This window comes from Panthera onca, chromosome B4, assembly GCF_046562875.1.
Source record: "Panthera onca isolate mPanOnc1 chromosome B4, mPanOnc1 haplotype 2, whole genome shotgun sequence".
In the NCBI taxonomy this organism is placed as follows: Eukaryota; Metazoa; Chordata; class Mammalia; order Carnivora; family Felidae; genus Panthera; species Panthera onca.
The window spans coordinates 63,274,155-63,346,243 of record NC_138345.1 but is presented as its reverse complement, the minus strand read 5'-3'; the positions used below and the strand labels follow the sequence as shown (position 1 = coordinate 63,346,243).

At 39.0% G+C, this 72,089-nt stretch overlaps 1 protein-coding gene and 1 non-coding gene across 4 annotated transcripts; one reads left to right on the top strand and one right to left on the bottom strand.

Annotated features, from left to right (window-relative positions):
* Positions 1-18,753: 18,753 nt before the first annotated feature.
* SINHCAF (SIN3-HDAC complex associated factor) lies at positions 18,754-53,271 on the top strand. Of its 3 annotated transcripts, none has more exons than XM_060658008.3 (6): positions 18,754-18,939; positions 35,680-35,827; positions 37,123-37,222; positions 39,136-39,262; positions 45,993-46,143; positions 49,092-53,271. In XM_060658008.3, exons 2-6 carry the CDS (start codon positions 35,700-35,702, stop codon positions 49,249-49,251), a joined length of 666 nt encoding a protein of 221 aa, XP_060513991.1. In that variant the 5' UTR covers positions 18,754-18,939; positions 35,680-35,699; the 3' UTR covers positions 49,252-53,271. The 3 variants fall into 3 exon arrangements, with proteins under 3 accessions (XP_060513991.1, XP_060513993.1, XP_060513992.1); XM_060658010.3 differs by lacking the exon at positions 18,754-18,939 and adding an exon at positions 19,086-19,284; XM_060658009.3 differs by lacking the exon at positions 18,754-18,939 and adding an exon at positions 21,080-21,277.
* Positions 28,740-28,842, bottom strand: LOC132660424 (U6 spliceosomal RNA). Its single transcript, XR_009601775.1, has one exon. It is a non-coding gene; the product is annotated as a U6 spliceosomal RNA (small nuclear RNA).
* Positions 53,272-72,089: the final 18,818 nt, after the last annotated feature.

Here is a 72,089-nt window from a genome sequence, read left to right as displayed (position 1 = left end):
GTTGATTCTTCCTTGTTTGTAGTAAGTGAACAAATGTTTGGGGAAATGTCCACTGTGTAGGTAAGCTATAGGAAGACTCCACACTTAGTGATAGGTAAACCAAGAAGAGGCGTTCCTTTCGCAGGAAATTGCCCTGGTAAACTAGACAAAATGAAGGTTTGTAATGCAGCTTGATTAAAGGATCAATATTTGGATTCAAAAGGAGCAGAGTACAATCTCATTTCCATCACTTACTAGCTGTGAGACTTTAACTTCATTTCTCTTAAGTTTATTTTGCTCGGTGATAAGATGGGTATGATAATAATAATGCTTAGCTCACGGGGATAAGTAAAGAGATAAAGCAGATGAAAGGAATGATGTAGATGAAAGGTGCCTGGGGCCTTCCGTAATGGGGGCTAATATCAAACATTAATTCCCTCCCTCCTTCACCCCTAGTTTAGCCACCATCTACAGGTGCAATTTAAACACCCTGAGGAAAGGGTGAGGAATCAAGTGAGGTGTTGAAAACAGTTTCTCCAGAGCGGATAAAGCGCGCTGGTCTGGAGACCTGGGACGTAGTGGGTGTACTGGGGGCTTGGTGCCCTTGGGGCTGTAGAAAACCATATGCTTGCTGGTTTAGTAAGGTTTAGACTAGAGGCCATGAAGCTTGTGTCACCAATCATTTCTGACACATTAAATAAAGTCTGTCATATTGGCTTCTAAGTTCAAGGTTTTAATTCACCTTGGAGGGCAAAGCATTTTGCAGCTCGATTCATTGCCTAGTCGTGTTCTCTTTCCTGAACTCATGTGCTTCTCATTTCTCGGAACCAGTTTATCAAGACTAAAGACTAATGCCTGTGCTGTTAGCTCCTCTGGAGAAAACAAAACCATTAACGATAGTTAACATATTAATTGCAGAAAGAGCTTCTTTAAGTTTCTGTTGGCAACAAGTTACCGGTCTAATAGAGTAAGTGAAGTGCATCCAGACTCAATTGAAAACCTGGCCAGGCAGGATTTTTAATCTTCATACTTCAGGTTTTCGTTATTACAGTTGCCAAAACGCCAAGCTTGTAATTTACAAGTAGTACCCATGTGTCACTTAGAAAGAAACCCAAACCTAAAAATAGAAATGAAACTCAGGAAAACACCAACCCAGATAAATAAATCTTCTGTCAAATGTAGAAAGCTTGTAGACCTGTGCTCAAGGTTACACCAATTGTTTAAATTTCAATGGATTAAAGCAAGTGCATTGACCAGTCGGCATGGTGATGCCCAGGGGAACGTGACAATTTTTTTCATGTTTCAGAAAATCTTTTCACATCATTTCTTGCTTTTTTTTCTTCTGTCTGATTATTCAGTTCTTCAGTAACAGACTCTTTTTCTATAACAACCAGGTTAATACTTCTATTGGGACTTAATTTTACCTAAAGCATTGCACATACAGGACCAAGGCCATTGACCATCCCCATGTAGACCTTTGTTACCTTGCCACACATTGCATCCCTAACCCCAGCTAGTCGTTGGAAATGTGTGTGCCATTGTTAAGGATAGGACAGAAGTGAGATGTATAGTTGGTAACCATTGACTCCAAGCCTAAAATTTTGGACTTCTTTTACTCCCATACCCCAGCCAGTAACCAAATCCTGCTAATATTTTCTTAATCTTTTTTTTTTTTTTTTTTTTTTTTTTATATTATCCATCCTTCCTTTCTCTGGTGTGATGGTTAGTTTTATGTGTCAACTTGGCTAGGCTGTGGTACCCAGTTATTTAATCAAACACTAATCTAAGTTTGTGTTGCCGTGAAGATATTTTGTAGATGTGGTTAACCTCTACAATCAGTTGACTTAAGTAAAGATTATCTTTGATAATGTGGGTGGACTTCATCCAATCAGGTTAATTAAAAAAAATTTTTTTTTGATGTTTATTTTTGAGAGAGAGAGAGTGTGTAAGTGGGGGGAAGGACAGAGAGAGAGGGAGACACAGAATCTGAAGCAGGCCCCAGGCTCTGAGCTGACAGCACTCTCATGAACCACAAGATCATGACCTGAGCTGAAGTTGGACACTTAACTGACTGAGTCACACAGGCACCCCTTATCTAATCACTTGAAAGTGTAGGAGAGGGAAAGAATTTTCCCAACCCTCTTAGGGCTTGTATATGGGAGCTGCAAATTAAACTGACAAAAGACAGGTGAACAGGAGGGAAAAAATGGGGTTTAATTACCCACTCAATGTGCATATAGCACAATGATGAGACCTCATTGATGAGTAATTCATAGGAGTGGTTAGAATTTGGGGCTTATATACCATGATGGGGGTGAAGAGGATTGGGAGAAAGGCACTTATGGGGAAAAAAAATGACTTTTTGGAAAGATAAATGTGTTTTCAGAAGAATAAACAGGAGATAAGAAAGTTTGTGATAATGTTTGTCTCTACAGGTATGAGTAGTCTTTCTGTCTCCTTCAGGGCCATAAAAAATCTCCTCTGTACAAGGGGTTTGTGGTAGGTTTTTATTCACATTTTCCCTTCTGGGAATAGATCTGCCCTGAAGAGGAATTCATGGTAGCTTTTTATTTCCCAAAAGTTGCTGGTGTTAGGGGGAACTCTGAGAAAGCTTTTTCTTTGTCTCTCGAATCTCAAGTATCTTCAGCTTATGATCATCTTTATACCAACTCTAGGATTCCAAATGGGTCCCCACAGAAGACTGTAAGAGCAAAAACTAAAGTTTCCCAGAAAGGAAGTAATTCTGCCTCAAGACTGCAGTGTCAACCACCACATAAGTTCTGAGTCTCCAGCCTGCCTGCCCTACAAACTTCAGACTTGTCAGCCCCGCATGTGCTGGGCCAGTGCCTTAAAATAACTATCTGTCTCCTTCTCTGTAGGTACATAAGTGAGAGAGAGAGAGAGAGGGAAAGAGAGAGGTCTCAGTCCTCTGTCGCTATCATTTCTATCATCTATCTATCTTTCTATTTATCTATCATCTGTATCTCATCTCCTATTGCTTCTGTTTCTATGAAGAACCCTGAAAGATACACATTGCCACTATCCTTAGTCAAAGACTATTGGAAACTTATCTAGTCTCTGTATTTGAAGTGTTTCTCTGCTCCAAGTCTTACAAATCAACTTTAAGTTCCTCTTCCTTTGGCTACTCCCCAAAGCCTGCAGGACATGGCCCAACTCACAAAGGAGGTAATCTAGTCACTCAGCATTTTGGTGCACCCTACCGATCCAGCCTCATTTCCCAGCATGATCTTTTGTTCTAGAAATCTAGTTTTCTGGTTCCTGAGTGTGCTGTGGACATTGTCATCCTCTCCCTATCTCCATTTTTTATCACCTATTGTCCCATCCCCTCATTTTTGCTTGTACATGTCCTACCATTCTTCTAAGGGCCAGATTTTCTGGCAAATCTTTCACGGCTTGTATTAGTTTCCACTTGCTCTTGTAATAAATTACCGCAAACACAGTGGCTTAAAACAACACAGATTTATTCTTTTCTAGATCTGGAGGTCAGAAGTGAAAAATCAGTTTCTCTGGGCTAAGATCAAGGTGTCAACAGGGCTTATTCTTTCTGGAGGCTCTGAGGGGGAATCTATTAACTTGCCTTTTTCACCTTCTTGTGGCCACTTATATTCCTCGGTTTGTGGTCCCTTCTTCCATCTTCAAAGTGCATCACTCCAAGCTCTGCTTCTGTTGTTGTCACATGGCCTTCTCACTCTCTCTTATAGTAAAATCTCCTTCTGCCTCTGTCTTATGAGGACACTTGTGATGACACATAGGGCCCAACCAGATAACCCAGAATAATCACTCTGTCTTTTTTTTTTTTTTTTTTAAAGTAAACTCTATTACCAATGTGGGGCCTGAACTCATAACCCCGAGATCAAGAGCCACATGCTTCACTGACTGAACTAGCCAGGCACCCCTAATCTCTCATCTTAAAGTCCATAATTTAATCTCATCTACAAAGTTCCTTTGGCCATATATAGTATCATTCACAGGTTCTTTGGCGTAGGTTATCTCTGAGGACCATTATTCAGCCTATCTATCCTTTCTACTTCCTTAACTCCAGCCAACATGGCTGACTGTTGCTGTCTCTCCAACATCCTCCACTTCTTTGTATCCCTGTTTTCTCTCCCATCTAGCCTAGTAACTTATTGTCTCTAGAACTCCTGAATCCTGCCACAAGGGGAAAATTAGGCAACTACAGATCATCACCACTACCAATTTATGATGTCCCAACTCAGCTGAATCCTCAATCTCCTCAACAACCCTTTGAAAGCACTCTCTCCACTCCACCCAGTGATGGCTCCCTCACCATTCTTCTCAATCTACTCAAGTACAGGAATTTGGCTCTTACACAGACTAACTGGCTTCCATTTCATGGAGAGAAATCAAGGTCATTAAGCAACAGATACTCGATTTCACCTATTCCTAAACATGTGGCTTCGTTTTCCAGCGTGGCTTCAACCATTCCACAAGTCTCAGAGAATGAGATATCATTCTCCTGCTGCAGACTCACTCATCCACCTTTGCTCCTGATTCAAGTCCCTGTTGTTTTCCCCAGGACCTTACTTTATCAGACATCCTCTCTCTTTATCTCCAGGTTCTTCTTCTCAACTCACTGGTCCTTGGATGTTAGCCTATGAGCATGATCAAGTTATTCACACACCAGAACAAAACAAAACAAAACAAAGCATATAAACAAAAAGCTTCCCTTGACTTTTCATCCCCCTCTAGCTTCTACTCCTCTTTCCCCTTCTCAGATCAGATCTGATTATCTTATGCTCTAAACCTGTTCATTTCCCAGTTCTTGTGACCATCATTCAAATTAGAAACAGGGGACTTATTCTAGACTTTGAGCTCTCCTTCATATACATCCAGTCAATAACCAAGTACTTGTTTTCCCTCCTTGGAATCTCCCAAATCTATCCTTTTTTTGTTCATTCCTATCCAATTATGGCCCTTACTGAATGTTGCCTAAACTACAGTGTTAAAAGCTTAAGTGATCAGCCTGCCTCCAGTCTTATTTCTTTTAATCCATCCTCCACACTGCACCTAGAATTGGATACTTAAAAACATAAATCTAATCATGTCACTCCCCTGCTTAAATGCTTTTAATGGTTCCCATTGCCTACAGCCTAAGTCCAAACTGTTTATTAACATGGCTCACAGGCCCTCCATAACCTGACCAGACTTATTCCCCATAAATCCCAATCATGCACGTGACGCTGTAATAATTCTGCGTGTTCCTTCAACATGGCATGCTTTTTTCCGCTTATGGGCTTTTGCTTGTGCTGGTTCTGCAGTGTGGAAAGCCCTGCCCATGTTTGCTCACCTGTCAACCTCATATCCATCCTTCCAGATCCACTCAAGCAACATGCTTTCTCTGAATACCAGACTGGACTAAATGCTCCAGCCTTGTGTGCCCTTAGGACCTTGCACATACTTTACCATGTTATGCTGAAATCTATTAACCTATCTGTTTCCTTACAAACTCCTTAACTTGAGGGCACAGACCATCTGAACTCATATAGTAATAACAGCAAGTATATGTCATGTAATATTGAACTTGTATTACTTTATTTTGAGTGGGTATTTACTTTTTATGTCGCTGTTATGTCTCCCTTACGGGGCTGGAAGCCCATTAAGAGTAGGAAGTATATTGTATAACATTGTGTACCCTTATCATATAGCAGATTATATGCATGAAGGTATTTATTAATGATTATTATGGTGAACGTGATGAAAAATAACTCAAGCATACACTTTGTTGATTGTGGGTCAGCTCTATCATCCCTGTGTAATAACAACAGCCCATTTCTGGCCAAATCTAATTACAACAAATTCCAACAAGATTTCTAAATCCTTATACTGATAGTTAATATAATACATGTAGATTTTTGTTGTTGTTGTTGTTGTTGTTGTTGTCGTTGTTGTAATTATAAAACTGTCTGGCTAAGAGGCAGACATATTAACAAAAATAGTTTCCCTTAGTGGGCAATTCCTCAGGTGAGGAACACCATATTTTATGAGGCATATGTAGTCAGTCCTGTTTGACCACATTCCTGGTGTAGTCCCCTTAAGTCCTTTTCCCCATCCCAGATAAATTCATCCTTTTTCAAATCACTCCCAGCACTAGCTAGTCCTCTTTTGCTATCTTATAAATTCAAGGGAATTTGGGGGAGCCAAGGCAAATTCTTTATTTTTCCACCACAGTACAATCAGTTTTATTCAAGCGTGATATGGATCAAATGAGGATGTCTTTCAAAGGAAAAGAAAGAGCAAAGCCATCATAAAGGGGCAATATGTAACCTGAGGGAATGACCTAAAAGCCTGTTGTCTTCACTCCTTATGGCTGTTTTGGCTGTTTTTGTGTTAACATCTAGGGTGTGTTTGAGCACACCTCTCTGCCCCAATTGTTTTACCTTTTTTCCTCATATTACACTACTTCCCTTGAGCTTATGCTACCTGATTCTTGCAGTGTCCTCTCTTCACCCAACCACTTGGAGTTGTCTTCCGGTAAAGACAGCTCTGATTCTACATTTGGATTTAAAAAAATCATTAACGATTATGAGTAATTTGACAAATATTTATTGGATATCTGTTTTTCACAAGGCACTATGAACATTCAAAGATGAATCAGGTGTGGCTGAGCATAGCAGTCCTCAACTCTTGGTGTGAATCAGAATGACCGATGCAGGTTTTAAAACATGCAGTTAACCAGATATCAACTCTAGAAATTCTGATTCCATTGGTTCGTGGTATGAACATTTTTTAAAAGTTCATAGGCATGTCGATACCGACGTTAGACAAAGACACTATAAGTAAAGAAAACTACAGCGAAGCATCCCTTATGAACATTGATGCAAAAATTCTCAACAAAACTCTAGAAAACTAAATTCAGCAGCATATTCAAAAGTATTATGCACCATGACGTAGTGGGGTTTATTCCTGGAATGCAAGAATGGTTCAAAATCATTTTAAAAAACAAAACAAAGGGGTACCTGGGTGGCTCAGTCAGTTGAGCATCTGACTTCCACTCAGGCCATGATCTCACGGTTCATATGTTCAAGCCCCACATTGGCCTCACTGCTGTTGGCACAGAGACTGCTTGGGATCCTCTGTTCCCCTCTCTCTTTGCCCCTCTCCCACTCACACACTGTATCTCAAAAATAAACAAACATTTATTTAAAATAAATAAAGGGACGCCTGGGTGGCTCAGTTGGTTAGGCGACCAACTTTGGCTCAGGTCATGATCTTGCCATTCGTGGGTTTGAGCCCCATATCAGGCTCTGCACTGACAGTGTGGAGCTGGGAGCCTGCTTCAGATTCTGTGTCTCCCTCTGTCTCTGCCCCTCCCCTGCTTGCGCACGCTCTCATGCTCTCATTCTCTCTCGCTCTCTCAAAAATAAATAAATATTAACATTTTTAAAAGTTATAAATAAATAGCAAAACAAAACAAAACACATGATTATCTCAATTGATGCAGAAAAAGCATTTTGATAAAGTTCAACTGTTTTTTTTAATGATAAAACACTCAACAAACTAGAGATAGAAGGCAATTACCTCAACATAATGACAGCCATATGTGAAAAACCCACAGTGAGCATCATACTCGATACAAAAGACTGAATGTTTTTCCTCTAAGATCAGGAACAAGGCAAGGATGCCCCACTTTTGCCATTTCCATTCAACATGGCACGGGAAGATCTAGCTAGAGTGAATAGGCAAGAAAAATAAAAAAACATCCAAATTGGAAAGGGAAGAAGTATAATTATCTCTATTTGTAGATACAGGGAAGAAAAAGATTTCCCTTGGCCCTCCTAGGGTTCCTAGCTACATTTGAAAATTGAATGAACAAAGATTAAGGGGAGAAAGCATACAAATTTATTTGTTATGCAACATGAGAGCTTTCATAAGAAGACCCCAAAAAACAGTTAAATCTGAATATTTTATGCTAAGTTTGATGAAGAATGGACAATCATGAAGAAATACGATAGGTCAAAGAATACAAGGTAAGTGTAGTAAACTTAGCAAGGTCTGCTTGTTCAGATTCTTCTTAGCATCTCTATCTTTGGAAATAAGGATGTTCCTTTCCTCTGGTAATAGGAATGGCATCTCTCACATGAGAGTTTTATGATCTCTTTCAAGGGAGAAGGATGGGAAGGAGTGACCTTCCTGCTTCTGCCATTCTATCAAATTCCTTTAGCTTGAAATATTCAATATGCCAAAGTGCCATATTTGGGGCAGTGGGCCTTAAATTTCATCATAGATTATATGATCTTATGTGTAGAAAAGTCTCCACAAAAAGAGTTATTTATTAGTTAGAGCTAATAAATGAACTCAGCAAAGCAGCAGTATACAAAGTCAACCTGCAAAAATCAGTTGCATTTCTATACACTAACAATATACAATCTGAAAAGGAAATTACAAAAATACTTCCACTTACAATAGCATCAAAAAGAATAAAATACTTATCAGGGCACCTACGTGGCTCAGTTGGTTAAGTGTCATACTTCAGCTCAGATCATGATCTCACAGTTTGTGAGTCTGAGCCCTGTATTGGGCTCTCTGCTATCAGCATAGAGCCTGCCTCTGATCCTCTGTCTCCCTCTCTCTGCCCCTCCCCTGCTTGTACATGCATGTGCTTTTTCTTTCTCTTAAAAAAATCAACGCTAAAAAAAATAATAAAGTACTCATGAACTAAGTTAATCAGTGGAGTGAAAGACCTGTAATAAAAACTGCAAAACATTGTTGAAAGAAATTAAAGAAGATATAAATAAATAGAAATACATCCCATGTTCATGGATTGGAAGACCTAATATTGTTAAGATGTCAATACTACCAAAGTGATCTACAAATTCAATGCAATCCCGACTAAAATCCCAATTTTTCAGAAATAGAAAAACCCATCCTAAAACTCATCTGAAATCATAAAGGACCCCAAATAGTTAAAACAATCTTGAAACCTTGAAAGCTGAAGGACCCAAATTTCCTGATTCCAAAATTTACTACAAGGTTACAGTAATCAAAACAGTGTAGTACTGGCATAAAGACAGACATATAGACCAGTGAAATAGAAATGACAGCACAGAAATGAACCCTCACGTATTTGGTCAACTGATTTTTGACAAGAGTGTCAAGACCATTCAATAGGAAAATGACAACCTTTACAACAAATGGTGCTGGGAAAACTAGATATCCACATGCAAAAGAATTAAGTTGGACCCTTTCCTAACACCATATGCAGAAAACTCAAAATGGATCAAAAATTTAAATTTAAGAGGCGCCTGGGTGGCTCAGTCAGTTGAGCATCCGACTTCAGCTCAGGTCATGATCTCGCAGTCTGTGAGTTTGAGCCCCGCGTCAGGTCCTGTGCTGACAGCTCAGAACTTGGAGCCTGCTTCGGATTCTGTGTCTCCCTCTCTCTGCCCCACCCCTGCTCATGCTCTGTCTCTCTCACTGTCAAAAATGAATAAATGTTAAAAAAAATGTTTTTTTAATTTAAATTTAAGACCTAAACCTACAAAACTCTTAGGAAGAAAACATAGGGCAAATCTTCATGACATTGGGTTTAGCAATGGTTTCTTGGCTATGACAACGAAGGCATAGGCAACAAAAGAAGACATAGGCAAATTGGACTTCATAAAAAATTAAAACATTTTCTGTATCAAAAGACAATATCAACAGAGTAAAAAGGCAACCTTGAGAATAGGAGAAAATATTTGCAAATCATGTATCTGATAAAGGAGTAATATAATATATAAGGAATTTCTAAAACTCAGCAACAAAAAACAAACAACCTGATTCTAAAGAATTTAAATAGCTATTTTTCCAAAGAAGATACACAGGTGGTCAATAAGCACGTGAAAAGATGCTCAGTTTCAGGGGCGCCTGGGTGGCTCAGTCGGTTAAGTATCCGACTTCAGCTCAGGTCACGATCTCCCGGTCCGCGAGTTCGAGCCCCGCGTTGGGCTCTGTGCTGACAGCTCAGAGCCTGGAGCTTGCTTCCGATTCTGTGTCTCCCTCTCTCTCTGCCCCTCCCCCGTTCATGCTGTGTCTCTCTCTGTGTCAAAAATAAATAAACGTTAAAAAAAAAAATTAAAAAAAAAAAGAAAAGATGCTCAGTTTCACTAATCTTCAGGAAAATGCAAATCAAAACTACAATGAGATACCAACTCACATCCATTACAATGGCTACTATCAAAAAGGCAGAAAATAACAAATGTTGGTTAAGATGTGGAGAAATTGGAAATCTCAAGCACTGTTGTTGAGATTGTAAAATAATATAGTTGGATAATAGTATAGTCGTTCCTCAAAAAATTAAAAACAGAATTACCATATGATTTAGCAATTCTACTTTTGGGTATATACCCCCCAAAATTGAAAATGGGATCTTTTTTTTTTTTAAGTTTTATTTATTTATTTTGAGAGAGAGTGAGAGATAGAAGAGAGAGAGAAAATGAGTGGGGGAAGGCAAAGAGAGGAGAGAGAATTCCAAGCCAGCTCCACACCAGCAGTACAGAGCTCCACTTGGGGCTTGAACTCACAAACTGTGAGATCATGATCTGAGCTGAAACCAAGAGTTGAATACTTAACCTACTGAGCCACCCAGGTGCCCAGAAAACAGGGTCTTGAAGAGATAGTTGTACACCATCTTCATAGCAGCACTATTCACAATTGCTAAAACACAAAGCAACCCAAATATCTGTTGATAAGCTAAATGAGGTATATACATACAATAGAATATTGTTCAGCCTTACAAAGGAAGAAAAATTTCACATATTCTACAACATGAATGAACTTTGAGGGTATTACACATGTTAAATAAGGCAGTCACAAAAAGATAAATACTGTATGATTCTACTTACATGAGATACCTAGAGTAGTCAAAATCATAGAGACAGAAAATAGAATGGTGGTTCCCAGGGGCTGGGGGGAGGGGAGAATGGACAGTTATTTGTCAATGGGTCGAGTTTCAGTTTTACAACACGAAAAGAGTTACAGAGATTGATAGTGATGATTTGTACAACATAATAAAGGTATTTATTATCGTTCAATTGTACACTTGCAAGCATTAAGATAACACTCGTTATGTTATATGTATTTTACCACAATAAAAATATTGGAAAAAAGAACTTCACAGGTGATTTTCATGCCCTCCAAGGACTAAAACTATTACACTTAATTCTCATCATATAGAGATCCAGGCTGCACACGAATCACTGAAATATAAAGCAGAAATTGATGTGTGTCTTAAGATGTACTGACAACATATTAGAGGAATTGAGAGGAGGAAAATACTATTTTCTGTTAATGGAATCAGGGCAAAGTCCATAGAAGAGAACAGGACAATGAATCTGGAATTCGAACTCAAAAGACCTGGTTTCCTTGCACCTCCCCACTTACTATGACATGTGACACTGATTAAGCCTCATAACTGCTCAGGCGCATTTTTTCATTAGTAAATGAGGAGGACTGACATCTATGTCACAGGATTATCACGAAGACTTTAAACAATGAAGAGAGATGAAACATGCACAAAGAGTGATACTAGATCAGAGGTGGCAATCAATAAATGATAATTATGTCTGAACCTGAGCTGGCATTGAGTCAGGCCTTGAAGGATGGGTAGGATTTAAACATTCAGAGATGAGGGGGGAAGAGAATTTGGATAGAAAAAATAAAGAGCATTTATGGCCTGTATGGTTTTATAGCTATTTATATGCACACATCATAAAAAATATTTTGGAAGCTTTAAAGCCAAACAGGATATGGCTCTTGAGTTCAAGAAGCTAACAGTTACCTCAGTAATTTGTCAAACTAATATAGGCACTTTTTCTTTTTTCTTTTTTTAATTTTTAATGTTTATTTTTGAGAGAGAGACAGAGACAGAGAGACAGAGTGCAAGTGGGGGAGAGGCAGAGAGAGAGGGAGACACAGAATCCAAAGCAGACTGAGCAGTCAGCACAGAGCCCGATGTAGGGCTCAAACCCATGAACTGCAAAATCATGACCTGAGCCCAAGTCAGATGCTTAACCGACTGAGCCATCCAGGGATCCCAACACTTTTTCTTTTTATATTCCTAATGTGCTACATGTGTTTTAATAGGTGTTTTTCTACCTTAAAATTTTACATTATAAAAGTAATTGATGCTCATAAAAGTCTAAAAAGGAAAAAGTTATATAAAAATAATATAAAATAAAAAATACATAAAATAAAAATCACTCCTCCCACTTTCTTTCTAATTTCTGTCTTCAGAGGTAACTGTGATTACCATTGTGGTATGTCTCCAATCATTTATTATGCATGTACAAACACATGACATCTATATCTATAAATGTCTCTATATATGTACATGTATATACATATACACTCTATATATTCTTTTTTGGTCTTCAAATGAAATCATACTTAGCCTACTGTTCTGGAAATTTCTTTTTATCCACATAACAGAGTGTTAATATCTTTCTATGCCAGTATGTATAAAGCAATCTCATTCTATGTAATAGCAGCATAGAATTCCATTTTATGAACGTTCCCTCATTAATTTAACCAGTCCTCTATTGATGCATTTGGATTATTTCCATTGCAAATAATACTGGACTGAATAACTTTTTTTTTTAATGTTTATTTAATTTTGAGAGAGAAAGAGAGAGAAAGGGACAGAGCATGAATAGGGGAGGGTCAGAAAGAGAGGGAGACACAGAATCAGAAGCAGGCTTCAGGCTCCAAGCTGTCAGCACAGAACCCGTCGCAGCCCAAACCCATGAACCTTAAGATCACAACCTGAATCTCATGGTTCATGAGTTCAAGGCCCTCGGAGGCTCTGTGCTGACGGCTCCAAGACTGGAGCCTGCTTCAGATTCTGTGTCTCCCTCTTTCTCTGCCCCTCCTCCGCTCACACTCTGTCTCTCTCTGTCTCAAAAATAAATTCACATTTAAAAATTAAAAAAAAAAAGAGCTGGATACCCAACAAACTGGGCCACCCAGGCACCCCTGCATTCTATTCATTTTTTTTATTTTTTATTTTTTAAGTTTTTATTTATCTTTGAGACAGAGACAGAGCATGAGCAGGGGAAGGGCAGAGAGAGAGGGAGACACAGAATCTGAAGCAAGCTCCAGGCTCTGAGCTGTCAGCACAGAGCCCGACGCGGGGCTCGAACTCACAGACTGTGAGATCATGACCTGAGCTGAAGTCGGATGCTTAACTGACCGAGCCACCCAGTCGCCCCTCTATTTATTTTTTTAATTTTATTTGAGATACAGAGAGAGAAACAGCAGTGGAGGGGCACAGAGAGAGGGAGAGAGAAAGAATTCCAAGCAGGCTCCATACTGTCAGTGCTGAGCCAGATGCGGGACTCAAACGCACAAATCATGAGATCACGACCTGAGCCAAAACCAAGAGTCAGACGCTTAACAGAGCCACCCAGGCACCCCAAGAATTCAAATTCTTAAAAATATATATTAAAATTTTTAAAATTAACTATAAGCAAAATATTAAATTCTTCTAGACTCCTGGATATTTTGTTCCCAAAGCTCTTAGAAATGGCAACCCAGCATGTTTCTCCGACTTTCTGTACCATGTGTCTGCTTTCTTTCTTACCTGTTGATGATGTGGCATGCTGACCTTCAGTAATGATTTAAATTATTAGAACAGAGGTTTTCCCAGGAAATGGACTCTATGGCAGGAGGATCAATTTCTTATTGACATTTAGAAAAACAAATTTTCATAGAAGAAAAATATATTGATTAAACTGATTGCAATCTAATCATGTAGGATTTGTCTCTTGAATACTTTTGGCACGCAACTGCTTCTAACTCCGTGTAGGTACTTCCAAATCCATAGGGCTTAAACCATGATTTCTCTTGGTCTCCAATACCTGACACCTGCTTTTTCCTTTAACAGTATTCATGTATGACTTTTATTCAATCACAGACATGACTCTTATAATCATGTCTTTCCCCACCACCCCAAGTACCATCTCTAAGAACTTATTCCTGATGTTGCCACTGGTTCAGTACTCTTTCCACTCTCCAATTCTCCATCTTAATCCTGATGATAATTCAACTTTACTTCCTCAAAGACACTTTTTCTCACTTCCAGTTTAGATCAGATTCTCTTGCCATACATGAGTAGGCTCACAGTACTTTTTTTTCTTTTATTTCTCACAGTTCATAATTATATTTGTGTGGTTATTTGGAAAGGCTGCCTCCCACATTCCATGAGCGACAGTTTCTGGTTTCTGCATTAGCTTATCATTTTATTGTCAGAGACTGATATTTAGTAGAGACTCAGTATTTGTTGAATGAATGAATGAATGAATGAAGTCCAAGCTCAAATCCCATCCTCTCCAAAAAGACATTCCTAACCTCTTCAGCCACAGTGATAAATCCCTCTCATGATTTTGAGGCACTTATTGATGGTACCACTCATTTTCCCCATGAAATCATAGATTCATAGAGTTCTATAGGAATTTAGAGGTAGCAATCTTTATATTGTAAATAATGCAATTCATTGAAATAAAATTTTTGCTTTTATTTTTGTGAATACCATCATTAGTGATGGAGGGTTGACTTCTGAAATATTTTGAACAATCTTTGGATTATTTGTATGTGTAGAGATTTTTTCTCATGTTTAGCACAAACCTGTTTTGTGATTTTCACAACAAATTTGGTTCCTAGGCATAAACAAATGAGACCATTCGTTCTTCTAAAGATGGTCCTTCAGATAGTCAAAGATTGCTCTCTTGCACAATCAAAACACAACTCCTCCTTCAATTATTGCTATTATGCTGTGGTTTTCAGCCTCTTTCATCATCCTGATTTATTCTCTTATGAATTTATTCGAGTTTGTCAATGTCCTTCTTAAAATAAAATTAATTTTGTTACCAGTAATTTTATTTTTTTAAAGTTTGCTATTCAAATGTCATGAGATAGTATAAGACTTTAAAATTTCTATACATTTAGAGGTTCCTTTTTCTAAAAATAAATTTGTGACAATTCGTTTCTTTAAGTTCAAAAATTTGAAAAGCTTATTTTAATTAAGTAATAGACACCTTTTCCTAGAAGCTGTCAAATGGTTGTTGGAAGATTGCTTAGATCACATAACCAATTCTATTCTTATAGCTTAAAATTATCTGACTTGCTCTGACCACTTGCTAGTTGAACTTAAAAAGGTTTTAAACAAGTAAGTAACCAAATACTGTGCTTGTTTTGGTGTGAGGAAAAAATTTAGTCCTATGGCTATTATCTGCTAAGGAACCAAACCCAAGGTTTAATAATAATAATCAGCTCTTTCCTGCGCTCAACAAAATGTTTTGATGTGGTTGGTACCAGCCTCTGATGAGGGTATTAGCCTCCATTTAAAAAACAATCATTAGTTGGAGTTAGCATTAGAAACGTTACTAAATTGCTGATAATATCCATCATTACCAGGTAAAAATTGACATTTTCAGTCCCTTACATATGATTTATCATCAATGCAAAGAATATTATAAGAAATTGTAAAGTTGCTCAATAGTTAAGTCTCAAAAGAAGGCAATAAATGTTACCACAGAAAAAGTAGCAAATAGAATGATACAGAAATAAGTCAGAAGAGGTAAGGAGGGCTTGAGCTCCTCTACTTCTGAAATGGTTTTACTATCTGGCACATAGTTATGATCTTTAAATGTTTGCTAAATGAATAAAAATGTTCAGGCACTAGGGATAATTCTACGGTGGGGACAATATACTATAAGGAGGGTGGTTGGCTTAACCAGAGTATCTAGTAACTTATTTTCAATTTCAATTTTTCTATATTTTCAGTTTCATTATTTTTGAGAACTCAGTGTGAGTTTAACATAGCACTATAGTCATTAAAAAAATACTCAAATACTTTTAACATTGTGTAATTCAATCTAGTATAATCCAAATTTATGTATTATATTTTTCACTAGTTACCTTTAATATAAAAAAAAGAAGGAAGAGAAAAAGTTTTAAACGTTCAACGATGGGATGTTCTTTGAATAAATTGCGCTAGAGCCATATGTACAAATTTGTAGAAATTAATTTATTGACGTAAAAAGATGTTCATGATACTGAGTAAAGAAGAGCTAGTTACAAATAATATTTAAGGAATAACAACAAAATACACAAGAGTGAGAGACTGGAAGGGGATACAGTAACATGTCAGACAGTTCTGGGTAGTGGTTTTTTATTTCTTTTCCTTTTTCTCTTCCTTCCTTTCCTCATTTCTCTCCTTTCCTTCCTTCCTTCCTTCCTTCCTTCCTTCCTTCCTTCCTTCCCTCTTCCTTTCCTTTCCTTTCCTTTCCTTTCCTTTCCTTCCTCCTGCTCTCTCTTTCTTTCTTTTGAAAAAATCACTTGGGCTATTTATATAACAGTATTTTAAAGTAGCCCATAAATGAGCTCTTGGCCCAGGATAGAGACAGCCATAACAACATGTTCAAGTAACAAAATGAACAAAAGAACCTTTGGAATGCACCTGGTTGTTAAAAAATAACATGTTCTTTTTTTTTTTTTTTTTTTTTTTTTAAAGATTCTAAGAAACTCAACTTTTTCTTTAAGGACTTTTTTGCTACCTTTCCTACAAAAACTACCAGATTACTTCTTGACCTCTACTTTGAGACCTCTACTTTGAGGAAGTCTTGCGGTACAATATTGACTTAGTAGCTCTGACGCTTACAGGTACTTTTTTATCTGAACATTATATCCTAAATACTGTAATTCCTGTATTGCTTACACATTTAAATCTATTCCATTCCTGAATTACAGTATATATTCTTTACATAAACTTTCAAGAGAAAAGGCATTCATGATACAATTTTATATTATCTATCTGTATAAAATATATAGATATATCCTATAAGCAATAATTGAAGTTTGAAAAATATTATCACACTTGCAATTTTCATACTTGCAAAAAGCATGTGCTAATTTGAAATTATTTTCAGAAGATCTGTCATAAACCAAATAAGTACGTGAGACAACCCAGGACAACTTCCTAAAATTTTCTTCAAAACGAAGGTAGGTGTTTACGTTGCGGGTCCAACTTGTTACCAATGAAAGCCTAGCAACAGCTAGTAAGCCTACTCCATTTTATTTATTATGATAGGAACAGGCATCATAGACATCATATTAATTGAGGTGAGCACTATAACTTCCAAACTCATTTTAGGTTAAATACAAAAATTCTACACTAAAGTAAAGCTGTTTTGATTTGAGCTAAATCTATAATAAATTTGGAAATGTCCATGTATTTAATACTTTACAAGCAATTATTCAGAGTCCATTATCTGCTGTGCTCTGTTTTAGGCATTGGAGTACAAAAATGAATATAGTATAAAATTCTTGCCCTGAGGGAGCTCACATTTTAGTGAGGGTGTTGTTTTTTTCTCTTTTGCAGGTATTTAATATATGGTTTTCATATACAGATACAGAAATATTGTGTTACAGGACCCAAAGAAAAAGAAGAAACATTAGTTGCAGACTTTAGAAGTGGGTTTGTCTTGCATGTATTATGAATTGGTTGTTGAATTAAATTAGTGGTTCAGAAGTATCTATTTAAATCCATATTGTTGACATTACAGTGAAAGCAGTGAAACATGTCAGCAGATGATTAAGTTTTATGGTTGATGTCCACACTTTTGTAGCTTGGGAACAATATCAAGTTTCTGGGAAAAACATCCTTCCTCTCTCCCCACCCTCCCTCTATCATATTAAATCAGGGTCTCAGCCTATTGGTGTTAGTTGTGTTCTCCAAATAAAGATGTATCAAAATCATTCTTTTTTCATTTTCCACTTTATATGAGAAGAGTTACTTCAGGTTTTTTTTTTTTTTCTTTCCTCCTGGGACAGGAAGCGTTTAGATTGTTGGTTTATTATATATTCCACCAGGGAAAATCTGCACTTCCTTGGCTACTTTTTCCATTCCCAAGACCACCAGTTAGCGGTATTATTTCTGGTTGAATGGAACACCCTTTACAAGCAGCTGGAGGAGGTGTGCATGTTCCTAGATTACTGGCTTTCCACTGACTAGTCTTTTAGGAAAGCTACACTGTTCCCACGGAAATTAACAACCATTCAACTCTTAAGGCCAAAGTTGGGGGGGGGGGGGAAATTGGATCGTTATGGGTTGGGTTACTGCTTGAGGAGGGCAGGCGGGAGTTTGTGAATGGATAAAATGTCAAAATGGGACTTTATTAAACGACTCATTAAAACTGCACGAAAAATGAGCCTCCTCTGGTCCCAAAGGATTAAAAAAAAAAAAAAAAAAGCTTCAAAAACCGAACTTCAAACAAAATTTAGGAAATGTAGGAGGCATAAATTCCGTCTGGGTGCTTGCAAGACCACCTCCCCTGTCGCCTCAAGCCAAAAACTGGGCATAGGTGTGAGAATTTTGCAAAAACAGCTTCCAAAACTATTTTTCGATGCGAAATGGTGCGCCCCAAGAACTTCAGGGTGGAAAGCAAGTCAAGCAGCCGAACGTTCTCCCTAGACTGCTAACCTTTCCGCCTTTCCCACCCCGCCACTCCCCCTTCGCCGCAGCCTCCAGCCAGGGGGCGTTTGTTTACGTGACGTCAGCCGTAGTAAGCAGTCCCCGCCCCCGTTTCCCTCTGGCCGCCTCGTTTCCCGCGCCGCGGCGCTTCTCCCCTTAAAAGGACAATAGAGGCCCCGGGAGCGCGCGCGGCCGCCGGGCCTTCTCCCCTCCCAGCCCTCAACGCGCGCGCGCCCGTATGCAAATAAGTTCGATTCAGGAGAATTTTGTACCAGGAGACGCGCGTGCGCAGAGAGAAAGCGGAATCTACACCTTCCCGGCCAGCGGTAGCAACTGCAGAACTGCAGGAGACAGTCTTTCTAGACAAGGCAGTTGAGGAGGAGGGAGCGATTAGAAGGGGGGGGGGCTGGCTTGGCGTGCACTCCAGACCTCGGGAACGTTATTGTGCGTGGAACGGCTGATTTTGGAAGGTGAGTGACTCTAACCATTACTCTGGTGCAAAACTGTCTCACGAGGCTTTGATTTCAGAGTGTTGTTTTTTTTTTCTCTTTTCACCTCCCCCCCACCCCCCAGTCCTTCCACACACACACGCACACATACACACGCACGCACAGGAAGTTTTGTCTTGGAGATGGCATTGCTGGGAGCAATGTTCTCGTGATCTTCAGACCCCGGGTTCTTTTGTATACACGTTTAGTTTGCCTTTTCTAATTGGGTAGGGTAGTGGAAGCAAACCGAAAGTCTTGGGGTGGGGGAAGTGAGTGGAGGCTGCAAACGACTGAGGAGTCGCCGGAGTTGAGGGATCCACGTTGAAGGTGACAATGACTTTTCTTAGCCGTAGTGTTCTCTGGCGAAAAGGAGGCGGGTGGCTGGAAGGCCCAAGAGGAAAACGACTTGCTGGCAATCGCGAAGGGGCCCCGGGCCGGTGCATCCGCGTGGGCGCGCGCCTCGGGAGTGGTCGGGCGCCGTGGTTGAACCTCGTGGTTTAGTTTCGTTGCAGCCCCCCTGCGCCTGTTTGAGAAGGGTGGACAATGAGCGCCGTAGGCTCGGAAACTTAAGTTGCCGTCTACTTGCGAGCTGGCGGGCGTGAGAGGGTTTAAATCGGCCTTTTGGGTCAGCGCCGGGGGTGGCCGGAGTGCACGCGGCGTGGCGTTGTTTGCCGAACTCCGGAGGGATGCGGATGCGACAATGAGAGCAACACGCGGCCGCTCTGAAGCAGCCCGGCTCCCAAACGCCTCCCCCCACCCCCCCACCTCCCGGACCGCGCCCAGGCAGCGCGGGGGGCCAATGTGTCTGTGGAGCCTCAAGTTTTGTTCGCGATTTAGTCACCTGTAGCGTAGATGTGGGCGCCTCGGTGAGGGGTTTCTGAGGCGACTGTGTGCGGCTTAAGATGGCCAGTCATAGCCAAGTTGGTTTGGGGATGGAGGCAACGGCGTTGTCTGCGCCGAAGGAGTGAGAGAACTCCGGAGGGCACTGCTTTTTGTGCTCAACATGACAGACCACGTGCTTGGGGCTGCGACCCTGGTTTTCGCCGGAGGTCTGTGTGAGTGTCCAGATCCGGGCCGGCAGCGAGATGCGGGCGCTGTCGGGGCCGGCCGGCAGGACAATGTGATTTGCTGATGATGGCGTCTTGCCAGTTTAAAAAGCAGAGTGAAAGTCGCCAACTCTCCGCTGATGCGGGGCGGGCAATCGGCGTTTCTCATCAAGGACACTGCAAAACTTTGATTAAATGGGCCTGCTGCTGAGGGGAAGACGGGGGGAGAGGCTCCGGACTCTCGGGGAGCGGGGTCTGGACCTCTCCCCGGGGTGATCGTCAAGTGTCTCGCCTCTGAGAAACAATCCGACATCCCTGATGCTGCACGTAGGCAGCGCCCGGCTGGACAGAAAACAAAGAGCTGCATGTGCCCGTGCGGGCCCCGCCGGCGCTCGGGGCGGCCGCCGGGCGGAGGGCCGTGTGGGCCGGGCCCCCCTAACTTCGGGCGAGTTTCGAGAGGGGCTTTTGTCCCTCAGCCCCTCGCGGGGAAACTTTGGCGGCGGTGCTCGCATGAGGTGCCATGCTGGTGCGCGGAGAGGCGGCGTGCTCCGCGCTCCGGGCGGGCGGGCGGGGAGGCGGCGGTCTCGGGGCCCCCGCGCTTCAGCACGGCCGTCGAGGGCCGCGACAGCCGAGGGGCCGGGAGAGCGTGGCCCCGACTTCTTGGCCCGTTACCCGTGGTCCGGAGCTTGTGTCTGGGAGGTCTGTGGATTCGCCTTTGAAGTCGAACTGTTGCCATGTTTGAATTACGTCAGGGCAAAGCCATGAGGAGGAACAAGCCCCGGCAGCGCGGCGTGCGGGAGGCGCGGCCTGCGGGAGGCGCCGGGCGGGCGGGCGTGCGCGGGGGCCCGTTGTTCCGGCGCAGGTGAGGGAGGAGGCGGCGAGGGACGCGGGTCACCTCCTGCCGCCCTCGCCCAGGCGAGCGGCTCTCCGCAGGAACTTTCTTCCCGACCCAAGTTGTTCTATTTACCAACAAACCCACCGGGGAGCGTTTCTATTTGCTGCCGTGGTGCCTCTCTCGGCCGTCACCGCTTGCCCGAGGGGGAAGCGCGGTTGGGGGGGGGGGGGCGGCGAGGGCCGCAGGAGGACTGGGGAGAGGCATTTTGCTGCTTTCGTGGAAGCCGGCGCATGCGGCGAGCACCCCCAAACCCTCATAGCCGAGCCGTGGCTCGCGCTTTCAGGGGACCTAGCCCCGACGACACACGAAAAAACCACTGTGGGGAAGTTTCGGGGCTCCCCGTTGTCCTACAAAGGGAAGTGAGGACTGTGGCTGAATTGTGCGTGCCGTTGTTTTCTTTGTGTGTTTACGTGTGGGAGGGGGATCCGGGAGGGGCGAGGTTTGTTTTGGTTGCGGGTGGGGTTGGTTTATTGGGGTGGCAGGGCGGTGCAGAGTTTGTTCTGGTAACGAGACCTAGTAGATTTCTTTGTTTTTATTTTCTCCGTCTAATCTTGGGTAACTACAGACAACTGGGAAGACCAGGAATTAGTGATTAGAACAACACGGATCCTGTGTGAGACAGTTTTACCCCAGCAATACTCCCCCTGCCCCCACAGCTCGGGTTGTCCTAAGGAAGATTAAAAAGCAAAAAACTTTTTTCTTCCTTTTAATTTTAGTAATTAAAAATATGAGTTTGACCTTGTCATTAGAAGTACACTGAAAGCACCTGTTTTTGTACTGGAGTTTGCCAGACTTGAAAAACCTTTTAATAATGTATGTCGCAAAACCGAACACGTTTTTTTAGTTGCTCAATCTAAATTAAATTAAAGTCTGGGAGTTTGTTTCCGTAGGAGTTGGAGAAAAGCCTGATGGCATTTAAAATATTTATATAATGATTTGGGGAAGGGGAAAATCGCCCCTTTGCCCTAAAGGTATGCCGGCTCAATGTTTGGTGATTGTTCACTGCTTTATCTTAGGATGACCTTGAAGAAGCTAGCACGTGGAGAATTGGGCCTTGGAGATTTTCTATGGGGGTTGGGAAGGAAGCTGCGGGGGGAGGGGGGGTGACAGGGTAAAAGGCTGGATGTCCCTGCTAGCTTCTTCCTAGTTCCTATAAACTGGGGTTGACCTTCTGGTTACCCCTCTTAGATTTTCTTTTCAAGCCAATCTTTTTTTTTTTTTTTTGGTATGTGGCCCCAGGCATAGCTCAAAAATTATGCTGGTTTGACACATGGATGCTTCTTTGGTATTTGGGGTTTGCCTGCAGTCTAGACATCCGATAAGCAGCACTGTATCTGCTGCTGCTTTCCTGATTTCTCCTGCATTTGGATCATGTTTAAGGGTTAGAATCTAAAAGTGGTCGTTACCAGAAAATAGTATCTTTAGATGCCACACCCAGACCAAAAATCTGTACAGATTGTGCTTCTCATTGTTTTGTTATTAAACAGACATGTTTCTCCCATGTTTTGGTGACCAAAGTACAAATACTTAAAGGCAACTTTTAATACTATAGTAACAGTACATATCTGCGGTGGATAGAAAGAACATGTCAAGAAAGTGAAAAACTTTGTATGTAATAAGTTTATGGCTTTCCCTTTGGGCATTTATTTCTCTGTGATTATTTAAGATGCATAAGATGTTTTGTAAGCACACTAAGATTCGTTCATTTGTTTTTCTTAATCAGTATTTTATACCTGGGTTTACAGCTAGTTTCAATATCCTGGGAAATTTCAAATACAATAGAGCTTGATTTTTGTTTTAAATATCACTTGATATGTGCAACGGAGATTTGGTTTATCAAGGTGAATGAGTTGAGAGTGGGAAAGACCAATAGACAAGGTCTACTGTTTTCCTTCTTGCATTACTTTTTGCGGGAGTTCAGTGATGAAAAGTTCAATAGGTAGTATATTCTAGAACCTTGGTGGGCATCAGGCCTCAAGACTGCTGTTGCATAGTTTTCTTAACTGTAGGTCTGGAACCTGGATGGCTCGTTTTTTTTTTCCCCGAGTTGTAATGAGACCCTAGAAAAAAGCTGGCTCATGGGGCTCAGACTCTAGCAGATTTATGTGAAAAAGCAATTTGATAATGATTTTCCATGTAAAATCAGTTTTTCACTGGTGAAAGCTTAAGCTTAATTTGAAATCTAAACCAACTTCATAAGCTTTATTAGGACAAGTTAGTTAATTTACCATGCCAACACATAGTAGGTTGCTTCAAAAATACAACTTTTTTTCTTCCTTACTGGTGCTGGGAATATAATTGGCTGAGAAAGAAGGGAACACCTTCGTTGAAGTACTAGTTAGTTTGCAAGTCTTGAGTTAAAATGCCTAGGTTGCAAGACTGTGCTCATGTTAAATAAGTCACTTTGTGGTCATCTGCAAAATAGCAATACCTACTTCATAAGGTTGTAAATAATTAAGCAGGTAATATGCTTGGTAAATACTGGCTGTTCTCACAACTTTGGGAATAGACATTTTACAGGAGACAAAACTGAGGCCTGGGGCCAGTGACATTGCTGGGGGAAATATTCAGTAAATGTTGAGTGGAAAGAATGAGTATCTTTGGCCCTCTTCCCCACCTTCAGAAACTGGTTCTGGGAAGACATTATTCTGATTCAACCATTTTACATCAAAAACTCTTGTGGAAATGGAGAGGATGCCATTTTCTGTTTTCCTGATTTCTCTTGTCCACAAGAGACCTGGATTTCCCATACTTAATTTTGACTCCGGGAGGTTATAAATTGAAAATATTTCATTGTCTTTTAGCTCTTCAGTTTCTGTTTTAGTTGAGTCTGCAACTAAGATTTTCTCTATTATGGAAATGATCTGGAAATGCATCTAGTCCAAGAGAAGGCAGTTTGTTTTCAAGGGAGGTTTTCTTTTTGCACCAGAAGTACGAAAGTTGCAGTTAATCTAAAATGATGCGTTTCTAGCTTTGTATTGTTTCCACCTATTATAAGTTTGATTTGTTTTAATGTTATTTTAATTTGGTTCATGTTAATGTATGGTGAGTTTTAACAGCTCTCATTTTGAGATTTATTTTGCCCCTAATCTTTTCCTCCCCACATACTTGCTTCAAATAAGCAATAAGTATTTTTCTACCAGTTGTTATGAAAGCATTGAGTTATTTATTATTAATCTTCTCTAATTAAAGTAATTCACTTGGTTTACATTTCCTGTAAAGCTTTGAGCCTCACAATTTTTTTTATACAAAAGTCTCTAGACTAAATGTTAAAGAAAAATGACTCCATTAAATTAAAAACACTAGTTTTTAAATACACCTCTTTATTGTGGACACTGTTTCCCATTCTGTGCGTTAAATATACTATTCAGATCTGTTTTGCCTATCCCAGTCTTCAGGTATTAACAAATTCTGCCAGTGTCTGTATACCATGTACAGTCAGCACCTGGTTGTAATATAAAACTTAGTTCCTGCCTTGCAACAGTTTACCATTGAGTAGAGGAGATAATATAGCAAACAAGTATGTGAAAATCTTGTGTTAGGTGTTAAAATACACATATAGACAGATTTTGTTAAAAATTTTTAATTCCTGAGTTAAGGGGATGAGGGAGAAACCATCTCAGGTAAAACAACCTGAGTAGAGATGTGGCTAGTTAATAAAGTTGGTTTGACAATCCTGGAATATCAGGATTCCAAGTTCGGAGCAGCTGGTAGGCAGGGCCAGATCCTGAAAAGCTTTGCATTTCTTGCCAAGAAGTTTAGATATTATCCTGAAGCCCGTGTTGATACTTTGGAAGAGATGATTATTTGAGCTTTAGGAAGGGATCCCCTGTTTGAAGGTTCTGAGGAAGTCGGTTATGAGGCTCCAGCACCACAATGAAGGACAAATAGGCAGCAGGGACAGAAGGGACATGGACCAGAGAAGTGAAGGAAGAAACAGAATTTTTAAGGATTTCATAGTGGACATGTTGAGGGTCATGCAGAAGATGAGAAGGGAGAGCCCAGTTGAGTTCCAGATTTTTTGTGTGACTGTATATGTGATGACCAAGGTTAGGTGAACACTGGAGGAACATGTTTGGGAGAGAAGATTATGTAATTAATTTAGAGTGTTTAAAGGTTGGGACTTGCCAGGCCTTGTGTTGGTGCTTTACAGATCGTACTCAGAAGAGTTGGGATTTATCCTTATTTTATAGGTGAGGAAATGGAAGGGTCAGACAGCTTAAGGAAATTTTCTGCGGTTTGGGTCAGACCAGATATGTATGGCTATACCCCCTTTCTTAACATTTTTCTCAAGTTCAGAAAGGAGAACAGCTTCACAGAACGAATATAGTCCAATTTCATGATGTTAAAATCTCCTAGAAAAGACCCAAGTTTCTCTTCGCACAAACCGGAACTTAAAAGAAAGCCTTCAGAAATCAGGATTCTACCCTTAGTTTAATTTGTTGGACATATCCTGGGATAGTGTTTATATATTTTTTAAAAATGTTTATTTATTTTGAGAGAGAGAGAGAGAGAGAGAGAGTGTGAGTGTGGGAGAGGTAGAGAGACAGGGAGGGAGAATCCCAAGCAGGCCCCGTGCTGTCAGTGAAGAGCCTGATGCGGGGATTGATTCCACGAACTGTGAAATCATGACCTGAGCTGAAATCAATAATTGGACACCTAACTGACTGAGCCACCCTGGTGTCTTGAGTTTATATTTCTGTGTGTAAGTCCTATAAGTTCAAGGGAATAAGTGGTATATAGACACTGGTATTTTCATATTCTTGATTCACAGCATCCCTGGAAAGTGGACGTGAGATTTCACCCTAATATTGTAGAGGGGCAAATAAAATTAGAAGTGACTTCCTAGTCAGTTGTAAAGACAAACGCAGAATTAGACTCCCAACTTGACTCATTATAGTGCTTTTTTCACCAGACTCAACAGTAGTTACATTTCTTAACTGATTATTTGCTTAATCATCTAAGAGAAGATTAATACTATCTCCCCAACCTTTACAGTTTTTTCATCCACTGGAATCACTCTTAATCTAGAATCGGCATACCCAGTGTTTTTTCACACTATCAAAATGGGAGGACCTAGTATTTTTTTTACACTGTCTGGAACTCCAGAGACCTGGATTTGTGATTTTTTTATTTTTAACCTATGCTATTTCAGTTGAAGACTTTATTTCTGAGTTTGACCTCTTTCCTGTAGGATGAGTTCTACATTCTTCTGCTAAGTGTGGGTTTTGTAGACAGCCATAATAAATACTTTACCGTATAATTTCTCAGAGACTAGGTGCATTTTTGGAGAAGCCATTGGCAAACAGGTGGGGTCTACCATCCTTTCTCAGTTTTCCTCTAGGCAAGTTAAAATTTGTCCCTTAAAAATGAGTAAAGTAAATTCAGAACTTCTGATTCTGGGATGTGGACTGGTGTCTGGAAACAGGTAAGAGGAAATAATCGTGTTCAATAGCTCCGTGACTTTCCTTAAGCGCTGATGACACAGGTCTTATTGTTAGGGCACATTGCAACCAAGTGGCCTAGCAGCAGAACACAAAACACACTTAGTCCTGTTTGACTCTTTATGTGAAGTGTTGTTCCAGTTACACTGTTAGTGTTTACTGGATCCTGTACTTACAGGTGATTAAAGATAGCATACCACTGACTAAAAATGGTGTCGCGGGTGGCATTAAAAATTACAGCAACTAAGGGTTGCTCATAACTTTTGATCATGGGTGTTTTTTCGTGTTTATATCTCTTCCTTTCCCATCATCCTGTCATTTAAAGTTCAGCTCTAAAGAAATGCCATCTCCTTCACTTCAAAGTTGTCTTTGGTTGCTTGGTTCCTTTTGTCTTTGTTCACTGCTGCTTCCTTCCCACTTTACAAATCTTTTGCTTGTCTCTTTGCAGCTTCCTTCCCATTCTACTCTATGTCTATTCTGTACTCTCTGCTGTAGACTATGTTTCCCACTGGGTATCTCTCCATCTGTATGTCTTTGAGGAAGTTTGTTTAAGCTCTCTGAGCTGTTTCAGCTACTACCACTTTGGTTAAGTCAAGGTGTGCGATCATAACTAAGGTTTTGGGACATGGTGCTAGAAAGGAGTAAAGTGAAAGTAATCTTCCTTCATTCTTGCTTCCCTCAGAGGCAACCACTAGTTATTCGTTTTTAAAAATATCTTTTAACAAGTCAGTTTATGTACTTAAAGTCCCATTTAAAAAACCCATTATGGGATTGTACTGTATAGTTGTTACTCAAGTTGCTTAATATTACAGACAAGATATCTTGGATAGTTCCCATGTGCACATGTTACATATCTATTGCATTCTTTTTTTTTTTTTTTTTAACTTTTTTTAATGTTTATTTTTGAGAGAGACAGGCAGAGACAGAGACAGAGCACAAGTGGGGGAGGGGCACAGAGAGAGGGAGACACAGAATCCAAAGCAGACTCCAGGCTCTGAGCTGTCAGCATGGAGCCCAACATGGTGCTCAAACTCACAAATTGCACCTGAGCCAAAGTCAGACACTTAACTGACTGAGCCACCCAGGTGCCCCTATTACATTCTTTTTATGGGCTGAAATGGTATTCTGTAGTATGAAGACATAATTTAACAACTCTAAGAATCCACTGACATTTAGGATGCTTCCAGTATCTTGTGTATTTTTTTAAAGGTCTGTGTCAGTGATTTTGGTCTACTGAAAACTAAAACTAAAAACACTTTAGGAATACTTTTTGCGAGGTTGCACTGTTAATTGTGTTTATCAGAATTTCAGTTCCCAAGGTGGTATGGAGAAATTGTGACATTAACTATAAAGTTGATTTTTCACCCGTGGCATATTTACTTCTCTCTCAGTTTTCCTCCGTCCAGTCCATGCATTGGCATTTTGAGTTGTTTTTTGTTTTGTTTTTTTTAATGTTTGTTTATTTTTGAGACAGAGAGAGACAGAGCATGAACTGGGGAGGGTCAGAGAGAGAGGGAGACACAGAATCTGAAGCAGGCTCCAGGCTCTGAGCTGTCAGCACAGAGCCCGACGCGGGGCTCGAACCCACGGACCGTGAGATCATGACCTGAGCCGAAGCTGGAAGCTCAACCGACTGAGCCACCTAGGCGCCCCTTGCATTTTGAGTTTTGAAAGGTATTTTTGAAAGTAAGAAAAACTTTACATCCTGAAAGGAATCTAGAAAGTGGAATTGGGAAGTTATTATATTTAGGAGGAACTATTGGTGTCCTTCAAAGTGTACCAAAAAAGGTGAGCCTATTGGATGTTGTATTTATCATAACAAAATAAATCTCTGTTTTCCTTGATGTTAAATTATCACCCTTGTAAGATTTAAAAGATAAGACAGTACTCTGCAGAATTAAGTTCTTCACCTCCCTGTCTCCAATTCCATATTTAAAAGGGTACTTAAAAACTTTAAAATTTGCATTTTACTACTCTTCATACTGTTTCCTTGTTAAAAAAAAGTTTTATTTATTTACATAATCTCTACACCCAACATGGGGCTCGAACTCCTGCCCCTATGATCAATGAGTTGCACGCTCTTCTGACTGAGCCAGTCAGGTCCCCCTTTTGATACTGTTTCCTGATTAAAGTCAGGCTTAAAGTGAATTTAGTGTTGTTAAAAGATGATCTTTAAACTTAGAATTAAATATTATACCTTCAATATTAGCTATTGCTGTGAAGATTCCTTTTGTTTCCGTTTATATTACATTGCATTTAGTAAACCTCTGTGTGTTGAATTAAGTGTAAAATATATCATCCCTGCTCTTTGGCTTCATAATCTCTTTAGATTAGAATTGGTCCTTTTTTTCCTCCTTTATCATTTTTTTTTAATATATATTGTCAAATTGGTTTCCAAAAAATAAGCAATGCTTCACAAATTTGCGTGTCATCCTTGCGCAGAGCCCGTGCTAATCTTCTCTGTATTGTTCCAGTTTTAGTATATGTGCTGCCAAATCACACTAGAATTGGTCCTTTCGATGGGGCTGCTGGCTGGCTCAGTCAATTGGCAAGAGCATGAGTTCAAGCCCCCCATGTAGGGCCTACAGATTATTTTATAAATAAATAAAGAATAGATTTGCTCCTTTTTTTTTTTTTAAACAGTTTGCCCCCACACTTTTCCTTGTTTTAACACTAAGGTTGCATTCCCCATCCTTTCGTTAATTTGATCATTAGATTTATATGAAATGTACAGCTTTAAAGTGAAAAAAACCAACCAATTAATCATATTTTAGAATTAATTATTGCATTTTCAAAAATTCACTTTTTGTTGTCTATGTTACAATATTTGCCCATATAATTACAGTTATTTCTCTTCTAGTTTTTGCTGACTTAACCATTTAATCTTGTTAACTTTGGGAGATTGAATTAATTTGGACAGAACAGTAATTTAGCTGGTTGATTCGTGTTTGTTACAGTTTTTTTTTTTTTTAATATTGAGAGTGTGCGTGCGAGCAGGAGAGGGGGCAGAGAGAGAATCCCAAGCAGGCTCTGCCCTGTCAGCGCACAGCCCCATGATGTGGAGCTTGAACCCACAAACCATGAGATCATGACCTGAGTCGAATTCAGGAGTCAGATGCTTACTTGATTGAGCCACCCAGGTGCCCCTGACTGTTTTTTTAAAATTTGTGGTTGTTTGCTGATAGCAGCCAAAGAAATGTTAATGAAAGTGCCTTGTAAAACATGAAATGTTGTATGAACAACTTTTTTAAAAAACAACTTTTTAAAAAAGTTGAATCAGCACGTTTATTGAGTACCTACTAAGTGACTGGCATTTTTCTAGATGTTGAGGTTGCAAAGATATATAAAGACAGGAGAATTCGTAACCCAGTCTGTTTCCATTTCTGTTTTTAAAGTTTATTCATTTATTTTGAGAGAGACAGAGACACAGGGTAGAATCTGAAGCAGGCTCTGAACTGTCAGCACAGAGCCTGATTTGGGGCTCAACCATGAACCCATGAGATCATGACCTGAGCTGAAACCCACGAGTCAGACACCCAACCGAGCTACCCAGGTGCCCTAGTCTATTTTCTTTTCTTTCTTTTCATCTTTTCTTATTAATTAATTAATTTAGAGAGATTAGGTCTTTTTTTAAAGATTTTTTATTTTTATCATTATTTTTAATATAATTCATTGTCAAATTGGCTTCCATACAACACCCAGTGCTCATCCTAACAAGTGCCGTCCTCAATGCTCATCACCCATTTTCCCTCTCCCCCACCCCCCTATCCACCCTCAGTTTCTTCTCTGTATTTAAGAGTCTCTTGTGGTTTGCCTCCCTCCCTCTCTGTTTGTTACAGTTTTTTCCCCTTCCCTTCCCCCACGGACTTCTGTTAAGTTTCTCAAGACACACATGAGTGAAAACTTACGATATCTGTCCTTCTCTTACTGACTTAATTCACTCAGCATAATACCTTCCAGTTCCATCCGCATTGCTGCAAATGGCATGATTTCATTCTTATTGCCAAGTAAAATTCTTTTGTATATATAAAACACATCTTTTTCATCCATTCATCAGTTGATGGACATTTAGGCTCTTTCCATAATTTGGCTGTTGTTGAAAGTGCTGCTACAAACTTTGGGGGTACATATGCTGTTGTGTATCAGCACTCCTGTATTCCGTGGGTAAATTCCTAGTAGTGCTATTGCTGGGTCATAGGGTAGTTCTATTTTTAATTTTTTGAGGAACCTTCATACTGTTTTCCAGAGCAACTGCCCCAGTTTGCATTCCCACTGGCAGTGCAAGAGGGTTCCCATTTCTCCACAACCTCCATCCTTACCCGCTAGAGACTTTTTTTTAAATGTTTATTTATTTTTGAGAGAGAGTCCTAGAGTGAGTGGGGGAGAGGCATAGCGAGAGGGAGACACAGAATCCAAAGCAGGCTCCATGCTCTGAGCTGTCAGCACAGAGCCCAGTGTGGGGCTTAAACTCAAAAACCTTGAAATCATGACCTGAGCTGAAGTCAGATGCTTAACTGACTGAGCCACCTAGGCATCCCTATTTTCATTTTTTTTTTTTTTAATTTTTTTGTTAACATTTATTTTTTTATTTATTTTTGAGACAGAGAGAGACAGAGCATGAACAGGGGAGGGTCAGAGAGAGGGAGACACAGAATCCGAAACAGGCTCCAGGCTCTGAGCTGTCAGCACAGAGCCCGATGCGGGGCTCGAACTCACAGCCCTCACGGACCGCGAGATCATGACCTGAGCTGAAGTCGGCCGCTTAACCGACTGAGCCACCCAGGCGCCCCCCTATTTTCATTTTTAAAAACAAGCTTACTGAGATATAATTCACACACTGTAAAATTCACTTTTAAAGTATGCAATTCAGTGGTTTTTAGTATACTTACAGAGTTTTGCATCCATCACCATTATCTAATTTTAGAAGACAAATGGCAGTTTTTAATAATCATTTTAAGTCTTTACTCATTTTTGGCTCTATCTCAAAATTTAATTTTCTTCTGTTTTCCCCACATGCTTAAGAGTGAGATTGTATGTGTCCACTCTCTTCTATAATTATTCATCAATTAGGGAGCAGATGGTAATAGCTTCCTTCTATTAAAACTGCTGAATTAGGGGCGCCTGGGTGGCTCATTTGGTTAAGAGTCTAACTTCGGCTCAGGTCATGATCTCGCGGTTCGTGGGTTTGAGCCTGGCGTTGGGCTCTGTGCTGACAGCTCAGAGCCTGGAGCCTGCTTCGGATTCTTTGTAACCCTCCCTCTCTGCCCCTCCCCCACTTGTGCTCTGCTCACTCTCTCTCAGAAATAAATATTAAAAAAAAAATTTTTAACTGCTGAATTAATGTGACGCCTATGAGAATAGATACAAAAGTCACAAATGGGGCGCCTGGGTGGCTCAGTCCATTAGGCATCTGACTTTGGCTCAGGTCATGATCTTGTGGTCCCTGAGTTCGAGCCCCGCATGGGGCTCTGTGCTGACAGCTCAGAGCCTGGAGCCTGTTTCAGATTCTGTGTCTCCCTCTCTCTCTGGCCCTCCCCCATTCATGCTCTGTCTCTGCCTCAAAAATAAACATTAAAAAAAATTTTTTTTTAAAGTCACAAATACTTTAACAGTTTACAGTGTCATTTGAACAAATAAATTGTTCTGGAGGAATCATTTAATATTGTACATCTGTGGAACTAGGAAAGAAGTATTCTAAAGAACCACCAGGTTTGTTGAAATAACGAAGTCCCAAGTTTAAAATCAAATTGTGTCTTGCTTACCTACCTCCTTCTTGATATAAAAAGTAAGTTAGGGGGTGCCTGGTGCCTGAGTTGGTTATGTGTCTGACTCTTGTCTTTGGTTCAGGTCATGTTCTCACAGTACGTGAGTTCGAGCCCCACATCAGGCTCTGCTGACAGCACGGATTCTGCTCGGGATTCTGTCTTCCTCTCTCTCTCTGCCCCTCCCTGCTCATGCTCTCTCTCTCAAAAATAAACATTAAAAAAATACTAAAAATCACTTGCTTTCAGAGTCATTTTGTGCCCTTAATTTTCCTCTGGAGATTAGGTAGGGGTTTTTCTTGTTTGTTAGTTTTTAACACATGTAGGTCTATAGATTCTGTGAAAATGCTTTCATTAGTCTCTGGGCTCCGCAAAGCTCAAAATGGTTAAACACCAACCACTGCTTAACTGGGTTGCTGTAAACAAAGCCCAAAATGAAACCCCTGTGTATTTGCTGCAGATTCCCAGGTGCCTCTCAAGTGCAGGAATAAGCTCAGAAAAGGTTTAATAAGTTTATTAAGTAATCATCCATTAAAAGGTTCATATGCTACTTGTGTGTTGCATCAGGGCAAGTGCCTTGCACCTTACTGCATTTAACACTGCTTGGAAGAGTGTGGACCCTAGGATTTTGACCACTTTCAGATATTTAAGCTGAATTTTATTAGGACGAACGTAAGGTCACAGAGCTGCATAAAGGATCAGTCAGAGGATACCAGGCTATTTTATTTTGCCTGGTATGTAAAGACGAATATTATTAAATCTGAAGAATGGGATGTCTTGCAGGGCTGTTGGGTAAGTTTTGTGGAGATCCCCACCAACAAAGAAATCATACTGAAGGGGCTCTTGGGCTCAGGTCGTGATCTCCTGGATCGGGAGTTTAAGCACTGATGGTGCCAAGCCTGCTTTTGATTCTTGCTCTCTTTCCCTCTCTGCCCTTCCCCCCCGCCCCTCAAAAATAAATAAACTAAAAAAAAAAAAGTATTAAAGTAAACTTAAAAAAATCATATTGAAGATGAACACTTGATTCACAATAGCTGATTATAAAAAGGAAAGCCTCAGTATTTAGCTATAACCCTAACATTTCTTAGGGTTACGATTAACCCAAGCATAATGACTGGCACAAACTGGTTTCTTGGTCAATCCAGGCAGTAGTTCCTACCCGAATGCTGTGGTTTTTTGTTTTGTTTTTCAAATACTGTTTGGTTTTGTTGGCATGCTTATTTGTGGAAAGGGTAGGGGATTGTGAGGGGAGAGATAGGAATCTATCTGTTGTAATAGGATTTGGTCTGTGTATTAATGGAATGAACTGGCCTTTCTTGCTGTACTTCCTTTGTCCTTGCTGAGAAGGGAGGCTGAAGTTTTCTAGAGTCATTGATGAAGCTGTAAGAGGAAGTGTGGACTTTTGACCTTCTTGATGGTAATGGAGAATGTTAGGGGAGTTTGGGTAGCCCCCATATTAGTGCGAGGACTGGAAAGAGTTATGGAACATTTTGGCCTCAAAACGGGAATATACAAATTGAAGCAATAACTTCTGCTTTTCTACCACTTTTTTTTTTTTAATTTGTATTAATTATCCTGTGTCACTTGACATTATTTTTTTTCCAAAGCAACACAACCATTTTCATTTATCACTTGGGTTTATTTGAAAAAAACAAACAAACACTGTTTCATTTCACAGGCCTTCCCACACCTTTTCCTACTATGGAGTATCTTCATTATTTTTTTTCTCTCAAAATCAAGTTCCCAACTACTCCACTGAACAAAAATAATCAACTGAGAATATTTTCTTGTTTTAACAATTCTTAAATTGAAGAAACTTTAAACTTAATTTTTGAAATGCATCAGTGGACTTCTGCCCCACCCATCTCCCTTCTTTGCCTGCTTCTCTCACCAACAAAAACATTAAAGAATACTTGATAAACAATAGCCCTTGTTTAAAATGAAAGCTTCAGTGTTTAGCTGATTGTTTGCTAATAAAATATTTTCTTAAAAACAAATCAAAAGTCCTTGCCCATATTTCAGAATTCCTCTATCTCAGAGACACATACACACAGCCTGGATATTACATTATTTCTCTGAATTGCTTTCATAAGTACTTGCTCTGGTATACTAACCAGAACTGAGGTGAAATGGGATCAGATGAGAGATCATCCAAAGTACTAAAGTTTTTGTCTTACTCCTGTATTTCAGTGTATTTCTAAAAGAACTTTAAAAGGATAGTGTTCTGTGGTTATAACTCCTAACACTATAAGCACCAATCTAATTGGTATTAGTAACTTATTGATGCTGTATGTGATGCTTTTATGATGATTTTTAGTTGGATCCTTACATACACTTGTCCATTGGGGTTTAGTTTGTATATTCATTGCCTTTTTATTCCCTTTCTTAGTCCAGATGTTCTGGTGAAAATGGCCCTTGGTTTGGATTTTTTTTTTAATATTTTTAATTTATTTTTGAGAGAGAGAGTGGAGGAGGGGCAGGAAAAGAGGGGCCGGGGACAGAGGATCCAGAGAGAGGTCTGCACTGAAAATAGGGAGCCCATGTGAGACTCGCTCCAACTCATGAACCATGAGATCATGATCTGAGCCGAAGTCGGATGCTCAACCGACTGAGCCACCAAAGTACCCCCAGTTTGGATATTCTAAATTTCTTCTAAGGCGTGTATTTACTGCCAAATACATTTTTTTATACGTCTAGCTCTAGGACTGTTTCTTCCTTCCTTGCATGATGTTGAGGTTTTTTTGTTTTTGTTTTTGTTTTGTTTTTTTGATCATGAGAATCAATAGTTTATCTCACCCTACATTTCTTGGATATCAGCCTCTCACTGCTCAGGCACAGGACTTCATAGAAGAGCTCTAAAAACCTCTGTAACAACTGAACAGACCAATGGTCAGGAAATATGAGCTTGTTTTTAATCCATTTTGATGATTTTATAAAATTATTATTCTTAAATCCTGACTTTGGATTTTTGTGAATTTTACATCCTCCTTTCAGTCAACTTGCCAGCTTAGAACTTCTCTTTATCACAGAAGAAATCCCCTCTAAACTTCCCATAGGGCAAGGTATTATGGGTTGATGACTATTGAGCTACTTGTGTGCTTAATGTCAAATAGTGGTCATGGTAAATGCTCAAAACTTCCCCAGCTGGGAATCACTTCAGTGTAAAGGTGCAGAATAGAAAGGGGGTGCCTTACTTTACATTTTAGGATGTGTCCTTTGTTGTGCATGATTCCATCATTTTATAGTGCGGAGACTTTGTTACATTTTTTGCTTAAAAAGTTGATTTTTAAAAATGCCTCCCTCCCCTCAGTTTTAGAATGAGTGTGGCCAGGAGGGTAGAAGGAGGTGTGATAGAGACCGATCTTGTTAAAAAACAGGTATTTTTTGTGTTTTATACACTTGCCGGGGTAGTGCCAAGAATGGAGGGAGATCCAGGAGGACTTCCCCACAGCCCTTCTGTCTGGCTTGGTCATGTAATATCAAGTTGCCGGGGTTGGGGTGGAGCAGACAACTCTCTTTTAATGGTTTCTTGTTATAGCCCTCATAAAGCTGTGTCAATTCCCCTGGCTTTACAGACTATTGCCCAGAAGAAAAGATGTTTGGTTTTCACAAGCCAAAGATGTACCGAAGTATAGAGGGCTGCTGTATTTGCAGAGCTAAGTCCTCCAGTTCTCGATTCACTGACAGTAAACGCTATGAAAAGGACTTCCAGAGCTGTTTTGGGTAAGATCATCTGATGTTTTTACCATTCTTAGAGTGAAAAAGATCATAGCTTACGGAAATCCTTCCAGGCGAGGCAGGCAATTGGAGCAATGTGCTAATAAATTAAAATCACTTACATTCTCATCTAGGCTATTTTAAGGTTCTTGCTTTTAAAACAAATCAATACTGACAGCCTACCCTTTTCCAGATTATAAGGAACTACAAATTGTGAAGCCCCTTGTAGTTATAATCAAACTCTTTTGTTTTTAACATCAAGATATAAAAGACTTTTAAGAAATTACTCTTATTCTCTCTTATACTAGTTGTCCTCTGGTAGTTTTCTGTTCTTTGCATTGTTTTTCTAAATTATGGTAATGTATTTTAACCCATCCTGCTGAGGATGCTAATAAGACTTAATGTTCTGCCCTGAGATCTGTCAGGGTACATTTCATTTTATAATTTTGTTCTTTATTTATCTTTGGACAATAAACCTGCTTAATAAAGTGGAATTTACTTTCCAACAAATACTTGGATAAAATAGAATAGTTCATGTTGAACCATTTCCCATGTTAGAAGTTATTTTTACCACTTTGTTTCTCTTATCAAAATACTTGTTGATTACTTATTGTTAATCCTGGATTTTGTGCTTATTTTGAAGGTTGTCAAAAAGAGTTTCTGCCAACTTTGCCTTTTTAAAAAATTACATTTGTCACTTAATGTCTTCATTTCCAATGGTATACGTGATAAAAGTTACCAGTATTTTTCTGTATGTATTTATAATACAGGAAAAGTGTATAATGAAAGTTCTTCAAAGATATAATTTATAAAGAGCTTGGTTGACTAGTGTTACAGATTTTCTTCCCCTTATGCAGATATAATCATTTTTTAAAAATTACAGTGCCTCTTGGGTTTTGTGTGTTGTAAAACCAGAATATCATGACACAGTATTTTATGTAAAGAGTGGTGTTTTGTTGCTTATGGAAATATCTACACACTTCAAAAAAGATTAAGTGGACAACCTTGTTTTAAACCATAGTGACCAGGATCTCCTCTAGCTCTTAAATTTTATTATTATTTTATTTTATTATTATTTTATTTTAAAATGACCAAATTGCAGTACATAGAATTGGTTCATTGGATCTAGGAGTTAATTATATTTCTAAAATGTACTATAGAAACTATGTAACTGTATCGTCCAGGACAATTAGCAATAGCATCTATAAACTGTAATTGGATTTTTTTCCCAAAAGAAATACACTTGCATGAATTCTTAAATATAAATGAGTCTAATAAAAGTTTGATTGTTTTCTTACTAGGTTGCATGAGACTCGTTCAGGAGACATCTGTAATGCCTGTGTCCTGCTTGTGAAAAGATGGAAGAAATTGCCAGCAGGATCAAAAAAAAACTGGAATCATGTTAGTTCATCTTTTGTCTTTCTCAGTTATACCTCTATTACATTTATTTGTTTTGAGAGAGAGAGAGAGAGGGAGAGAGAGAGAATCCTAAGCAGGCTCTGCACTAACAGACGCAGTGTTCAATCCCATGAACCGTGAGATCATGACCTAAACTGAAATCAAGATTTGGGTGCTTAACTGACTGAGCCACCTGAGTGCCCAGATAACTTCTATTACATTTAAAGTAACATTAGTTTTCACCCAATTTAGGAAGTAGTACGTTCCTCAGATGGAAAAGTGAAAAGAATAAAGAAAAACACAAGTTGCTGCTTAGATATAATTACTTAACATTTTGGCATGTTTAGAAGCAAAATTTTGAGTAGTGTATCATTTCCCTAAGGCTGTATCCAGTATCCCCATTTTAGAGATTCACAGTGTACATTTCATGTATTTCCAAGGTTAATTAGACATGGATCCTTTTTTCATCTCAGGGGAACATTTATCCTAATTCCTGGAGGTAGTATAATGAGCACATAGGGTTTAGCACCAGAACTGGATTTGAATCCTGCCTTACTAGTTGCAAATTTTGGGCAAGTTCCATTTATTTATAAAATGGAAACATAGTAGCTATCCCACAGAGCTGTTGTGAGAACTGAATGAGATTTATATATAAAATATAACACAGTGATCAGTTATGTGGAAGCTATTCTTACTCTGTGTATTTAAATCTAGTTGAGATTGTAGTGGTATGTAAATGTGTATTCTGTTTGCCCTTTGTCATTGGTTTTCAGTGATCAGAACAGCACTGTTAAGTCTTATGCTAGCTTTTAAAACATTTATGGTATTTATACAAAATACTTGTTTTTAAGTCAGCATGCATTTATTCTTTATCTTTTTTCCCCCTAATACTAGTATTAATTAGCCTTACATTGTCCTTTGGTTACGGTGTTACATTATTTTGATAGGTTTTTGTGGGTCTGTTAATTTATAAAAGAGGGAATTTTCTTTAATAGTTTGTCTGGAGAAGTTGAAAATTGTGATTTTGAAGGTGATGACAACCTTTTTAAGGGTACAAATCTGCAAATAGTAAATGTGAATAAATTTGTAAGAAATAGTACCGTGTAGGTCTAGACCAATGGCCATGGTAGACTATGGGAGAACATGGCATTGCCATCATGTAAATGACCTTAGGGATTAAAGTGTATGGTGAAAAGATCATAAAGCATAGTTGCGAAAACGTTAATTTGAGTCTTGTATCCCTCTCTACCCATTCTTGCCCACTTACTAGTTTAGTGAAATAAGGCAAAAGATAATTTCTTGTTTTCTTTCACCCTAAATTGGAGTTAACAAATAGCCCCCTTACTGCTTTGTAGTGAAAGTAAACTCAAACGTGTATGAAAGGGGAGCCTGGGTGGCTTAGTTGGTTAAGCATCTGACTCCTGATTTTGGCTCAGGTCATGATCTCACCATTTGTGGGTTCAAGCCCTGCCTCTGGCATAGCACTGACAGTGTGACAGCGTAGAGCCTGCTTGGGATTCTGTCTCTGCCTCTCCTGGGAGCGTGTGTCTACTCTCTAGAAAAAAAAAAAAGTATGAAAGCTTTTTGCAAACTGCAAAACACTGTCCGATAGAAATGTTAGTTGTTGTAAGTCTTGATTTTCTTTAACCTTTTGGGTCATTCTTACCATATATAAATCTATTTAAGTTTTTTGTACAGTATATTGTTACTATTGCCTGCTTGGAAGAAAAAAAACCCACGAGATAAATTATTCTTTAATACCATGTGATGATTAAAAGTGCACATGGGCTCTCAAACACTCTAGTAGAAAACTGCTTCTCAATTTAGGGTCCTTCAAATAGGCATTTGTCTGAACTAAAGGAATACAAGAGGTGTCATTTTTTAAGTGGTATTAAATATTCAGTATATTCTTCCAGGTGGTAGATGCAAGGGCAGGACCCAGTCTGAAGACAACATTGAAACCAAAGAAAGTGAAAACTTTATCTGGAAACAGGATAAAAAGCAACCAGATCAGTAAACTACAGAAGGAATTCAAACGTCACAGTAAGTTTGAGGTTTTGATATTGAAATAAGAGTAGTTAAGAATAGTTGTTTGGTTTTTATTTTTACCTGGGGGTGGCATATGGTATGTATAGATTTTTAAAGTTATTTTCTTTAAAGTGTTGCAAGGCATTGTCAACGTGGTAGAGATATTTCTATGAAATCTTTTAAAATTTTTAATGTTTATTTTGTTTTGTTTTATTTTTAATGTTTATTTTTGAGAGAGAGCATGAAGGGGAGGAGAGGGGCAGAGAGAGGGACACAGAATTTGAAGGAGGCTCCAGGCTCTGAGCTGTCAGCACAGAGCCCGACATGAGGCTCAAACCCACCAACTGAGAGATCATGACCTGAGCTAAGCTGGGTGCTTAACTGACTGGGCCACCCAGGTGCCCCTTGAAACTCTGTCTTTAGTCCTGATGACATAAAATTAATTTGACTAGCTGACCACTTCTTCAGATTGTATGGAGATCGCTCTGACCACTCTGATCTGTTTATTGACCTGTTAAGTTCTAGAAGATGAATTTTTCAAGCTTGTTTACTTGATTTTTATGCATAAGGAAATAGAGGTCTGGAGATGTGCAGAAAGGTATGTAAATAATATTAGTGGACAGTCTGAGACTAAAGCCCAGGTTTTCTGGAAAGTAACTTTAGGAATCGTAACTTACATATTGCGGTAAAGCTAGCCTCAGGACTTTCAGGTTTCTGGGACAGTGTGTGTTGTGTGGAGTGATGGAATGGGAAAGGAATGATAAATTAATATCAGGTTCATCTACTCTTAAAGGAAGTTGTTGAGGGGGAGAGCACCTGTAGTGGTACTTCTGTATTTCGGAATTTAGATTTCAGCTTTTGAAAAGGAATTGCAGTGCATATAATGTTGTTTGTTATATGTAACACAATGAGGGGAGGGTTTCTGAGGCAAAACAACTGAAATCAAACACATTAGTATTTCTGCCGTAGAAATGTAGTCATATTCACAAAGGTGGAATAAATAAAACTTGCATGGGCTAGTCAGGTTTGGCTACCCTAATGTTATAGTTCATTCATGTCAGGCCAGATTTTGTGGCCAAATGGGTTGGGAATAGACTCTGTTTTCAGAGCTTTTTCAAAACTGTAGATGAGGTTGTGGACTGGTCAGAGAGTTTTCAGGATTATAAAAACAATTTGTAGGACGCTGTTAGACAAAATATCATCAATGCTTGTTTTAGAAAAATGGTAAAAGAGAGTTAAATACACTGATAAGGTAGAGTGAGGAAAGGAAAACTGTCATCTCTTGGGACATTTTGGTAGATGTACCAAGTATTTTACATACATAGTTATCTCAGTAATTTGTTTTAGAGATTAGGATAGGAAGTAGAGTGGTGATTTAACCTTGAGCCAGGTTACTTAGTAAAGACGATAGAGATGAGTTTGACCTCAGGTTTGTCTAACTTCAAAGCTGTTTGCTCTTTCTGCAACACCACCCTGCTCCTTGAGGTAGTATATAACCAGTGCCCACGACTCTGAAGGCTTTGCAGATCATCTGCTAACTTTCTGCTCTTTTAAGTAGGTGTTACCAGTCCATAGTTATTCTGATGATACATTTAATCTTCGACTAAAATATTTTAATACTTTATAGTAAAATATTTAGGTGATATGAAATATGTATGTATTTTAACTATACATGTTCTTTAAAAGTTTTTTTCAAGTTCTTCTTTACATTCCAGTTAACAAACAGTGTAATAATAGTTTCAGGTGGAGAATTTAGTGATTGATCACTTACGTACAGTACCCGCTGCTCATCACAACAAGTGTCCTCCATTAACCCTCAGTTTGTTCTCTATAGTTGAGTCTTTTTATTTTCCCTATGTTCATGTTTTGTTTCTTAAATTCCACATGAGTGAAATTACATGGTATTTGTCTTTCTCTGACTTATTCATTAGGCATAATCCTCCCTAGCTCCATCTACTTCATTGGAAACCTTTTTCTTTTTGAATCTCCTTTTTAATGGCTGTGTAGTATTCCATTGTAGACACTCCCCACCCCCACATCTTTATCCATTCATCTATATAGATGGACATTTGAGTTGCTTCCATATCTTGGCTATTGTAGATAACACGGCAGTAAACACAGGGGTGCATATATCTTATCAAAAAATTAGGGTAATAATATCAAATAATCATTCTACTTTTAATTTTTTTTTTGAAATTTTTAAAATTTATTTTATTTTTTAAAATTTACATCCAAATTAGTTAGCATATAGTGCAACAATGATTTCAGGAGTAGATTCCTTAGTGCCCCTTACCCATTTAGCCCATCCTTCCTCCCACACCCCCTCCAGTAACCCTCTGTTTGTTCTCCATATTTATGAGTTTCTTCTGTTTTGTCCCCCTCCCTGTTTTTATATTATTTTTGTTTCCCTTCCCTTATGTTCATCTGTTTTGTTTCTTAAAGTCCTCATATGAGTGAAGTCATATGATATTTGTCTTTCTCTAATTTCACTTAGCATAAAATACCCTCTAGTTCCATCCACGTAGTTGCAAATGGCAAGATTTCATTCTTTTTGATTGCCGAGTAATATTCCACTTTATGTATATATACCACGTCGTCTTTATCCATTCATCCATTGATGGACATTTGGGCTCTTGCCATACTTTGGATATTGTTGATAGTGCTGATATAAACAGTGGGGCCATGTGCCCTTCGAAACAGCGCACCTGTATCCCTTGGATAAATACCTAGCAGTGCAATTGCTGGGTTGTAGGGTAGTTCTGTTTTTAGTTTTTTGAGGAACCTCCAAACTGTTTTCAACAGTAGTTGCACCAGTTTGCATCCCTACCAACAATGCATGAGGGTTCCTTTTTCTCCACATCCTTGCCAACACTTATTTCTTGTCCTTTTTTATCTTTTTTGGATAAATGTCTATTAACATCCTCTACCTGTTTTGTAACTGGATTGTTTATACATGTTCCTTTCTTAACCAGCTATCACCAGGGGAAAAGAAAAAGACTGAGCCAACCCTCCATTCTCACTAAGTGTTTTAATGAACATTTGAGAAATAGTAATTTTCTTCTACCACTTGAAGGTTAGAGGAATTGATTATTCATATGTATGCTCTTAGCTCCTCCCTTTAATTATAGGAAAAGTGAAACCTGACTAAATTTCGCCTTACCTAAGGGAATATGTCCAGTGTAATTTTAGATTTTTATTATAAAGCTGTGTTGTGGAAGGAGGGATTGGAGACTGAAGATAAATCCCTTTGAAAAAGGTGTGTGGGCTTTGGAGGCTTAGACTGAAACTGGGTTTTCCAATGTGCATTGTGAATTGCTAGCACCTGTGTGCAACACAACAGTTTTGATATACTTCAATTTTTATATACATCAGCCACTAAATGGTGTCCCTGTCTCTTGTTATATATTTGCTTTCCCTGCAACCTGCGTTTACCTGACTTTTTTTCTGAGATATTCTTTCCTTTGGGTGGTGTACTGCAAAGGCATTAGACCTAGAGCTTGAAGATCAGGATTTGAGTTACCATTCATGAAATTTAACTTCACATAGAACCATAATTTTCTTATCCGAGAAAAGGGGATAATCAACTAAAAATATTTTGTAAAACAAAACAAATTCCTGTATAAATGTTAGTTTATTCTTTTTGTCATTCTTCCTAAAATCTACAATGAATTCTTGTTGCTATGGAATAAAGCTGAAAATCCCTAGTGAGTCTTTGGAGGTCCTATTTTAGGCAAAGAATATTTGGGCTGCGTCCATTCCCTTCCTGTGCATAGTGTGTTCTGCTTCCACTACCCCATGCTTAGCTAATTACTCCTTTGTGCCTTTTCAAATCCCACAATTTTTAAGATTTTAAAAATTGTGGTTCTTTGAAGAATTTCCAGGCCTGCATTCCAGAAGAGTTTTCTTCCTAAGTGCTTTTTATATAGTTATATTCTAGTGTCTCAAGTGTTAGATTAAACCATTAGAAACGGCCATTTTTATAGGTAGAAAATGATCTAATAACTGCTGCTTCAAATGTTCCATAGCTATTAAGTACTTCCTTGGATAGTGAGTTTTCTTCTCCAGCATAGAGCTGACTGCTGCTGCTGCTAATTGTTTGGGAAGCCTTTTAAACATTCCAATAGACTTATTTCTTTAAAGCCTGCTATTCTTGAGGATTTTACATGTAAAATTTTGTTAATACAAAGCATTCTACGGTCTATCCATAGGTTTTCTTTGGTCTATTTCTTCCCATGTAGAGTATGACATGGGGTTTGAGGTCTAATAGATAAGTACTTAATAAATACTTAATTGCTGGGGCGCCTGGGTGGCTCAGTCGGTTAAGCGTCCGACTTCAGCTCAGGTCATGATCTCGCGGTCCGTGAGTTCGAGCCCCGCGTCAGGCTCTGGGCTGATGGCTCAGAGCCTGGAGCCTGCTTCCGATTCTGTGTCTCCCTCTCTCTCTGCCCCTCCCCTGTTCATGCTCTGTCTCTCTCTGTCTCAAAAATAAATAAACGTTAAAAAAAAAAACAAAACAACTTAATTGCTTCTTTGAATTGGAGGGTTGCTCTATCCACTTATCCTGGGGGCGGGTGGTGTGTGTGTGGGGGGGGTGGTAATCTCAACCCCTATTTGTGATACTGCTGTCACTGTAGAATAGCAGTTTGATAGCCTTAGAGCATGGTGACCATCCACCAAAAGACTCATTTTCTGGCTAGTAAATTTATATGGAGTCTTCTAAGGGCAAAAGTACTAAATCATGTTTAATGTTTAGCTTGTATCTGATGAATTGCCTTTATTCCTTATTAAATCAGGATCTGTTGTTTTCCCTTTATAGGTAGGGTGTTGTTTTTGGTTGCTTTTAAGATTTTTTCCTTTATCTTTAGTTTTCAGAAATTTAATTATCAACGTGTCTTGGCATTGATTTCTTTGAGTATATCCTGTTTGGGGTTTGCTCAGCTTCTTGAATCTCTCTATAGGTTTGTCTCTTGCCAAATTTGGCAAGTTTTCAGCCATTATATTTCCTTGAGTATATTTTCACTTCCGCCCTCTTTCTTATTCCAGGACTGCAATGACACGAATGTAGATTTTTTTGTCATAGTCCCAGAGGTCTCTAAGGCTCTATTCATTTGTTTTCTCTGTGTTGTTCAGGTTGGATAATTTCTGTTGTTCTTTCTTCCAGTTCATTGATTGTTTCCTCTGTCCCCTCCATTCTGCTGTTGAGCTCCATCCACTGAGCTTTTTATTTCATTTTTTTCTTTCTTTTTTTTTTTCGCAGCTCAAATTTCAGTTCCACTTGGTTCTTCTTTATAACTTTTATTTATTTTTTTAAATTGAGATGTGTTTGGGGGGCCTGGGTGGCTTGGTTGGTTAAGCGTCTGACTTCAGTTCAGGTCATGATCTCGCGGTCCGTGAGTTTGAGCCCTGTGTTGGGCTCTGTGCTGACAGGTCAGAGCCTGGAGATTCTGTGTCTCCCTCTCTCTCTGCCCTCTCCCGCGCTCGCTCGCTCTCTGTCTCTCTCTCTCAAAAATAAATAAATGTTAAAAAAAATAAATACATTGAGACCTATTCGCTGATAATATTTTTGTTTCAGGCATGTTCACAATGGCTCACTGAAGCATTTTTGTCATGATTATGTTAAAATCTTTGTTAGATCATTCTAACATCTCTGTCCTCTTGGTGTTAACATCTACTTCCCTTTTCACTCAGTTTGAGATTTTGGTTCTGGATTTGAGGGACTTTTTTTTTTTTTTTTTAATTGAAACTTGGATTTTTAAAAATTATGTTATGGATCTACTTTAAAACTTTGGTTTTACTGTCTTTTTTTGGACACCCTTTTATCAGGGGCAATGAGACAGAGGCATCACTTTTTCACTGTGTGGTGGTGTTAAAAGGTTCCCCAGTTAACCTTCATTGACACCTGAGGTGGGAGAAGCTCCTCATTGCTGTGGGATGGGGGTGGGAGTTGAAGTTCCCACATGGTGGGGATACTCATTTGTGGTGGGCCATGGCTAAAGTCCTGACTTCTCAACAGGCTTCCTCTGACAACCTGGTGGATGTGTTGGTGCTTTGTAACAGTCTTATGAGGATGGAAATCTTAGGCTCCCCACTTGGCCTCTGCTGGAGTGGGTGGGATTGGGGCCTCTGTTTTCTGTGGTGTTTGGCTGGAGTAGAGTGATTATTACTCTGATAAAATTATTACTCTGATAAAAGTTTCCTGTCTTGCTTAGGCTGCCACTTTTCTGCCCCTTTGACTAGAGAGCAGGGTTTTGTTGGTTTTTTTTCTTTCTTTCTTTCTTTCTTTCTTTCTTTCTTTCTTTCTTTCTTTCTTTCTTTCTTTCTTTTTTTCTATACCCATCGGTATTTCTGTGCTGCTGGCTCCTCTAGCTCGAAGACTGGATTTATGAGGCAAAAAAGAAAACCCATAAAAACTAGAGAACGCACCACCATGTCCTTCCTTAGGTCGAGCTCTCTAGCTGTTGCCAACTTTCAGAGTCATTAGGTTTGTTTTATATGCAATACCCTGGGTTTTTAGTTGTACTTATTTATTAGCAGGAGGAATGGGGAAAGGTATGTCTACTCCTATCTTCCTGGAAGCTTACGACCTCATTTTCTTTTTAGAAACACTTGTACAAATATCTTCAAATATCAGTAGTGAATAGAAAATAAATTCTTTTTTTCTTTCTACTAACTCACAGTTTTTTATGCTGAGCCTTAGTTACATATAATGAAATTAAATTATAATTTTTTTCCCTCTTTATTGCAGATTCTGATGCTCACAGTACCACCTCAAGTGCCTCCCCAGCTCAGTCTCCTTGTTATAGTAACCAGTCAGATGATGGCTCAGATACAGAGATGGCTTCTGGCTCTAACAGAACGCCAGTTTTTTCCTTTTTAGATCTCACGTACTGGAAAAGGTAAAAGCAACAAAATATCTCTCTAACCAGCAAACCTTCTTAATTACAGGCGATGGTTTCCCACTTCCTTAGCAGTTAAATGGCATTTGGCATACAGCTGGTAGCACACATGGTTGGAGGTGGATAAGCAAGAATTGAGCCGAGAGCTGTGATTTATGTGCTTTTCCTATTAAAATTGATTTAAAATAAAAATGTTAGGGAATGTATGTTTCCTGTAATGGAGTAGACTGGGTATTTTTTCTGACCAACTCTCACTGAAAAAAGTAAAAGCTAGAAATGCATATTTTTAAGTCTTTAAAAGTCACATTGATAAGTGAGCAAATTAGTAAGGAATAATCAAAGACCAGGCCAAATGCTAAGTAAATGTGGAACCCCAAAGTCGAAAAGAGGTAGTAGATTTGGAAAGAGAAAAGCAGCTAAGGATTTTATTTTCTATTTCACAGATTCGAGAAGACTAACAAATTAAAAGTGAGATAATAAGCATTTATTTTATGATAGAATTCACGCATAGATGATTATATGAAACTATGGAACATGAAAGACAAAATAGTTCTTTAACAGTGAGAAAAAATAAAGACTATTTTCAAGGGAACAGCACTGAAAGCTGAGTTCTCAGTATGGACAAAGGAAGCCAAAAAATAATAGATTAATATCTTCAGTGGGCCAAGAAGTAGTAACTCTCAACCTAGAATTATATATATGTGTAGCAAAAATATCCTTTGGAGGGGGTGTGCTTGGCTGGTTTATGGGAAGAGCATGTGACTCTTGATCTTGAGGTATGGAGTTTGATCCCCACATTGGGTGTAAAGATTACTTAAACAAACTTACCTTTTATGAACAAGGGCATAAGACTTTGACTAGGAAAAAGGTTGAGAATTTGTCATCAGACTGACCCTAAATAACAAAGTTCTACAGGCAGAAAAAGAGATCCTAGATTAAAATTCTGAGAAGGATAGATAAAGTAGCAAATATTTAGGTAAATTTAAACAAATTGCTTAAAATAATAATAGTTGTGGGGGTAAAAATAGTTACGAAACAGTAGCATGTAAATCAAGGGAATAAAAGGGATAGGAGTTAAGGTATCCTAACATCCTTTGCCTTGTTAACTATAAATATGTTGAATAACTTTGGGAGTTGAGTAACTGTGTCCCCACTCATAGACACAGAAAATAGAAACCATGGGTCCAAGAAGACAGTAGACTAAAAATTAGAAAATCTTTATAACTAAAAAAATAACTGAAAAATACCACAAATCAAAACATGGTATGAAATTAAAAAGAATTGGAGGAAAAATTAATGCTTTCAATGCTTAGAAAAGGAAAAACTAAAAATATGTGAAATGATAAGCATTCAGTTTAAAGATAATGAAGCCCAATACAAAGAAAAATAAAAGCAATGAAGTCCTAAAGATACAAGTAGAAATAAATGGAGTAGAAAACTGGTAAGCAATGAACAGGATCTGTAAAGCTAAGAGTTGGATCTTGAAAAAGACCTGACCAAAAAAATTAGTAGTGATGAAGCAGATAAAAAGAGATCATATTCATAAGCACCTTAGACAAAACAGGGAGATTTATCTATAATTAAGACAAATGTAAAAGACAGTAGGACATGAAAACAACTGTATGCTAGTAAATTTGGACATACAGATGAAGTGGATACATTAATAGAAGAAGACAGTTTTCCAAAACTGTCTCAAGACAAAATAGAAAACCTGTATAGTGTTAAAATAGAGAAGTTGATTCAGTGGCCAAAGTCTTCTCTCCAAAAATCCCAGGCTCATCTTAGGCACGTTCTCCCAAACAATCCAGAAACACATGATTCTGATCTTGCATAATGTTTTCAGATTATGAATAAAAGAGGGCATAGGCCCTAAGCATTCTATGAGGCTAATATATATAACTTTGATACCAAAAGAGTATATCATGACCAGATTGGATTTATTCTAGGGGTGTAAGATTGCTTTAAACATTAAAAGTCAACTGATAGAATTTGCCACACTGACAGTTTGTAAAGGAAGGAAAAAAATGCCTGTCATCTTAGCAGTACTTTGAAGATGTTTGATATATTTGAATGTTCCTTCAAGGTTTAAAATAAAACTTGTAGTAAATAGGGATAGAAGGGAACCGCATTAATAAATAATTGGCATTTTCGAAGAAACATGAACATGTTTCAGTTCCTATATACCAGCCACATAACCTAGAAGAAAAAAATGTTAGACGCACATTGATGTGTACAGCATGTTTATGGTAGCAAAAGTCCCATCAAAAGGAGTGTGAATAAATTCACATGGTGGAATACTATACACAAAACGAAATAAAACTTTGAAAATGGGTTTGAACCTCAATGTTGAGAAAATTGCAGCAGTAGAGTATGATTCCATACATGTGTTTCTTTTAAATAGGAGATAGTTGAGCAATATATGAAGAGATGTAGACTTGTTTTAAAACTGAAGTGTAAAGAAAAAAGGCACTGATAGGCTTAAATTGAAGTTGGAGTGAATGAGATTGGGCAGGATGGGACTGGAGAGAAACATACAGGGGGACTTCACAGGAAATGATTATTCCCTTAGAGTATGTGATCCGTGGGTGTTTGGTAGTCATTTTTAATGCCTATTTGTATATTTGAAACAGTTTACAACTTCAGGAGCAGCCTCTGAAACTGCTGTCTCTCAGAATGATCCCCACACCTTAATCTTTGATAAGGTTCCAGTGTGGAATTTAAGGGACCTGGGTAATTCCCATTACCCAGTTAATTGGGGTCTCTCTAGGAGCCTTTCAGTTGGAATGTGATAAGACTGTAAAAGTAGAACCTTTTGATCATGTTGTACTAGTTACAATTATGTAGATTTTTCTTTCTTTCTTTCTTTCTTTTTTTTTTTTTTTTTTGTTTCCTTGTATTGCTAGTTTTCTACCTTATTAATATATTCCTCTCCCATTTTTTTCTTTTAGACAGAAAATATGTTGTGGGATTATCTATAAAGGCCGTTTTGGAGAAGTCCTCATTGACACACATCTATTCAAGCCTTGCTGCAGCAATAAGAAAGCAGCTGCTGAGAAGCCGGAGGAGCAGGGGCCAGAGCCTCTGCCCATCTCCACTCAGGAGTGGTGACTGAGGTTTAGGTAGAAGGGGAACAAAAAAACGATTTAAATTTTGGAAAGAAAACAAAGCAACAAAACCCTCCTATTTTTAACTTGGATACCTGCTATTCTGCCAAAAGACACTTTCTAGAATAGTTTTGAATGGGTTGTTATTTCTCCTCCAGTTCCACAAACTCTGAAGCCAGTGTCTAGCTTACTAAAAGAAAAAAAGTGTACATAATATTTAAGATGCTGAGTATTTCATAGGAAAGCTGAATGCTGCTGTAAAGTGCTCTTTAAGTCTTTTTTTTTTTTTTTATCCCCTTCTAATGAATGAATCTAGGGGAATTTCAGGGGACAGAGATGGGATTTGTTGTATGATAAACGTATGTAGTTTTAGTCTTTCTATATTGAGAAGCAGTGGTTGGGGCATTTTTAAGATGGCTGGCTATACTTGTTTTCCTTCATGATAAGAAATTTGTCATAACTCAGTAACGTGGACTTGCCCCAAGAGGTAGTTGTTAATAATTTAAGGTCTTGCCAAGGTTCTGATGATTCAAACCTGTACTACTGAATATTAAGCAGGACAGACTAAGCTCTCTGGTGCAAATGCCTTGAAGGAGTAGTTTCTAAACATACAGAGAGGTAACTTGAGTGTATATGTTGCATCCTCTGTCACCTCCCTCCATATTCATTTTTGATAAAGATTTTAATCTATATTGAAACTTCTAAAGCAGAATCAAAGCTCCTCTGGGGAAATGTCAAGTTTTAGGATGAGCAATCCTAAATGAAGAGAACCAAAGCATTACCGCATGGTAGAGATCACATTCTATTAAAAATGTTAAATTATCTTTAAAAATGTACAAGTCTTCAGGATGGCACACACAAAAAAACAAAGTTTAATGCTTCTTGGGGCACATTTCTTAGAGGGCTTGCCTAGTGTGTAAATAATTGACTTTTGTTTGTGTTACATGACTGGTGACTTCATTGAAAATCTGCGCAATTCAGTTTTAGCTCTGGATTACTTCAGTTGACCTTTGTGAAGGTTTTGTCTGTGTAGAGTGGTTGTTTGACTGGTTTTAACCTATTAGGGTTTGGGGTTTTTTTTTTTGTTTTGTTTTGTTTTTTTTCCACTCTATATTAAAGTAAAATTCTAAAAGAAAAGAGGTGTGTGTTAATGCTGAGTGGGCTGGTTTAGGTTTGACTTCTTTTAGTCAGGCTTTGTGAACATTGAGATGTTAGATGATGCATCCTGAACACGGAGCTCTTCGATTCCAAAATCTTCATTTGAAGCCTTTTTACTTGAACCCAAACCAAAGTACTGTCATTGCCTCTTTTTTAAACGTTCAGGAATAACCTATCACCGCTTCAGACTTCTCATAATTAGGGAGGATCATTTGCCTACCTTATAATAACATGACTCAGTGCTTATTTTTAAAACTGGATTTTAAAAATTAGATAGTATAACAGTAAGGAGTGAGCCACTTTTTACGGGCACCATATAGTTTTATAATTCTTAATCTAAACTTAAAATTTTATATTTCTTCCTTATGGCAAAAACTACAAGCCACCATGTGCACAGATTACACCGTGAGTTGGGTTGGCTCTCCCACAGCCTCTGAGGTGAATTACAAGAGTCCCAGCCATTATCATCTTCCTCCTGTTGTTTTGAAATGGTTTTTTTCTTTTTTTTTTTTTTTTGTACATTTTGGCTACAGTATTGGTGGTAGAATATACTATAATATGGATCATCTCTACTTCTGTATTTATTTATTTATTACTAGACCTCAACCACAGCCTTCTTTTTCCCCTTCCACCTCTTTGCCTGTAGGATGTACTGTATGTAGTCATGCACTTTGTATTAATATATTAGAAATCTACAAATCTGTTTTGTACTTTTTATACTGTTGGATACTTATAATCAAAACTTTTACTAGGGTATTGAATAAATTTAGTCTTACTAGAAAATAAAAGAAGATGTTTTGTGGCTTTGTTGAAAAGGTGTTCTTAGGTAAGAATGTTTTGACCTTCACAGATACGCAGTTTTAACCCTTTCGTATTATAACAAGCCCTGAGAGAAAAAGGCCTCTTTACCGAGAGATACTTTAAAATAAAAGACGTTTTAATTGACATGCCCAATAATTGACCTAGTAGATAAGATGATTTTAACAATGAAGGATAAAGTCTCTTCAACAGTTGGTTGGTTGATTTCGTTTCTATTTTATTTTAACTTAATTTTATTACTTTTTAAATGTTTCCAGTGTTTTAAGGTCTGTGTTGTGGTTTTATTATTACTGTCTATGGGCATAGTGGGAATCGTCATTGAGACTTTAAATAAATTATAAAAATTGGTTATAGGGAAAGCTGGATTTGGGCATTGGGGTCAGACCTGGTCTCTGATGTCTGGCTTTGCCCCTTTATTAGCCATTTGAGTCTCTTTGCATTTGTGAGCCTCCAAACTTCTGTAAAATCATTTATTTTCCAGAATTATTTACTTTATAGAATTATGAGGAATCTAAAGGGATGCATGTAATCCATATCAAAGTTTTAAAAACAGATTGCTTATTAGTTGGGAAAAGTGGATCCTGTGGGCCAAACTTTCTGTACTATTGTTAGGGCTTAAATTTGCTTTGGGATCTTGCAGATGATTTGCCAGTACCTAATTTAGTTAACGGTGAAGTTACCAAGTTACCCTGAAGTTAAGCTCAGGTTGTCAGCAGCATCTGTGTCCTGTGGCTTTAGGATGGAGAGTTCAGATTCCTTATTGGCTGTAGGGCCCCTTGGCTCATTACCACCTGGGTTCTCCTGACTTGGCCGCTTGGTGCATGGAGCCAGCAGGTCTCCAGAGCCAGTTTGCTGGTGAGTCGGAGTGTCCTCAGGTCCTTCCCACATTCTAATGAAGAGGGTTACACAATGAACACCCTGAGGTGGGGTGTGGGGCCCATGAGGAACATCTTAGAGTGTTGCCTGCCACAGCACCTCATTTTCTTTTCTAACTTGAAATTGGGCCTCTTTGCCCTACATTACAAGTGCTTTCTGTAGCAAGTACAAAAAAAAAAAAAAAAAGTTCTCCTACGGTGGGTTAGGCACTTTTAAACATTGTTTAAACAACTTTGCAAAGTTTAGAAAAAAAACACAAACCTGTTCACAGGTGAGTAAGTAGAGGTGCAAGAAGGTCATGTAACTTAAATAAAATCAACTTTCCTGATTCCAAAGCCTTTGCTGTCTGAATCGGCCCCCGTCTCTGCTGTCTTAACCTGCATTTGGAGGCGGTCTCCTTGCTCTCTTGAAGGATGAAAATGGGAGGCAAGTTTTACCCTGGCTGAGAGGTTAGCTGTTAACTGTCTAAATCAGTTGTTCAAGTTTTGTTTCTTAAGTTTGATGTTGTGCCTATTAATACACTGTCTTTTTGTGTAGAAAATAGTCTTCAGGCAGTTTAGTGAAACAACTGGGTATTCTAAAAATAAATGAAGGTGTCCAAAGCTAACTGCTTGCTCTGCAGTGAAGAATGGAAGGTACCCAGGGAGCCTCTTGATCCATCGTCCCTATGACAGCTTCCTGATGCTCCAGATTTAGCATTGTGGTACTTCTGGCAGTCATTTTGTGTGATGTTCAGTGAACTGGGAAAGGGGGAAAAAGCCAAATTGGATCAAAGATAATTTCACAGACTCATGTTCTCAAAGGGATCTGAGGGTTCTAACAGTTTCTCGAGCTGTGGAGTTTGGTTACTCATTGTGATCATGAGAATGCTTTAGGTTTCAGATATCTTGCACCCTGGTTAGAAACTGCTTGTTACTGTATGCTGGGTTAGGGAGTCTTGGACATACATAGTTGCAGGCTTTAGTCTGAAAGAGCCTAATCTTTCAGTTTAGAGAGCTGAAGAGATTTTGGCAAAGCCTGTCCTTTTGTCTCAGTGCTTGAAAGGGAAAAAATCATTTACTCCATTGTAGAACTTCAGTTCTCTATACTTAACAGCTTACTAGCTTTAACATTATCCATGGTTTTTGCTTCTGCATTTTTGTAATGACAAGAGAGTGGTGGTTTTTAAAAACTTGTTTTTTTAAGTTTATTTACTCATTTTGAGAGAGACATCATGAGTGAGGGAGGGGCAGGGAGAGAGGAAGAGAGACAATCAATCCCAAGCAGGGTGCACACTGTCAGCACAGAGCCTGACGTGGGGCTCGAACTCACAAAACCGTGAGATCATGACCTGAGCTGAAACTGAGAGTCAAATGCTTAACTGACTGAGCCACCCAGGTGCCCCAAGAGTATTTTTTTTAATATGAAATTTATTTCCATACAAGGAGTGGTTGTTTTAAATATCAAAAATTAAGTCTCAAAAATCTCAAGATTACTCAGCAAGTAATTGGTGTGATTAAAATAGGAGCCTGAACAATTATGCATCCCTTCCCGCCTTTAAGGTAACAAGTGTATTCTTTATCAATCAGGGTGCTGGCAGGAAATAGATGACTTACTACAATTTGATAATTTAAGGAAAGTTTAGTAAAGGGACTTTACAAAACTGTGTGCACAAGGTAAGGAAACCCCAGGGGGGAGTGCAGTTCTCAGGCCCGGTTGCACTGGGACTGGTAATGATGCTGTTACCACCTTTAGGTCTGAAAGGTTGAGGGGGAGGAGTGGTAAATGGAACCAGGAGATGGGCTATGTAGGAAGGGTGTGAGGTTGTGGAAAGCACCAGGAATAAATACTCCTGTCACTTTCCAGGTTGTCCAACTCCATCATTATTAGTTCCTTCACACATACTGTTCCCCCTGACCCGTCTCTCCACCATCGTCTGGCTGGGCATCACCTGCTTACTCTTAAGGTTCTACTCACTTGGAGAAGCCATCCAGAACAGCCACTGTACCCCGCCCCCTCCATCACTCACACAGTTATCTGTTTAGTAGTTTACATGGAAGCTGGAACCCTCTCGGCTCACCATTATAGCTCTGAGAGTCTAACGCAGTGATTATTAACATAACAGGAGCACAATACATATTTATCGGTTATAATTTTGTAGTTTCAGAAGTCGTTCATAGAGTTGAGTTTATGCTATTGGTCTTGATGAATATCAAGAATTTAAAATATATTTGAACTTGAAAGGGCAGTACAAGAGTATAACCTCTCCCTAGATCCACCAGTTGTTAACATTTTACCACATGTATTTTATCTAATTTGTCTTGCTGAATCATTTGAAAGTAAGTTGTGACAAAATGGCACTTCCTCCCTGTATACTTACTCATCACCTGTATTCATCTCCTTGGAATAAGAATTTTATACATGAAGCCACAATGCCATTGCCCCACCGGAGACAATTAACAATAAATGAATAACATCTAACATAGATTTGTAGGAGATAAATTGCCCCCTGTTGTTCCAGAATATCTTATTAAACTTTTTCCTCATCCAGGATCTAGCCAATGAGGTTTTTGTATACATTTTAATCTGCAAAGTCCTCTGCGTTCCCCCCGCCCCCCACCACGACATTGAACTTTTTGAAGTGTCCAAGTCCATTTTACAATGTCCCATATCCTGGATATTTTTCTGACTTTTTTAGTAGATTTGGGTTATACTTTTTGGTAGGAGTATAACAGGCTGTGTGGTTATCTCTTACTGTGTCATGAAGATGTACACAGTGTTAACTTGGCACTGTTTGGTGATGCTAAGATTGATCATTTGGTTAAGAAGATGAATGCCAGATTTTTCCATTTTAATGTACATTTTTTTTTCCTTTTGTAAATGAGCAGTCTGTGGAGTGGTACTGTGAGTTTTTTAGTTCAGTGTTTATTTCTGAGAAAGTATGTGTCACTAGTGGGAAAGGGGCAGAGAGAGAGGGAAGACGGGATTCAAAGTGGGCTTTGCGCGGACAGCAGAGAGCCCCACGTGGGGCTCAACCACACGAGCCATGAGGTCATGACCTGAGTAGAAACCTTGACCTTAATCAACTGAGCCACCCACGTACCCCTGTACTGTGAGACTTAAAAAAAATTTTTTTTTTTAAGTTTATTTTTGAGAGAGAAAGCACTAGTTGGGGAGGGACAGAGAGAGGGAGAGAGAGAATCCCAAGCAAGCTCCGTGCCACCAGCACAAAGCACCACACAGGGACTCGAACCCACAGAATTGTGAGATCATGACCTGAGCCAAAACAAGAGTCGTATGCCTAACCAGCTGAGCCACCCAGGTGCCTGGAGACTTTTCAAACAAACTTTCAAGTATTCATTGAGCACCTATGTCCCAAGACCCTATTAGATATCCTAAATAGTTCCTTACACTTGAGAAGTCATGCAATCCTTAAGTCCTTTGAGGATCTTAGCTCACTGAAGGTGTTGTGCTTATCCTTGCCCTTTAGTTGCATTTAACTTTTGTTTTCTTGATTTTTCTGTGGTTTTCATTCAGAAGTAAAGATGTGCATGGTGTGTAGGGGCTATGTTTGGCACACGAGCTTATTAGTAAATATCACCAGGACATAGATGAATAAACAATGGAATTAGAGGCTGAAGACTTGAATTCAAATCTTGATTTTGGTGCTTTCTGGCTATAGGATCTCAGATCATTTCTCTGAGCTCATTTCCTCCTCTGTAAATTGGAGGAAATATAGCAGAATTTCAGTAAGAATAAAATGAGAGTGCATCATAAAAGTCCTGGCCTCATGTAAAGTGGAAGGTTTGTGCCATCATTTGTTATTTTAATCTTTGAGGTCTAAGTGGATACAATAGGAATGAAAACTTTTTATCATCTATAGTTACGGTGAACACAGAAAAGGTCTTAAACATTGCACATCAAGACACCTACCCCTTCAAAAAAAATCTCTATAAAGCTTTCTTAAGTTTCAGTGCTTAAAGGAGAAAATGTATTCGCTACAAGATTATTATGCTTTGGCAGCCCATGAATCCCAGGATTGAGAAAGTGTATAGAGGGCATGAAGTGGTGCCAGATATACAGTAATTAAGCTGTGCAAAAGTGTGCTGAAATGCAGGGAGTGGCCAAGATAGGCTCTCGGGATGATTTTTGAAGGGTAAAATTTGGCTGTGTTTAACAGTGGAACCAATTCATAAAACATGCTGAAATAATACGGCATACCTCTTAGCCTCGAGGCCCAAATCTGAACAGTTTAAGCCAGGCCAATTGCCTGCTTCCACTAGCCTCGCCTGCTGGAATAACTCCAAGGGAGTACCATTCACATTGTAACCAAAATGTTGCCCTCTTTCCCTGGTTACTCTGCTGCCCAAGACCACGGCACTGGAGTGCAGAATTTCAGAGCTGCTTTAAGCTCCTGCAGCTCGAGACTCTGCTTCTTAAAACTCTGCATTAGACAGATGTCAGATTTCTTTGTAATCTTTTCTTTATTTTCCAAATAAGCCAGTGATGAGGGAGGAAGGCAGTAGGGAGGTGTTTGGCTGTTTCTAGAGCATCCTGGGGGTGTCAGTCTGTCAATTGGTAGAAGGAAGATACCTGTCATAGTTAAAAATTATAATTTTAATTTTTTTTCTGAAGCACTAAAGCCATTCCTATATCCCTACTAAACTATGAATTATTGAGGAGGGTGCCATATAGAACTACCAGGAAGAACTAAGCCCTTTACTATTATTTTAACCAGCTTTCCTATCCTGGCCATATAGCTCCCCTTATCAAGGTCCACGGGGTGATGCTAGTCACACATAATACTCTGAGGATGTTTTAGGATCATCCAGTTTTGTATGCTCATTTTACAAATGAAGAAATTTGCCTGTGGCACCTGGGTCACTCAGTAGGTTGAGTGTCTGACTTTGGCTCAGATCATGATCTCACAGTTCAGGGGTTTGAGCCCCGTGTCGGGCTTTGTGCTGACAGCTCGGAGCTTGGAGCCTGCTTCAGATTCTATGTCTCCCTCTCTGCCTGTCCCCTGCTCACACTCTCCTCTCAAAAATAAACATTGTTAAAAGAAAAAAAGAAATTTGCCTAATGGTCACCAATGTAGTTAGTTATTGGAACTAAGACTGGAGTTAATCCATTGCATCATCCATAGCTAAGTAGTCATTCAGGTTAAATGTAAGCCTTAGTAAGATTTAAAATGTTTGAAGAATCTATTTGTAGATTCTAGATCTATTTTACCAAGACAGTTTTTTTTTTAAATGTTTATTTATTTTGAGAGAGGGGTAGGAAGGGGCAGAGAGAGAGAGAGAGAGAAAATCCCAAGCAGGCTCTGTGCCACATAGGTGCCCCACCCAAGACAATTTTCATCTTTAATAAGAACTCAAAGCCAGCCCTACTGTTTTCTGCAATTAATTTTAAATTATAAGGGAGAAAGAAAGTATTCTCCTTCTCTGCGTGTCTTTATCCTAGAAGACTGCCATTTCTATTTATTTTTGTCTTTCTTTTCTCTTTTGTATTGATGTATAATTGACATGCAGTGTAGTAGTTTCAGGATTCGATATTTATAAAGATTGCAAAATGATTACCACAGTAATTCTAGATAACATCTGTCACCCTTCATAGTTACAAGAATTTTTTTCTTCTGATAAATTTTAATATGTGTTATGTTTTATAGTATACATAATATCAGCACAGTACTACATGTGCGTAATATGTAAAAATGAAACAGGTACATACTCATTTTTTTTACTAATGAAAACTAAAAAGATGAGAAAGGTTTAGGGAGTTGTGTGCTTCTCTATGTGTATTACATGTCAATAAGAAGTTTAAAAGTATTTGAAGATCAGTGCTCTGGAAACCATAGAGCCATGGAAGGTTGGGGGTGAGGGCTGTTTATTTTCAAGTCCAAGAGATAATTTTGATGAAAGTAGGTTTGTGGACCTTTCCTAGATTTGAGGAAGGAGGAATGACAGTTGCCAGAACTGTTTTATAATACATGCTTATCAAATGGTTGTTTCTTCTCCCTTCCCTTTATCACGTAGAATTGTGTGTTTTCAGAATGGGACATCCTGCAGGAGTAAAGTTATTAAGCATACCGTCTCATCAGTGGAAAGGAAACAAAAGCCTGGCTTTACCTGGGGACTTCTAGTTTCTGCCTTTGCCATTCAATTGGACACCTACAATTCTTAGCCCCAGATTATTTTTTCGTAATCATGTTGAAACGTTGTAAAAATTAGTGGGAATGACCAAACTGGCGTATTCATTCATTTAGGCCAGAACAGAAAAAAAAATTGCTACTTGCAGAAGTTTTTAAGGAAGGTTGAGAGTGAAGGGTAGAAATAAGTTATTTAGATTTAGCAGTTGTAAAAATGAAGGTCTACAGCTGCCCTAATATGACAGGTATAGAAAAATATGAGGGAATAGTAGAAAGAGGTTCTCTTGGAATAGAATCAAGTCAGAATATTTTGGGAGAAATTATTAGTGGATGATAGAAACCAAGAGCGCTGTTTCAAGGAAACTGAATGTAATTCTGTAATTAAGCAATAAAATAGATGTTGCGACGTGTCCGAAATTTATATTCAATCATCTATTTAATAAATAAATAATAAGTGCTTATTCCATGCAGATGCTGAACCAGACTCTGGGAATATTGTGTACTGCACAGTATTCGTGCTCTCAAGTGCCTCACAGTCTTGGAAACTAGACAGTAAGAAATATTAAGACAGGGATTAGTACAAGATGCTGTAGTAGCCACATGGGAAGGGTTTCTTAACCAGTCCCACTGGTTTAGAGGAAAGTATTAAGTTACCATGGAACATTTTGTGCCAGGCTCTGTGCTAAGCACTTTTAAAAATCACACTGGCTCTGGGGCACCTGGCTGGCTCAGTGGGAAGAGCATGTGACTCTTGATCACAGGGTTGTGAGTTCAAGCCCACATGGGGTGTAAAGATTACTTTAAAAAAAAAAAAAAACCTAAAAAAAAACCAAACAATAATCACACTGGCTTTTATTTTTTTTTTAAAGTTTATTTATCTTTTTTAGTAATCTCTACACCCAACATGGGGCTTGAACTCACGACCCAGAGATCAAGAGTTACATGTCTTCCCTCTGAGCCAGCCAGCCAGGCACCCCTAAAAATCACACTGGATTTTATTTTATTTTTAATGTTTATTTTTGAGAGAGAGAGAGAGAGAGACAGAGTGCAAGCAGGGGAGGGGCGGAGAGAGAGGGAGACACAGAATCTGAAGCAGGATCCAGGCTCTGAGCTGTTGGCACAGAGCCCGATGCAGGGCTTGAACTCACGAACTCTGAGATCATGACCTGAGCTGAAGTCGGATGCTTACCCAACTGAGCCACTCAGGAGCCCTCGCACTGGCTTTTAAATTCTACTGTTATCATCATTTTACAGATGAGAAAACAGAGGCTCGGAAAGGCCAACTGGTAAGAAACAATTTCGATGCCAATACCAAAAATTCTGTAAGTAGAAATCTGAAAAACTAAAAAATAATTTGAAAAGCCTTTATAGAGAAAAGAAACTTGTTAACCCCGCAAAATTTAAGCTTCCTTAGGTACATTTATTTTCAAACTTTTCATCAAAGTAAAATACCTGAAAAGAAGGGCACTGTCTTAAATGTAAAGCTCAATGACTTTTTTTTTTTTAATTTTTTTTTTAACGTTTTATTTATTTTTGAGACAGAGACAGAGCATGAACGGGGGAGGGGCAGAGAGAGAGGGAGACACAGAATCCGAAGCAGGCTCCAGGCTCTGAGCCATCAGCCCAGAGCCCGACGCGGGGCTCGAACTCACGGACCGCGAGATCGTGACCTGAGCTGAAGTCGGCCGCTTAACCGACTAATCACCCAGGCGCCCCAAAGCTCAATGACTTTTGATAACTGAGCACACCATGTAACTTATGTCCAGTTTAAGAAACATAGCATTACCAGTTTTTCAGAAGCCCCCTGTGCTCCTTCCTAGTCACTGCCTTCCCCTGACTTCCAGCAGTATAGATTAATTTTGCCTGTTTTTGTACTTTATATGAATGGAATTGGATAGCACGTATTCTTTTCTATCTGGCTTTTTTTTTGCTAAACCTTGTTTGTGAGATTCATCTATGTTGTTGCAATAGTTTTAGATCACTCATTTTCCTTACAGTGTAATACTTCATCATCTGAATGTACATTAACTTTTTCTTAGCTAGGTAGCTTTGATGAACATTGCAGTACGTGTCTCCTAGTGAACATATAGATGCACTTCTGTTGGGTATATAGTAGGAGTGGAATTAATGTATCATACAATATGCATATGTTCACTTTTCAGAGATATTGGCAAATGCTTTCCCTAAATGTGTATACCATTTTGTATTCCACCAGCAGTGTATGAGTATTCCATTTGTTCCATATCCTTGCCAACAGTTGGTATTTAGCATCTTATCATTTTAGTTATTCTGGCCGCATGTTAGTTTTAATCGACATATCCTTGATGACTGATGAGTTGAGCAGTTTTCAGATGTGTTTTGGACATTCGCATATCCTCTAATGACATATCTGCAATGTCTTCTTTTTTTCTATTTGATTGTCTTTTTAAAAATTGGTTTGTAAGAGGTGTGTGTGTGTGTACATATATGTATTGCAAATATTTTCTACCACTCTGTAGGTTGCCTTTTAGATCTCTTAATGGTATCTTTCGAATGTTCTTAATTTAATTCGTGTAGGGAGGTGTGCCTGGCTTGGTCAGTTCCAGGTTTAGAGGAACTGAGACCTAAGAACTATTGAGTTTTGGTTTTTTTAAAAAAGTTTTTATTTTTATTTATTTTGAGAGACAGAGAGAGAGAGCAAGCGGAGGAGAGGCAGAGAGAGGGAGACAGAATCCCAAGCAGGCTCCACACTATCAGCACAGAGCCTGACGTGGGGCTTGAACCCATGAACCATGAAATCATGACCTGAGCCAAAGTCAAAGAGTCAGACCCTTAACTGACTGAGCCACCCAGGTAGAACTGTTGTGGTTTGTTTTGTTGTTATTGTTTTTTGTTTTGTTTTGTTTTTTGTGGGTTTTTTTTTGAACTGTTGACTTTTTTTTCAAGAATTTTTTTTTTAATGTTTATTTATTTTTGAGAGAGGGAGACACAGAGTGTGAGCAGGGAGGGACAGAGAGAGAAGGAAACACAGAATCTGAAGCAGGCTCCAGGCTCTGAGCTATTAGCACAGAGCCCGATGTGGGGCTCGAACTCACAAACCTCAAGATCATGACCCAAAGTCGGACACTTAACTGACTGAGCCACCCAGGTGTCCCGTGTTGAGTTTTTATAGTAATTCCAAATTCTTTCAAATACATAACCATGTATTGTTATTGTGGGTTTTTTCCCCCACCTTTACTGAGGTATAATTGACAAGTAGCATTGTAAGATATTTAAAATAGACAATGTTTTATATATATATATATATATATATATGTATATACATATATACATACATTATACATTATATAAAAGTTTTATATAGTATATATATTTATGTTATATATTATATATTTATATATTATATATCATTTATATATTATATATTTTATATATATACACATATATACACATATATATGTATATATGTATACATATGTGTATATATGTATACATATGTGTATATGTATATATGTGTATATGTGTATATACATATATGTATACATATGTATACATATGTGTATATGTATATATATGTGTGTATATACGTATATGTATATGTATATATATATAGATAGATAGATAGATGTATATATATATGTATATAGGACTCCCCAATTGATTAACATAGATCATCTTCATCTTCATTTTAATACAAACTACTTTATCATCTTTTTCTTTCATGGTTATTTTGTTTAAGTCCTGTTTGAGAAATCTTTGCTACAAGGTATCCTGTGAAATGGACATTATATGTAATGGAAAAGGAGGCTTGCCATTGATAGGAAGTAAGGGGAAAACAGTATCATGTGGAGTGGTCTCTCTCCAGTCAAAGGAGGTCAGAAAGCAGCACTGCTTGGGATTTAAAGGGTCTGAAGTGAAGCTGCAAAGTGCACTCTACAGAAAATAGTGCCCACTTGACCCTTGTGCATATTCCCGGTATTAGCCTCGCCAGACGGCTTAGAGAACCAAGCTGCTTGATTTTTACTCATCTGAGGAAGAGAGCTTTTAGACCTTAACTATGTTTATTTTTAAACTATAAAAAAAATGTTTGTTTATTTTTGAGTGGGGATAGGGGGAGAGAGAGAATCTGAAGTGAGCTCTGTGCTGAGAGCAGAGAGCCCGATGTGGGGCTCGAACTCACGAACCATGAGATCATGACCTGAGACAAAGTCAGATGCTTAACCGACTGAGCCATCCAGGCGCCCTAACCTTAACTTTCCTTAAAGCCCACATTTTAGTTATTTATTTTTTCACATTGTGAGAGAACTCAGTTATTACTTGGTTAGATACAGGTTTCTACTTTTGTTGATTTAAAAATATATATGTATGTATTAGGTGCATAAGTTCACACAGTTTTTCTTGACTGCCGATATTCTCCTCAGGTTATGTAGGGTGCAATTGGTGTGTTGAACATTACTCTCCTTGCCTCTGAACAAATAACCAGAGCTACAAAGCCAAGCTGTATTCTCATTATAAAGATAATGGAACAACATTTTTATTTTTACTTTTTACTTTTTTTTTTAATGTTTGCTCATTTTGAGAGAGGGAGAATCAATCCCAAGCAGGCTCTGTGCTGTCAGTACAGAGCCCGACCTGGAACTTTATCTCAGGAACTGCGAGATCATGACTTGAGTTGAGATCAAGGGTGGGACGCTTCACTGACTGAGCCACCCAGGTGCCCCCAAACAACATTTTTTTTTTTTAAATTTTTTTTTTAACGTTTATTTATTTTTGAGACAGAGAGAGACCGAGCATGAACGGGGGAGGGGCAGAGAGAGAGGGAGACACAGAATCGGAAGCAGGCTCCAGGCTCTGAGCCATCAGCCCAGAGCCCGATGCAGGGCTTGAACTCACGGACCGCGAGATCGTGACCTGAGCCGAAGTCGGACGCTCAACCGACTGCGCCACCCAGGCGCCCCGCCCCCAAACAACATTTTAAAAAACAAACTAAAAAAATCACTTGTCAATCCAACTTTCCATTCCCAACCCCAGTTTCCAATAGCCTTGTCTTTGTCCTCGGCTGCGGAGCTCCCGATCTAGTCCTGTTCTTTCCCAGTGGCTGTTTATGTTTCCCTGCTACATAAGCCATTTTCCACGTGAGCATGTGGCAGAAGAGCTACAGCAGCTTTTTCCCTATGGTTTTATCTTTTTTTTACCCAACATCTTTTTTTATCTGACATTTACCCAACCCAAATGTCACCCAAATATTATTCAGCCGTAAAAAGGAATGAGGCACGCCATGATTCCTATGGCGCTGAAGTGCCACAACCTGCACGAATCTTGAAACGTGTTGCTAAGTGGAAGAAACCAGGCACAAAGTGCTACATATAGCATAATTCCATTTGTATGAAATGTCCAGGATGGGTAAACCCATAGAGACAGTAAGTAGGTTAGTGGTCGCCAGGGGATGGGAGAGAGGGGAATTGGAAGTGATTGTGAATAGTATGGGGGTTCTTTTTGGGGTGATCGAAATGCTCTGGAACTGTGGTGACGGTTGCACAATCTTGTGAATTGTACATCTTATCTTAACACAGTTATAATGGTAAATTTTATTCGTGAATTTTATCTCAAAAAATTTACAAGAAAATTTGGCTACAAGGATTCACTAGTTTTTTTCACTAGTTACTTTTAATATAAAAAAGGAAGAGAAAAAGTTTTAAACGTTCAACGATGGGATGTTCTTTGAATACATTGTGCTAGAGCCATATGTACAAATTTGTAGAAATTAATTTATTGACGTAAAAAGATGTTCATGATACTGAGTAAAGAAGAGCTAGTTACAAAATAATATTTAAGGAATAACAACAGAATACACAAGAGTGAGAGACTGGAAGGGGATACAGTAACATGTCAGACAGTTCTGGGTAGTGGTTTTTTATTTCTTTTCCTTTTTCTCTTCCTTCCTTTCCTCATTTGCCTTCCTTCCTTCCTTCCTTCTTTCATTCCTTCCCTCCTAGTATTCTCTGATTTTTCCACAATAAACTTAGGATGTATTTTTGTTGTTTTGTTTTTATGTTTGGGAGAGAGAGAGAAAAAAAAAAAATACGAGAGGGGGAAGGGGCAGAGAGAGAGAGGGAGACACAGAATCCCAAGCAGGCTCTGTACTGTCTGCACTGAGTCGGACATGGGGCTCGAACCCACGAACCACCAGACTGAGACCTGAGCCTAAGTCGAGTCAGACACAACCGACTGAGCCACCCACATGCTCCTAGGATGTGTCTTTTAAATTTTTTTTTAATGTTTATTTATTTCTGAGACAGAGAGCGAGAGAGACAGAGCATGAGTGGGGGATGGGCAGAGAGAGAGGGAGACACAGAATCAGAAGCAGGCTCCAGGCTCTGAGCTGTCAGCACAGAGCCTGACGCGGGGCTTGAACTCACAGACCGTGAGATCATGACCTGAGCCGAAGTCGGTCACTCAACCGACCGAGCCACCCAGGCGCCCCTAGGATGTGTCTTTTAAAAGTTATGTTAAAAATAGGGGTGCCTCGGTGGCTCAGTCGGGTTAAGCATCAGACTTGAGCTCAGGTCATGATCTCACGTTTTGTAAGTTTGAGCCCCACGTTGGGTTCTGCGCTGACAGCGTGGAGCCTGCTTGAGATTCTCTGTCTCTGTCTCTCTCTCTGTCCCTCCTCTGCACTCTAGTTCTCTCTCAAAATAAATAAATAAACTTAAAAAATCATTTAAAAAAAAGGTATGTTAAAAACAAAACGAAAGAGCCAGAAGAATTACATTTCATGCAAAGGTGATCCCAACTCTAGGTCTAAAATTTGCTTCTCTAGGTTTCCTCTACCCTTCTTCTTTCCCATGACAGATTGTGGTGTAAAGCATGGGCAAGAGTGGAGGAGTCTGGAATTCTGAAGGCCCGTGCCACCTGGGCTCTCCAGCTTGCTTGCTCCAAGCAGTGTTTTCCTCAGAGTCCAGAAAACCTGACAATTGAAGGGAGAGAAGGGTCTCTAGATAATAAAGAAATAGATTTAGAAAATGTCATTAGGCAAATGGTACCTATCACTGCTAGACTGCCTGCTGCTTGACTATTTCCTCTGGCCCTTCCTACCTCCCTCGTGAAGGAGACAAGACACCAGTGTGTTGGCAATAAAATAGTAATAACAGCACCTGGGAGTGCTACTGTAATGACGGGTCTCTGAGCACTTTCCTGCAATTCCAGTTTTCAGATGTTTAGAATTATCTTGTAAACTCTTCATCCACATTGAAACTTATCACCTTTGACTGAAGCCCAGAGATTTAATTGTTAAAAACAACACCACCTTTTGACTGAGGAGAAAAGGAAAATAAGATTTAAACATTTCTGGGCCTTGGAATATATTCTCCCACATCCTTTTGCTTTTTTAAAATGAAAACTGTTACATGGCAGTCTTGTTGTATAGTTAGCAGGTTTAAAAACAATATCAAACATTTAATATTTTGAAAAGGCATTAAAATTTTTTGTTAATGTTTATTTATTTTTGAGAGAGAGAGAGAGAGAAAGAGCATGAACAGGGGAGGGGCAGAGAGAGAGGGAAACACAGAATCTGAATCAGGCTCCAGGCTCCGAGCTGTCAGCACAGAGCCTGACGCGGGGCTTGAACTCATGAACTGTGAGATCATGACCTAAGCCAAAGTCAGACACTCAACCGCCTGAGGCACCCAGGCGCTCCCTGAATAGGCATTTTTAAACGACTTATTGATGAAAGTTGAACATTTCTAAAAACTTCAATAAACTATAAAGTAATTTTTACTATCAGCCACAAGGAACAGAGGAGACATTACCTCTTTACTCGTTGTGTAACTTCAGGAAATTTACATAACCTCTGTGCTTTGTTTTTCTCTCTGAAAAACGGGGATCATGATAAAACCTACCTCACAGGGGTGGCTGTGAGTTCTCTCAGATCTCCCTGCAGGAAGGGACTTGCTCTTCAGCTCTAAGGAGTGCTTTAGCTCCTAGCACCTTCCGGAGCCACCTTGGATTCTGAAGCTGAGTCGTGATCTTCCCAGATAGCCCCCAGCTAGTGACTGAGCTCCGTGGGGGTTGGGTGTAGGCATTTCAGCCCAGGATGAGACCCCTCTGGTGGGCAAATGTTGCTTCAAGAGTTCCTGATGGTCAAGGCTTTGTCAAACTGCAGCGAGGTCTCAGTGAGGCTCCCCTTATCCAAAGTGTCGCCTCCCCCTTTCCTTTGATAAGTGTCAGATGGCAGTGTGATCTGAAGACTGCCTGCCCAATCCTCCTTTTTAATTTCTCACCAGCATTGTCCCCCAGTTGAGCTCCATGTGCTTCTCAGAGGATCCAGCAGACACACAGATTGGTTGTAAGCCTTACGTGGGGTTGTACATGACAGATGCTAGATGATACCTGGCACATAGTAAGTGCTCAATAAATGTTTGATATTATTGGCACTATGTGACTGATTCTTAATGAGTTTTTAGCTTTGGTTACCACTGTTTTCTCATTTATTCTTGACTTGGTTTTCACCGTCCTTTTTTACTGGTATATAAATATGAGTGCATATATACCGATTCCATTTTTCTTTTATAACAGTTTTAGTGTGGTTTCATTCTGTGAAGAAAAAAATTAAATATTGGCTAGCATTTGGCAAAGAAGTTAAAGACAATAGAACAAAGAGGAGAATAAAGTGTGCATGAAGTGAACATAATATATTCTTTGAGGGCAGAAAATTTTATTTAATGCATTAAAATATTTTTTTTTAATATTTATTTTTGAGAGGGAGAGAGAGACAAGAGCATGAGCAGCAGGGGAAAGAGAGAGAGGGAGACACAGGATCTGAAGCAGGCTCCAGGCTCTGAGCTGTCAGCACAGAGTCCAGTGCAGGATTCGAACCCACGAACCGTGAAACCATGACCTGAGCCGAAGTTGGATGCTTAACCGGCTGAGCTTCCCAGGCACCCCTATTTAATATTTTAAAAATATTTTATGTTGGGGCGCCTGGGTGGCGCAGTCGGTTAAGCGTCCGACTTCAGCCAGGTCACGATCTCACGGTCCGTGAGTTCGAGCCCCGCGTCAGGCTCTGGGCTGATGGCTCGGAGCCTGGAGCCTGTTTCCGATTCTGTGTCTCCCTCTCTCTCTGCCCCTCCCCCATTCATGCTCTGTCTCTCTCTGTCCCAAAAATAAATAAAAAACGTTGAAAAAAATTAAAAAAAAAATATTTTATGTTGTATTCTCTTAACCACTCACCTGCTTCCTCTGCCCCATAAGAATTCTTCTTTGTCAGCATTTAAAAGTTCTGCTTTTTAAGAAGATTCTCAGGTCTGTAGCTTAAATCTATCAACTATTTTTTTTTTTTTTTTGCTAAGCTAGGCATTTTTATTTTGCAGAGGATTTTCCAGAAATATTGTCTTCGTTAGCTTACTCAATTCAAATTTAGGCTTCTTCAGCTTTTAACATTTTCTAAGAGATTAGATAGGTTAGATTTTTCTGTGTCATGCCCAAGCTTATTGACCATTTATTTGAGGTCGTTTTCCATCATTTTCTATATTAGAAGCACCTACTGGGTACTGATGAATGGAACTGGCCATCAGAGATTTGAAAAATCTTGTGTGCCTCTTGGTAAATCCAACCGGCAAATCCAACATTTAAACAATGTAAATAACCGCCGCTTGTTTGCCATGAATGTGCGCATGAGTCTGTCTCTTTTTGATGGTAGGACACACTATGAATAATATCCATCAGAGAAGTTGGTTGGACTGGTTTTTGCCCTGAACATCCTTGGTAATTAGTTGGAATGTCAGAAATATTGTCTCCAAAAATATAACCGTAAAGACCATCAGATACAATTTTGACTCCTTGAGTCTTTGTGCCTCATTTTAAATATGGCTGGCATTTTCACATTATTTGTCAACCTAAACAGTGTCGATTATTTTATTCCTGGCTCTGTTTAGTTTGTTTTCTATAAGATGCTAGTTCCTCCTTGCCAGGGTGGTTACTCGTCAGAAAAGCAGTTAGTTTACTTCTTAGTGAAACAGAGCAGAGTGAAGGTTACTATGAGTCTATAGGAAAGGCACAGCACTCTAAGCTTAAAGGTAATTATTGTTATATGTGTAATTGTAGTTCCCATAATTCTCAGAGTTAGTGATGTGTGCATATCTCTAAAAACAAATTTAGGAGGTGTGTTCAAATATATGTGTTTGTAAAATTTGGAGTGAGCCATAATAGTTTATTAACTTGCATTAACTTGCATGTGCTCAATGTAAGGTTAAATAAAATGTATAAACCCACAAGATGTGGATTTGATTATCTTAAACATGGTAAACTCCTGGCTCTTTTGGTATTATCTGTTTTGTAATGTTTGTGAAATCTTCAGCTTTGTTACCAAGTATTTTCCAGGCTATTACAAAGTTGCTGAAATGTTGCTTTCAGCAACTAGCAGAGTTAAAGATGGCCCGCGTTTGCTTTGCAGAGGAATGAGCACCTGTGTCCTGGGGGTGGGTACTAAGAGGCTGGTCAGGGATGTGACAGTAGGAATAGATGACTGCTCAATAAACTATTATAGGAAACACATTGCCTATCACCTTGCAGCATTCAAGCCAAAACCAATCGGCCATTTATTAGAATCCCAAAGTGGTGATTTGTAGGTGAGAATAGGACTAGCGGAAAAGACTGCTAATTAGAAAGAACTGTACTTGAGAATTGGATTCATAAAATGAATAATGTTTAATGCTTCATCAAGGGCATTCTTAAGTGAAACAGACTTTTTGTTTTGGTGAGTGCCTGGCAGGGCAAAGTACAATGGCGTGAGTACAGTTTGGTGTTGCCGCCTTGACTTGGGCTAAGGGGCCAGCAGCAGTTTTCCCACCACTGCCTTTTCCACCGTCAGTGCAAGTGTCAACAGAGTGAAAACGACAAATAATGTCTTACTTTTATTATAAAAACAATCATTTTTTAAAAAAATCCAGCCTGACAACCATTCTCTTTTAGTCTGTTTACAATTAATATAATTACTAACACGTTTGGACTTAAAAATAACATCTTACTATCTGTTTTCTATTTTATCAGTGTGTTCTATTTTTCCCCCTTCACTTCTTCCTTTCTTTTGAAGTAATTATTCTTTATTCTTTCTTTGCTGCCCACCCCTTTCCCCATTAGCTTGTTAGTTATTATTTTTATTTTTTTTACTCTTCTTTTAGTGGTTATATAACATGAGTTATAACATGAATCCTTGATTAATTAAAATTTTAATGTAAGTACTTTTACCACTTCATGGATAGTGTGAGGTCTTTGAACACTTTTACTCCATTTACCTTCCTCCTATCTTTACAAACATTTTTAATTCTGAAAAAACTTTCAGTGAGTTATGATAACAGTACAATAAACTTCATATAAATTCACCAATTGTTGATATTTCTGTCCCTATCCCTCTCTTTTAGTTTTGCTCTTAAGGCCTTGAACTGATTGGATGAGGCCCACCCAGATTCTCAGGATAATCTCTTTCACTTAAAGTCAACTAACTGTAAATCTTAACCATATCTTAAAACCCATATCTTAAAAACACCTCAGTTAGGAGGGTGGGTGATGGGTATTGAGGAGGGCACCTCCTCAATGGGATGAGCACTGGGTGTTGTATGGAAACCAATCTGACAATAAATTTCATATATTGAAAAAATAAAAAAAAAAGAAAAAAGAAAAAAAAGAAAAACACCTCAGTTAGTGTTAAGTTGAATAACTCAGTGCTATGCCAAGCCAGTTTGACACATAAAATTAACCATCACAAGGCGCATCAAGTTTCTTTCTTGCTACAGGTCAGGAAATATAACAGGCTTTTATACTTTCCATTGATTCATTCATTCATGCGTTCATTCATACATGCATTAATTCATTTGTTTATTCAAGAACTATATCTTGAACACCAGACACTGTGTTCTTTTTTTGCCAGACACTGTGATATATGCATGGATACATATTCTAACATTCTGACAACTGACTTGTAAATAATTGTTACAGTATAACCTATTTGTTAGTTGGGATCCTATTGAGTATTTTTAGGACTATTGCCTTATTTCTTTTTGAGTTACTTTATTTTCCTCCAGGCCAGAGATAGGAATGTATTCATTTTCATGACTTTCATAAATCTTGCATAGTTCCTTGTCGAGTAAATATAAATATCTCTTATCAAAAACATTTTGAACATTTTGACTAAACCAACTGCCAAAAACAGTAAGAAAGGACCAGCCGCACTGCATAAATGTTTTTCAAGCTGCTTCTTGCATTACATTTGCTAATGTCCCATCATTGTCCGAAGCAAGTCATAAGGCCAGTCCAGGTTCAAGAGGTGGGGAAGTAGAATCAGTATCTTAATTGTTTTTTTTAAATTATTTTTTATTTTTTGAGGGTGAGAGAGTGTGTGGACACATGAGAGAGCAGGGGAAGGGCAGAGAGAGTGGGAGAGGGAGGGACAGAATCCCAAGCAGGTTCCATGCTCAGTGTGGAGCCTGACACGGGCTCAGTCTCAGGAACCATGACATCATGACCTGAGCTGAAATCCAGAGTGACGCTTAACTGACTGAGCCACCAAGGTGCCCCTAGAATCAGCATCTGATAGAAGTTTCTGCAAAGAATTTGTAGTCACTTTTGCTTTTTTCTCCTGTACTGCAATGGTTTGAACATAATGTGCAGCATATGACAGTTTGCAGCTAGTCAGAAGATCACACCAATGGAAACCAACAGGACATATTTTGGGTTATATGGGGCTTTCCCTGCCATTCTGTGATACTTTTTAACATATAGGAAAGGTCACTTTTTAACATAAAGGAAAAAGCTGTAGTTAAATGAGACAAACCAGCTAATTCAAGCATTAAAAACAACAACAACAACAAAAACTCCTTTGAAACCTGAATTACTGGCTTTCCCATTACATTAACCAGACACCTTGTCAACTGTGCCCTTTGTTTTGAAGACTTTAGATCTGCAACTTAAATTACTGCCTCTTTCCTTTATCCCTATGCACATAACCGGTCCATCAACTGTCAGAAAAATACCCAAATTTCCTTCTTTTCCTTGATTATACACCCTCTAAAAGATTGCTTTATCATTTAGATTCAGAATAAAACATTCCACTCATCTGGCAATACCTTTTTATGTTTTCTTACATAAGTAAACTGAAACATATATGTGCTATGGCAGTTGTTCCCCCCCACACCCCCTGCCCCATGGGAGAATAACTTAGTTTCTGCAATAAAACATACCATGCTTTAAAATTTGGCAAGAAATGATGAAAATATACCTCCCCTTCAACAAAGTTCTGCTGGGGACAACTGAATTGTTAAGATACCTATCTAGGCAAATTCAACCATAAACTTTCTAATTCAACTGGGCACTAATGTTCAGGATCTTGCAACGTGACCCTATTGACCTGAAAGAGTGAGTGCCCCTTTAAAGAATAAGATTACGTGCTTCCCATCAGCAGGCTTAAAAGCTCAGTATTTTCGTGGCTGTGTAATAAAGCTTTGAAAGGAACACAGTTAACATAACCACTTAGCCAGAGAAGGAAAAGATTCAACTCAAACATATTTCAATTCTCTTAAATCCTGCCTGGGGTGCACTCACATACAATCGGTTGCTTTCCTCGGTGAATGTTGTACAACCTCATGCTCTAGAAGAATTTGGCTGTGTTCAGTTCTAATTAACAAAGGGCATTTTCCAAACATCTCAAGAGTGATAGAAATAGCTGGAAAGGGTGTTAACTGCAGAATTAAGCTGGTTTATCAAGTGAATAACTATGTGAATGAGCTTTGTAAACTCCACAAAACACTCCAAAAGTATTGTCATTCTTTTTGTTTTGTGTACATAATACATGCACATAGACTAACACATTCCACCTTCCACAAAATGACTGA

Coding starts and splice junctions, on each gene's coding strand:
- SINHCAF (XM_060658008.3), top strand. CDS start 35,700: ATGTTTGGTTTTCACAAGCCAAAGATGTACCGAAGTATAGAGGGCTGC. Junction 37,223..39,135: donor CAAAAAAAAACTGGAATCAT/GTTAGTTCATCT, acceptor ATATTCTTCCAG/GTGGTAGATGCAAGGGCAGG. Junction 39,263..45,992: donor GAAGGAATTCAAACGTCACA/GTAAGTTTGAGG, acceptor TCTTTATTGCAG/ATTCTGATGCTCACAGTACC.